At 47.2% G+C, this 71,288-nt stretch overlaps 3 protein-coding genes and 1 pseudogene across 8 annotated transcripts in view; 2 read left to right on the forward strand and 2 right to left on the reverse strand.

Annotated features, from left to right (window-relative positions):
- Positions 1–6,023, forward strand: part of NDFIP1 (Nedd4 family interacting protein 1) — a 42,795-nt gene extending 36,772 nt beyond the window's left edge. For both annotated transcript variants that reach the window (XM_085886693.1, XM_085886694.1), the window contains 2 exons: positions 1,870–1,972; positions 4,996–6,023. In XM_085886693.1, the coding sequence (XP_085742819.1) occupies positions 1,870–1,970 (101 nt within the window). In that variant the 3' untranslated portion in view covers positions 1,971–1,972; positions 4,996–6,023. The remainder of the gene's footprint in view (positions 1–1,869; positions 1,973–4,995) is intronic.
- LOC147025582 (PRKR-interacting protein 1 homolog) lies at positions 3,276–4,054 on the reverse strand (annotated as a pseudogene).
- Positions 6,024–22,986: 16,963 nt separating the features above from the next.
- On the forward strand, positions 22,987–55,299 carry LOC147025583 (ubiquitin carboxyl-terminal hydrolase isozyme L3-like). 2 transcript variants are annotated; one of them, XM_085886702.1, is made up of 8 exons: positions 22,987–23,144; positions 30,116–30,238; positions 30,486–30,618; positions 30,739–30,824; positions 31,003–31,050; positions 43,643–43,718; positions 43,831–43,889; positions 54,763–55,299. In XM_085886702.1, the coding sequence occupies exons 1-8, from the start codon at positions 23,097–23,099 to the stop codon at positions 54,844–54,846; spliced, it is 657 nt and encodes a 218-aa protein (XP_085742828.1). In that variant the 5' UTR covers positions 22,987–23,096; the 3' UTR covers positions 54,847–55,299. The 2 variants fall into 2 exon arrangements, with proteins under 2 accessions (XP_085742828.1, XP_085742829.1); XM_085886703.1 differs by lacking the exon at positions 22,987–23,144 and adding an exon at positions 27,965–28,096.
- Positions 55,300–60,137: 4,838 nt separating this feature from the next.
- The window catches only part of WBP4 (WW domain binding protein 4), a 51,220-nt gene continuing 40,069 nt past the window's right edge, over positions 60,138–71,288 (reverse strand). For all 4 annotated transcript variants that reach the window (XM_085886697.1, XM_085886698.1, XM_085886699.1 and 1 more), the window contains 5 exons: positions 67,816–67,856; positions 67,580–67,646; positions 65,572–65,885; positions 62,743–62,867; positions 60,138–62,557 (listed from right to left, as the gene is read on the reverse strand). In XM_085886697.1, the coding sequence (XP_085742823.1) occupies positions 62,338–62,557; positions 62,743–62,867; positions 65,572–65,885; positions 67,580–67,646; positions 67,816–67,856 (767 nt within the window). In that variant the 3' untranslated portion in view covers positions 60,138–62,337. The remainder of the gene's footprint in view (positions 62,558–62,742; positions 62,868–65,571; positions 65,886–67,579; positions 67,647–67,815; positions 67,857–71,288) is intronic.

Consider the following 71,288-nt stretch of genomic DNA (forward strand, 5'->3'; position numbering starts at 1 on the left):
TACCAAATAGACGGTGAATAGAGAATGTAGGATGAGGATTTTGGGTTCTGTACCAAATGGACTGTGAATAGAGAATGTAGGATGAGGATTTTGGGTTCTGTACCAAATGGACTGTGAATAGAGACTGCAGGATGAGGATTTTGGGTTCTGTACCAAATAGACGGTGAATAGAGACTGTAGGATGAGGATTTTGGGTTCTGTACCAAATAGACGGCGAATAGAGACTGTAGGATGAGGATTTTGGGTTCTTTGCCAAAGAGACGGTGAGTAGAGACTGTAGGATGAGGATTTTGGGTTCTTTGCCAAAGAGACGGTGAGTAGAGACTGCAGGATGAGGATTTTCGATTCTTTGCCAAATAGACGGTGAATAGAGACTGTAGGATGAGGATTTTGGGTTCTGTACCAAATAGATGGTGAATAGAGAATGTAGGATGAGGATTTTGGGTTCTGTACCAAATGGACTGTGAATAGAGAATGTAGGATGAGGATTTTGGGTTCTGTACCAAATGGACTGTGAATAGAGACTGCAGGATGAGGATTTTGGGTTCTGTACCAAATAGACGGTGAATAGAGACTGTAGGATGAGGATTTTGGGTTCTGTACCAAATAGACGGTGAATAGAGACTGTAGGATGAGGATTTTGGGTTCTGTACCAAATAGACGGTGAATAGAGAATGTAGGATGAGGATTTTGGATTCTTTGCCAAATAGACGGTGAATAGAGACTGTAGGATGAGGATTTTGGGTTCTTTGCCAAATAGACGGTGAATAGAGACTGCAGTATGAGGTTTTTGGGTTCTGTACCAAATAGACGGTGAAAAGAGACTGAAGGATGAGGATTTTGGGTTCTTTGCCAAATAGACGGTGAATAGAGACTGCAGGATGAGGATTTTGGGTTCTTTGCCAAAGAGACGGTGAGTAGAGACTGCAGGATGAGGATTTTGGGTTCTTTGCCAAATAGACGGTGAATAGAGACTGCAGGATGAGGATTTTGGGTTCTTTGCCAAATAGACGGTGAATAGAGACTGAAGGATGAGGATTTTGGGTTCTTTGCCAAATAGACGGTGAATAGAGACTGTAGGATGAGGATTTTGGGTTCTTTGCCAAATAGACGGTGAGTAGAGACTGTAGGATGAGGATTTTGGGTTCTTTGCCAAATAGACGGTGAAAAGAGACTGTAGGATGAGGATTTTGGGTTCTTTGCCAAAGAGACGGTGAATAGAGACTGCAGGATGAGGATTTTGGGTTCTGTACCAAATGGACTGTGAATAGAGACTGCAGGATGAGGATTTTCGATTCTTTGCCAAATAGACGGTGAATAGAGACTACAGGATGAGGATTTTCGATTCTTTGCCAAATAGACGGTGAATAGAGACTGCAGGATGAGGATTTTGGGTTCTGTACCAAATGGACTGTGAATAGAGACTGCAGGATGAGGATTTTGGGTTCTGTACCAAATAGACCAAAGTACCAAATAAAAGTGTCGATTTTGTACAATAAGCGTGCGACTTAAGCCGACAGAGATTCTTGTGGTCCGCAGACATGATGGTGGGATATTTCAAAATGACCCAATTTGAGGGTTTTATCTTCACGAATCACCATGTTGTCTGGAACGGCTGATTGGAGCTTTAATTTTTATTCTTTTCATGATTTGATTGAAATTTTATTTGTGGAAGATAACATGGTTCGTCCTCCCGATTTGTGATCCAAGTTACATTTTTCACATCAGTGTCATCAATGTGTCACGTGATTCGATCTCCATTGTGTTTAGTTTGAGTTTGATGCTTTGACTGACTTGTCTAGTTAAAGGTTTTCACGTTTGGAAGTGAGATTATGATCATAACGTTTGAGTTTCTTTTTCTCTAAACAGGCTTGTTGCTGTTCCTTCGTGGATTCCTCAATTATCTGAAAGTGCGAAAGGTCTCGGACCTGTCCTCCATCTCTCGCACTCGTCTGCTGTTCATTTACTGATGGTAAGAACGTGCCGTGCAGTCCTATTCCTGGCAGAGACCTGTTTGTGATGTTTGTAATGCCTCCCTCACCCATACCCCCTCCTTATACACAGGTTTCCCATATTCCCTCACCCACCCACCCCACCCCCCTTTTTCTGCTTGCCTGGAGACGTGGAGCTGATTGTAAGGGGGTTTGTAATAAGGAGGCTTCGATAGAGCCCGTCGGTGGAGCAGACTCCAAACAGCTTCGTTTTCTTTCCTTGTTGGGAAGTAATTGCCTTGCAAAAGCCACATTTCCAACCTCGCCTCCAAAGCCAGTCGCCTACTGGGAATCCTCCGTCGTGCAAAGTCATTCTCGGCCCACCTGAGATCCTGACCACTTACAAAGCTTTCGTCCGCAGCCTGATGGAGTACTGCTCTCCCCTCTGGGCTGGTGCTCCTGCCTCCCACCTTTCTCGGCTTCACACTGTGGAAACCAAGGCATTTCGGATCATTGGTAATTCCCATGGTGAAGCTGAGTCTTTGGGCCTCTCACTCTCTCACCGTAGGCTGGTCGGTGGTCCTTCTGCCTTCTACAGTCTCCTCTCCGGTCTCGTCCCCCCCCCCCGCTCTCTCTGCGATTTGTCCCCACCACATTTCCGCAGGGCGCTGAAGGTCCGCTAACAACCCCATTCTGGTAAAACTACCAAAATCACGAATCACTGCTCACCTTCACTCTTTCATTCCTCTTTTTTTCCCGCCTTTGGAATAAACTCCCTCACTCTATTCAATCCCATTCTTCCTTCCAGGCCTTCAAAACAGCTGTTCACCACCACCTCTTATCATCCCCCATCCAAATCCTCGATCTTTTCTACCCTCGATAATCCACCCAAACCCACCTCCTTCAAATTCCCTTCTTTCCTTCCTGAAAGTCCCTGTAATGTCCATCTTGTATTCCCCATGATCCCCACCCCATCCCTCTCCCTTCCACAGATCTCCAAATGTCTGTTCCCCACTGTTTTGTCCTTCCCACTTCCGCCCCTTTTGTCTCATGCCCCCCTTGCTGTGCGTTGTGTGTTAGCTCTCATATGAGCCTCAAGAAGGTAAACAAAAAATGTATATTTAACAGCAAACTAATCGTTTTATTTTAAATTTTTCTTAAAACCGAACTGCACAATGTATCATCAGGTGCATTTGTCAAATTACAATCGGCAGGTGCACGGAATCACTCCCGCCAAAAACTAAAAGTAAATATCCGTAATCCCTTTGTACGAGCAAGTGGCCTCATAAAGATGATCAGGCCAGAGTTCTCTTGGAGATGCAGCAAGCACTTCAAAATGGCTTTATGTGCGTCGAGTTAGTGCCACCAGACTTTTCTTGTGTTTAATCCACCAGGACTGTGACTATCAGTCTCGGTGAATCGTCTCCATCCCATCATAAAAGTCGCTTCCCCTGCGTCGTCTGCCACCGCCACCGTCGTCTGCCACCGTCTGCCACCGCCTCTTCCTCAGATTCTTCAGATTCTTCCCCTACCTTTTCCTCACATTGCTCTCCAGCCTTCTTGCTCTTCCTTGCCAAGCGATTGGCTTCCTTTTTTTGCTTTCAACTTTGCACGTTTATGTGCCGTGCGCCAGAAACCTCTCTCCCAATTCTTTTGCAAACTCTCTTGGAATTCCTGGTGTTTGAGTGCCTTTTCGGCCTGACGATCCAGATAGTCCTGTGGCGCATCGTCGCGCCAGCGGATGTGACGATCAACGTGAAACTGTCCGCTCGCAGCTCCCGCACTCGAACCCATTAAATATCTCACAAACTCCGGGGTTTTGGAGTCCATTCGTCCGTTCGCTCTGGGATGACGACCGGTCGCTCCGGCTGCCTCATGAGCTTTTACAGCCGCAAACGTTGTGCCACACTGGCCATACGGGGAACCACGACGGTCCTTTGCTTCTCTCCTTGTCTTTCTTTGTGGTCCCTCTTCTTGTCCACATCCACCGTCGTCCATCCTGACTAACATAGGCCGAACTACCTTGCTGTCCAACACGGAACCTTGCTTTTGATTTTTATTCTTTTGACATGTTCTTTGTGAAGTACTTTGAGATTTTTCTTCTCGATAGGAAATTAATCGATTTGTAGTTAGAGAGATTTTGGTGTCAGGATTTTCCCACAATCGAAAAAGGTTCTTGTTTTGTTCATGGCACGGGGTTTATCGGCAGGTAGGGAAGAACGAAAGGTTTACAATCCGCTTTGGGATATTGAATGGAAGAAACGGTTTTGTGTGCACAGCTGAAGTCGTTCAGAATTCCAGGGCCACCAACCAAGCAGATTGGGAAACACATTGGCCTGGACCTCGAGTTTCCAATGAACCGACCTTCACCGCTCGGCTATCGTCGTTCCGGGTCCACCTCGGTTCGCATTTTCCGCCGACTCAGTCCCGGGTCGAGGTCCACCAAGTGAGGCCAAAACCATGCCAAACTCGGAAGAAAGAATACCTTCAAACTCTCCAGAAAAGTCAACGCGGGGATGCAGTTTAGGCACGAGTTTTGCAAAAGGAAACCCCGTAAGTTCAGTGTGACGTCATAAAGGTGGTGACTCGTGGCCAAGGCACTGGCGGCTCGTGTTTGTGAGGTTTGGTGATTCACATTTTGTTGTCATTTTTGAAATGTGAAATACCTTTTCGTGTTACCTGAGACTCGTGGATTTCTGTAGTTTGATGAGGGTTTAAAGGAAAATCGATTGCAGTGGTGCAGGTGTACAACGGATCAAAGTCGTGACAGACACAGACACAGACACAGACACAGACACAGACACAGACACAGACACAGACACAGACACAGACACAGACACAGACACAGACACAGACACACACACACACACAGTCGTATTGTGGACGTGATAAATGAAGGCTCGAATCTCCTCTTTGATTCTCTTTCCCAAGATGATGTAATCGTATTGTTTTTAACCACAATTACAACATTTCATTGTTTGTTTGTTTTTAATGTATAAAATACAAGCTCTCATTGTTGGTTTAAAAAAAAATTTCTCTTTCTCTTCCACATCCCATTCCCCAGGTGCCAAAAAACATGGGACATACCCAACATCCTCCTCCCCCTCTCCCCCGCAACCTGTGCATTAACCTTTGAACTCCATCATTCAATCAAGGCCTTTTTTCTCTCCTGGAACATCCAACCCACCAAGCCCTCATTTTGCTTCGTTTTTAATACTTGTTTGGGTTTTTGTTTCTCACGTGATACATACACGACTTGGCTTGTGATTCGACACAAAATGGTTCTTCTTCTTCTTCTCCTTTTCCTTCTCCTTTTTGTTCTCCTCCTCCTCCGCTTCCTTCTTCTCCTCTTCTCAGAGCAACATTGGTTGAGGGTGTGGCTGTGCCGCTAATGCAGTACCGCCTGTAGGTTAGGGCATGAATTTGCAATTTGGCCAGGATGCTGGCAATAACTCACCTACTTTTCACGGAGGATACCGTGAAACACCAGCATGACAGTTTACAGCTTGGTCGGGATTCGAACCCAGGCGAGACAGCTTCGAGGCGAGTGTGCGTAAAATGGTTTGTGTGGTTTTTATACCAAGTGTATGGTTACCCACAAATTCCTGAGTGCGAACTGTGTCAGGAGCAATGGTACCTTTGTGTGTTGGTGGTTAACGGGCAGTTTTTCAGGCAAGAAGTTCCAAGCTGTTAAATCGTCACTGCTGAGTGGGTGTGGCTTGCCACTGATTGTCTCGTGTCGACTTCTGTCGGAGGGAATGGGACCCGGAAGTTCTTTATCCATATCATTGGTAAACGATTTATATTCTTTTCTTTTCCATCAACACAGCACCTTGGGATAACCATGGTTAACCATGCTAGTAGAAACACCTTTTGCCAAGTTAGGTTGGTGTGCAGCGATGAAGGCGATGGTAGTTCCTCAATTTTTAATTTCCTTGTTTTTAATTCCATTTGCTTTGTACCATTTCTGCAGTTACACTGCATGTTTCGCTCTCATATTTCGGCTCCTTGTCCCCTTTGCCTCGTTTCGTGACTTCTTGTGCAATGGCTTGATTGAAACCTTCATAATAAACTCTCTCTTCCCTCCTCGAAGGCCATTTTGCGTTGCTGTTAAAATGTGAAGAAAGCAAGAAAACAGTTTAACTTCCGGTGCTTGCCGTGTTTGGTTGTGGTTCATGGATTCGGTGTTCCTCAAGGAGGAGGAGCAGATTGTGCAGAGCATTGGTGCTGCTTAAGCAGTCTCCTTGGCTATTAGGCACAATCCTGGACGGGTTGCTACTCCGACACAGTATACCACCAAGCTGGCACTCATTTTGCCAACCTCGGAAGGATGACAGGCCGAGTTAACCCCACCTGGTATTAATTCAATAGCTGAGTGGGATTTGAACTCAGGACCCTAGGATCCAAAGCTCACCACCCAAACCATTAAGCCAACACCAGGCAGTGTCACACTCCGAGCCATTCACTACACATGTGCACACACTTTGTCAGTACCTTTTCTTACCATCAGCAATAACACCATTGCGGCTTCCACCCTACTATCTGAAACGAGGAAATCCGCTGTGTGTGTCGGTATGTGTGTATGTCGGAACATCTGAAAATCATGTTGAAAAAAACATAGCGCTGGCCTGATCTCCACCAAATTTTACATACGTGATGGTAGTACCCAAGGTCAGAGCATGGACACAACCTCACCCACTCCCGTAAGCTGGGCATGGGAAGACTACTTACGATTTTGTCTGTACACATGCCACAGTGCAAGTGGTTTACTGACCCCTGCTGTAGACAGGGAGAATTATTATTCATTGCACAAAATATATTTGCCCCACTGTGCAACATGCCACAAAGTGCACGCTTCGCGTATCGGCGGTTTGGTGTTAGCCGTGCACACCTGTGGCATGATACTGGACTCAGGCACAGGAGGCTTGCATGTGGGCTCCACCCCACACCATATGCATTCAGGCACACAGTCGCACACCCTCCCGGAAAGTCCCCGTTTATCCCTCCCTTACCTGGAGTAGTTCCCCACTACATGGATTAGCAACCCATTTACACCATTCCTGGTTGTGTCCACGTACTGAGTTGCAACCGCTGGCTGCACCTGATGGCCATGCCTCTTCTCAAACTCCTCCAGCAGAGTCGAGCACGGTGGTTGTCTTGCACACTTCGCCCCTCACTCCAAAACATATCCCGGTGTGCATCTTCATCTCCTCCCACTGTCCCTCTACTCTCTGATGTAACCTCATCGAATGTCTCTGCTATTTTATTCTCTTCTCCCATTGTTTCTGATGCTATTTCTTCTACTTTCATTTATTTTGGCCTCTTTGTTTTTGTTTTTTTTTCAATTTGCTCTGCTTCTGCTTTATTTTCCTCTTTGCTGCTATTGTTTTTGTAGATATTTCTATTTCCCTCTGTCCTTTTGTTTCTCCTTGTCCCTTTTTAATTTCTCTGTGCTCCCACTACTCTTAATTTTTCCTTCTGTTGCTCTCTGGCCCCCTTTTATTTCTTCTAAATCTATCATAAGCACTTCCCCCATTCTGGCTTGACTGGCTGCCACCTGCTGCTCTGTGGTCCTCAGCTTGGCCAACTCAGCCTTTAATGGCTCCTTTAGCCTGGTCAGGTTTTCAGGTTTTATATTGTTGGGGGTCGGGTGAGAAGACCACTAGGTGGGGGAAGCAAGGTCGGTTCCCACAAGACTCCCCAGAATTGTAGGCCGTCACACACAGATAATTCCGTGACGCGGCGGGTCGCTTTACCGACTGTGGACGCAAGTAACTCAACCGCATGACCTCAGGTCCTCCCGTCTATGGGTTAATTGGGTTACCTAATTAATCACGTGGTTTAATTACTGGGGAACACACCCTCGGTGTGTGGTTTACTGACCCCTGCTGTAGACTTCAGAATATATATATATATATATATATATATATATATATATATATATATATATATATATATATATATATATATATATATATATTGTTGTGAATTCGCGCCCGCCGGCGTGCGGACGGCCACTTGACTCGAATCGCAGCACGTCGCCCACCGGACGGACAATTCAGTCATGACCCTCTCGGACCAAGGCCGGCAGCTAGTCACGGGTGGGGGTCCAACCCCACCACAATCGTGCCAATTGCCCACCCGCGCAGGATAAGGTCGCTCGCCAAATTTGATCTACCGAAGTACCTGCGCGAATGGTCGACCGGGCGATCGCACCTCGCCGCAAGTCGACTCCGGACACGGGCCGCTTGGGTGGCCCGTTCCATGCTATCGGGATAACCGAGCGGTGTTATCGCCGACCTGGACGGTTCAGACTAATTACCGGGCGTATTAAGCCCACTACGAACCCTTTATGTGAAGCAGGATGGAGGGTCAATAAAGAAAAGACGAAGCGAAACGGGAAAACAGTTCACACAATGCACATTTATTACGCGACACACGGAAAGCACACATATACAGCCAAACAGTCAAAATGCACATATAGCAGTTAAAACAAAAGAAACAATGACGCAGAGTTACTACCGACTACGCGCACACACGGCAACACTTATACAGTTCTACTTTACAGACGGTGCCAACACACATTTACTCAAAAGCAAAGGAAAGAAGCCACCCTCATAGACAAGGGGGCAGACAGGCCTGGAGGCCAATATGTGCGCGTGACCTGGAGGAGCGGCCAGGTCCGCGAGACCAGGGGAGGGGGGGAGGGGGGTCCTACCCGCGTCCTTGTGACGCGTTGGTGGACGAGCCGCAGATGTGGCCGCGTGGCTGTGCCCCGACTCTGTGCTCCTTGGCGGGTTTCGTTGGCACGACGTTTTGAGTGGGGTGGGAACGGGGCCCCCTTTTTGCACTCTCTCAGCGTGGGGGAAAGGGGGAATTGTTGATGCCCTGGGGGAGGAGAATGGCTGGCTGGCTTGGGTCCCGCGACGAGCGATCTCACACCGCGACCTCGTCGCCGACCGCCGTCCTTCTCACCTCGGACCCGAGCTCCTTTGCCTCTTCCCGCAACTCTCCTCAGCCGACTGCAGAACCCAACTCGCTGCCACACCGATGACTCCACTCGCTCTGCCCTGCCGCCACACACTGCTACTGCCACACTCTGCCACGATTCACCTTACGCTCGCCGTTTTATAGGCCAGCAGGAGCAAACAATATGCAAATATCGGGATCAGGATGACCTCGGGCGCGGAGCCACGCTCGCCAATTGGACAGAGGAAAAGTGGGCGTGAACCTCCCCTGATCCTAGAATTTGCATATATCGATTTCACACAGACGCGCCTGGAGGCGGGGCCAAGCCGCTCCGCGCTAATTGGACGGATCAGAAGTGGGCGTGTAGCGTTCTTGATCCGAATTCTCCTTCGGAAAGGCCACTATTTGCGCTCGCGGCTCGGTGCGTATCGCTGAACGAGCCCGAGACAGCCCGGCACTCAGTGTTCACAGGTGGTGCGGGAATGGCCGTAGAAGGAGAGAGGTTGAAGGTGGTGGAGGGTTTTCGGTGGTGGTTTGATGGTTATGGTGCCGTTTGGGAATGACGGTGATGCGATGTTTGTGAAATTGAGTTGTGAAGGTAAAGGTCGTGGCTGTTGGTGTTGTTGTTGTTGTCTGAGGGTTGGAGCGTGGTTGTAGTTGGTGACGATGGCTGGCATGGTGGTTAAGGTGGTCGTGTGATGTCGGTTGAGACGTGGTTGGTTCAAAATAAAGTAAGAACAGAAAAACAGCTATCTCAAAGCGTCGCAGCCCGAATGAATCACATAAATTCCCTCTGGACAATGGATTTGGGGCTAACTACACATGTACTTAGAGATATCTCACCTACGGGCCCTTCATGGTGTAATGCGAATTTCCACAGCCGTAACAATATATATATATATATATATATATATATATATATATATATATATATATATATATATATATATATATATATATATATATATATATATATATATATATATATATATATATATATATATATATATATATATAGACGTCAGAATATAACCGTCGTTTACGAGTCATTCAGCGCATGGCGCTCCACCGTCGTGCTGTGCTCTCGGAGAGAGTTGCGCTGCAAGATTCATCGGGCGACCCTTGAAACCGATGCCATGCGGAGGACCGCGCCGGAAGCCACCCTCCAAAACTCGGAGGGGACCGCCGGCTCAAGAGTCGCATACGCTGTCCCAGCCGAAGCCCCACGCGCAACAGTATCGCTGTGCCCAAGGAGGGATTCTGACTAGAGGCGTTCAGCCATAATCCCTCAGATGGTAGCTTTGCGCCGCTGGCTGCTCAGCCAGACGCACGCGCCAAGTGTCTGAACCTGCGGTTCCTCTCGTACTGAGCGGGGTTGCTGTCCCGGCGACAAAAGCATCAGTAGGGTAAAACTAACCTGTCTCACAACGGTCTACGCCTTGTCCGGACCGGATCACTTTACCGGATCGGATGCAGCTGAGCGACACTGCCAAGCACGTACCGGCGAAAAGGAACGGATCGTTGGGAATGCAATCCTGGCTAAACTATGATTCGGACCATGCTGGATCAATGGAAGAAAAGACAAAAACGAGCAGGGAACATTCCTCATAAAAATAACTTATTTACAAACAGGCAAGGAAAGATAGGTGGCACAGTGAATAGTTTTATTGTTGAGTGTAATGCAGGGATAGAAAGAAGCGTGTGGTGCGACAATAAACAGGCAACTTACAGAAGGGGACACAGAGCAGACTTAACGCAAAAATAATAACAGTAATAACGATCTTATGCAGTCTTAAACAGACAGGCACCAGGACACACACACACACACACACACACACACACACACACACACACACACACACACACACACACACACACACACACACACACACACACACACACACACACACCGATGAAGAGGGAGTTTAGAACTAGGAATTGGGCACTGTAAAGGAGGAGCTTGAGTCGAGAAAGAGCGGAGTCCAGAGTGCGAGGACAAAATAGTAGGGGGGTGAGCGGAGACGAGGAGGCGGAGTCCGGTCAGCAGGAGGCGGGTCGTGGCGGTGTCGATGAGGAGAGGCGAGAGAGAGGCGAGAGAGAGGCGAGAGAGAGGCGGAGAAACTCAAAAAGCAAGAGAGAGAGAGAGAGAGAGACGGAGGGACTTCTCCGACCTTTATAGGATTTGCAGCTCGGGGGAGAGGGGCCACCTCGAATCGTAACGTCATCACCTGAATCGGGCGCTCCGATTGGCCCCGACCCCTCACATGGCCTGCCAGCTTGGGCTGGAAACCGCCTTACTTCGTTTCTGGCAAGGCCATCCCAGACAGTGAACGTATTGCGCTCCGACCCCACGACATGACAATCGCCCACACCGAAATTGGCACGTGAATCGTCCTGCAAAAACCCTCGGGCCGTGCTCGGGCGACCGGTCGAGGGTCCCGCATGCCCGCTCGGGCGTTCGACCAGCGTCAATAAACGCGCTCGCTTCGTGCGCGCCAACGTGGCCCGCATTGTACATTCCCTGGCTCGATCGCAGCTTCGCTGGCCGTAGAGAAGAGAAGACGTTCACCATCCTTGGAGAATCTGCTGCTGCCAGCGAGGACCGAAGGTGCATCGCCATGGATAAATCCATGCACGTTTCACAAGGAGCGTACGTGTCGTCTGCTTGTGAACACATTCCATACAGTGCGCACGGTTCCACCATTACGCACATATCCAGCGCTCGCGTTCACATGACTCCGCGAGCATGTGCACGGGGCGAACAACAATATGTGTCGGATATTGAGGTTGAAAAGGAACATGCCGCTTCTACCCGCACACTCGTATCCCGCCCTACATGGTGTAGAGTAGGCTTTATCGGCCTCCATGCGCGTTTCGTGCAGCGTGGGCGTCGTGCTGGCCGTGTTTCCTGTGCTGTGAAAAACACCATTCGTGCAGCCTCTTAAGAGGTATTTATTCGCATGCCTTTTTAATGCAACCGACAATCTTCCCCAGACCATCGGGAGCTCGAGTCGACAACCCCGCACTGCCAAGCACACCACATGACTCGCCGCACATGCCGGATTTAGGGCTCGCCCAGGAAAGAGGATCTCTGTGCAGCAGATCCCCCACCGTGGCGCCGCACACACTGATCTCCATGAGGCCCCACCTTACAGTGAAGGCACACGTGGCTAATTTACCTCAGGAATAATCAGAAAAGAAGAAGAGTTGGGATGAAATGAAGGAAAAAATTATTTAAGCAACCCGAGCTATTAGATCATCGCAACGCACTCCCTTGTTGTCCCGCTAAACAAAAGGAAAGGGGCTATCTACACGTATAATAATGGAAAAACTGTCTTGGGACACTATCTGTTGTATGCATGCGGTTCTGATAACCGCAACAATATTGTATTGGCTGGCCCTCCGATCCTGTAATATGTCCAGGGTCCCAGGTGATGAAGTACTCCTGCCACTTGGCACTGAGCTACTGGGGGGGGGGGGGGGATGGAGGGGAGGAATCCTGGCTACAGGGTGGGCGTGATAACTACTGGACCCTCCGTCTCCATTTCTCCCAGGGAAATGGGGCTGTCACCCCTACTCCATTGGGGAACAGAAATCATTCTCCATAGCACTTTTGTTGTTAAAAAAAAACAATTTTTTTATTTTATTTTAATGATTTCCAAAAAAATAAAAAAAACTTGTTTTTTAGATTTTAATTTGAGGGTGACTTGTCGCTTCCTCTCGGGTTGGAATCCCACTCCTGACACAAGTGTAACGGTCGTGTGGTCTCTCAGGCCGGAACCTCTGCCTCGGGGGGAATGGGTCAAATCTGACCCCTCTTTGCACATGTACCAGTAATCGTGAGTCGGGCAGCCGTAACAAACCTGCTCTTCCGAACAGGCTGAGCAATGCCGAAGGGCAGTTTGGTTTTGAATAAATGCGGTCCCAATTTACCCATGTTCGGATTTATGATGCCAATCAATTTTGCGCTTGGAGTACTGCATCCTGCAAATGGCAACAGCACACAGATTCTCGTGAACACAAGCCTTTATGTACAACTAACAGGCTGCTTGGCTGGAGGTGAGCTTTTCCCGGCGGTGGTTTCGGGACGTGTTGGAAATTGGAAAGCTATCGAGTTATTGGCCTCATGGTGGTTACCCTTCGCCTGTGGGCCAGCAGCAGTTCAGCCTAACCACACATACCAATATACATTTTAACGTGGCCTTTGGTGGCCTCAAAACAGACGTCAACGTCGTCGTGTGGTAGCTTAACACCTCAAGTTAGCACTCCAATGGAGCGGTTGAAGAATCTAAGAAACGGGAACACCCTGACACCCCCCCCCCGCCCACGGAGAGTCCCTTTACAAATCCAAATATACCCATTTGTACCACATCCGTTTGTGCTGTCTACGTACCTCTTTGTGCTTGCAGTAACTGCATGCATGCTCGCACATGCAGCGACCTTTTCCCCCCCCTCCAGCCGGTTCACTCCGAACTGGATTCGTACATGCTACACTCTAGGGAAGCCGTTTTAAATTCAAAATCAAACAGTCGGTCCTTAACAACCCTCCATACGCTTTCCTCCAACCTCCTCGAGGTCCATGCTAATCATGCATGCGCACCGGCGATATACTCATCATTATACTCACACACATGCATGGATTCTCCCCTGCATGCACGATCAACTTTACCCACACTGCGCAGCACGTCCCGCATGGCTTCGCCATGAGATGGCTGCGTAACCTCCACCACGGCGCCATGCACCAGGGGGCCACACATCACAGTACCATGGGCTCGGGTGCAAGTTCGGTCTGCGCTCCCAGTAATCCTGCGCACCTGCGCATCCTACGCACACACACACCCATTGAGAGTCTTTTGACAAATCCAAATCTATCCATTTCTACCATGTCTGTGTGTGCTGTCTTCGTACTTCTTCATGTTTGCAACAACTGCTGATTGCACCTCCCGATCGGGACACGAACTGCATGCATAATACCATGATCGACTGCAGAGTGCTCACAAAATGGCTGAAGCACTCAAGCAAGCATGCCAATGAAATGGTTGACAAGGAATGGCTGGCTCAGCAAGTGACAGCAAGCCGATTCGTAATGGCACATACTTGCAAAAATCAAAACATTGCCGATTTCTTAACATATTGAGATTTCACTCCAGATTTCAACAGTTATTTAGTCCACGTGATCCGATCTTCAAAACCAAAATTAAAATTTTGATTATGTACTTTAATTTGTCCATGAGAGTAGATCGTGGAGAATCTCATCACATAATGCACGAAATCACTCCAAGCTCCGAATATAAAAATGATAGCACCTCAAAAAAGTGATTAATGAAGATCAGGCATTCGATGATATGAGTGAGGAAAGTAAAAAAAAAAAAAAAATTGAGCACTTTATCGTTAAGAAACTGTTGCGACATGTTCCAAGTCAAGGCATTCTTAAGCAGTCTGAAAAAATTACCAGCTTTTGCAGGCTGACCAAGGATGATGCCTTGATAAAGGACAATTAAATAAGGCCACAGCACAAGTGTGTGGGAAGGTAGCAGTGAGGGGGGGCAAGGTAAGGCAATATGGGGGGTGGAGTCGATCCGGAGGGAGAGGGGGTGGTGGAGGAGCGAGAAGGTAGGGAGACCGAGAAAGGAGGGGGAGTGAGGAGGGTGGGGAAAGGGAAAAACAGTGAGGGGAAGGGAAGGCAGCATGAGGGGAGGGGAAGGGAAGGCAGCATGAGGAGAGGGCAACATAAGGCAATGTGAGGGGAGGACAAGATATGGGAGTGTGAGGGGAGAGTCTGTCCTGACATAACCACTGTCCTGACACGTCCGGAGAGAGAGAGAGGAGGGTGCGGCATTGTATTAGGAGGGGGTGGAGTGAGGATGAGAGGCAGAGAGAGAGAGAGAGACACAGACAGAGACATACGGACATGGGGAGTTGGCAGGGAGAATATGTTATGCTTTCTGAACAACACACATAAACACGCACACACACAATCATCACGTGACGGGTGGAAAAAAATTTGGTTCTGTAATTTGGAAAACACGTGACTACGGCGAACGGCTCGGAAATTGGGTGTGATCTATATTATACAGCAGGAGTGTCTGTACGTCCGTCTGACCCCTGAACTACTCCCTCAGTTTTGGGGCTCGCCCCGCCAAGCCTTCTGTGGAACGTTTTGGGGTCCCACGGTGGGTGGAAGGTTTCGTAAATACCTCATTACAATTATGATTTGGAGTTTCGATCCGAACAAAGCTGCTTCCAATCCCTATGTGACGTCAGAATGGCGTTTCTCTTCGTTTACCTCACGAGTGTTTGTGACATTGTATTTGTTATATTAATGGTATCGTATTAATTTGTGGTTCGAATGATGCTGTGTGTAATGAAAATATAGAGATTGAGTTAAAAGGAGAACGAGGAAATCATGCGATCGGTTCGGATCACATTTGCAAATTCGTCATTTTTTTGCCCAAGTGCGTCACGAACTGGCTGTCCAACCGCTCCCATGCATAATATGGTCGGGTACCTCACTCATCAAATGTAATTTTTCTTTGAAACCCACAAAAGGAAACTATATAACTTTTATAAAGAATACCTGGTTCATATAAAATAACCAATTTGTTTAGAAACAGTCACGCCGACGAACGAAAGCGTGATCACTCGAACTCTGCTGAGGTTAAAAGTTAAAACCTCCACCACCCATCATCATCATCATCATCATCATCATAAGACAAGGGATGAAGCTTTGCCACCATGGTGCCCATAACCAGGTATGTACACACACGTGTACCACGTACCTTAGAGCAACTGCCACCTGTATATCCCCATCAGGACACGAACTGCAGGGTGCTCGGCAAGTTCCTTAAGCACTCAAGCGAACACTCCAATTAAATGGCAGATAAGGAACGGCTGGCATGGCAAGCGATGGCAAGCTGATTGATCACGGCACATCGCCGCTTTAAACAAAAAAACTAAACATCGCCGCTTTCTTAACATTTTCACATTTCACTCCAGATATAAAGTTATTTAGTCCACATGATCCGATCCAATCAAACCTAAATTATATTTCAATGATATACTTGAATCTGTCCAAGCTCCTAATTTGAAAACTATAGCATTAACAGAAAAGATGTACACAGCGATTCGTAACTATGTAGATCAGGTATTCGATGATACGAGTGAGGAAAGTGAAAGAAAAAACTTTTTTGTGCTTTATTGTCAATAAACCGTTGTAGCCTTTTCCATCTCGAGGCATTGTTGAGCAGGCCGAACAAAATGGCGAATTAAGACCACAGCGAGGTAACCCAGGATACCGCGGAAGAATGCACCTTAACACCCTGTCAAGGGAGCAAGGTGTCCAAGGATGCGCTTGATAAGGCTGTTAATTATCTTCAAAAGGGGGTTTTAATTAACCCCAAACACCCAATTTTCACTCTTGCATTTCCTTGAAGTTTTCTTCGAAAACTCAAACTTCTGAGGAATAAAAACAAAGTTTCAGGCTGCCAGGTTTCATGGTTTTGGAGTTATGGAGGACACACACACACACACACACACACACACACACACACACACACACACACACACACACACACACACACACACACACACACCAGATGGTGGTTTCCTTGGCTTGGTCTGAGGTGGTCCCTTCAGGTGGGTGCCTGAAATGTCCTTTCCCTAAGAGAGGATGATCACCTGTCTCTGTTATCATCTGAGCTCAAGCGTTTGAACATCGGTATTGCAGCACTCTCTGAGGTTCAGAGAGCAGATAGTGGCGAGATCATGGTGGGTGGTTACACCTACTATTGGTCTGGTCACTGATGGTTACCATGCCCAAGGAGTTGCTGTAGCTGTGTCCAATAAGCTGACTCCAATGATAATTGTCCAGGAGAATGGTACCAACCCAGCAGAGACTGGATGTTGGGAAGCTCAAGTTTGAGAGGGTAGCTGAGGAGTTTGCGAACAGGCTGGGTGGGGATTTGGGGAGGGGGGGGTGAGGGGGTCTTTGTTCTTTGGGGAATCCTGAAGAGTTGTAGAGTGCCTTCAAGACCACCATCCTTGATGTTGCCGGTGGATGTCTTGCAACTCACTGTAGGGTGAAGAAGAATTTTGTCTCTCAAGGGACACTGGATACCATTGACCAGAATCGCAGGGCCAGGCTGAATGGCAGAGCTGAGCTGTTCAGGGAGTTGAGGCGTAAAACTGTACGAGTGCTAAGGGTGGACAAGGAGGCCTATGTGAGAGGAATCTGTGAGGCGGTAGAGCATCACCTATGGTCAGGTGATTCTCATCCTGCTTACGGGGGAATTCACGCATTGCGTTCGTCCAAGCCCTTCCCTCGGTGTACTGCAGTTAGAACAGAGGATGGTCGGCACTTGAGAGAGGAGACCAAAGTGAAGGCCCACTGTGCCGGTTACTTTGAGCGGTTGTAACCAGGCTGATCCACCAGCTGTTGAGTTGGACGTCAGGGGTGTTACAATCCCCATTGCTGACCCTCCAATCAACTGTGGTACACCTTCGTTTGTGGAAACACAGGCTGCAGTGAACCGGTTGAAATGGGGTAAAGCTCCAGGGATCTGTGACATCCATGCTGAAGGTCTCAAGGCTGGTGGAAATCTTGCACTCGTGTCGTTGCATGCAGTTTTGTGCTCTGCCTGGAAAACAGGCATCATCCCAACTGATTGGAAGAGGGGCCTTGTTGTCCCTCTCTGGAAAGGGAAGGGTGATCGCCAGGACTGCAACAACTACCGAGGGGTGACGCTGCTCTCAGTGCCGGGCAAGGTCTTTGCTCGGATAATTATTGATAGGGTTCGCCACCATCTGCTTGAGCACCAGCATCCAGAGCAGTCAGGCTTTACACCAAAGAGGTCAACGATTGACTGTATCCTTGTTCTTTGGGTCCTCACTGAACACACACACACACGAGAGTTTTGGCAGGGGCTGCTTGCAGCCGATGCAGCTAAGGGAAGCCGATGCAGTACCAGCTGAAAGTGGATGCAGCGACGCGCTGCTCTGGCGCATGCTCCCATACCTGACCTGACTTATATCCATGTCGAACTGTTGGGTGAGTTCATCATGGATGAAACCAGTCGAGTGTTGCTCCCGTCCATCATGAACTGTCGGCCGAGGGTCGTGTCCGCCATGAACTTCTGGCCGTGGGCCGCATCTGTCAAGAACTGCCGGCCGTGGGTCATGTCCGCAACGAACTTCTAGCCATGGGCCGCATCTGTCAAGAACTGCCGGCCGTGGGCCGCATCCGCCACGAACTGTGGGCCGCGTCCACCACGAGCTGTGGGCCGCGTCCACCATGAGCTGTGGGCCGCGTCCGCCACGAGCTGCGGGCCGCGTCCGCCACGAGCTGTGGGCCGCGTCCGCCACGAGCTGCGGGCCGCGTCCACCACGAGCTGCGGACAGCGTCGGCCACGAGCTGCGGGCCGCGTCCGCCACGAGCTGTGGGCCGTGTCCGCCACGAGCTGCGGGCCGCGTCCGCCACGAGCTGCGGGCCGCGTCCGCCACGAGCTGTGGGCCGCGTCCGCCACGAGCTGCGGGCCGCGTCCACCACGAGCTGCGGACAGCGTCGGCCACGAGCTGTGGGCTGCGTCCGCCACGAGCTGTGGGCCGCGTCTGCCACGAGCTGCGGGCCGCGTCCGCCACGAGCTGCGGGCCGCGTCCGCCACGAGCTGCGGGCCGCGTCCGCCACGAGCTGCGGGCCGCGTCCGCCACGAGCTGCGGGCCGCGTCCGCCACGAGCTGCGGGCCGCGTCCGCCACGAGCTGTGGGCCGCGTCCGCCACGAGCTGTGGGCCGCGTCCGCCACGAGCTGCGGGCCGCGTCCGCCACGAGCTGTGGACCGCGTCCGCCACAAACTGTGGGCCGTGGGCCACGTCCGCCACGATCTGTGGGCCGTGGTTACCTCCATCAAAATCTATGTCATGAGGTTATTCCCGTCGCAAAATATAGGGTGTGGTGACCTCACCAGTAAACACTTTCTAACATTGTTAGATACACAGCACAAGTCACAGTGTGGTTGTGTTCATGGTGTGGTCGTATTCCTGGTGTGTTGTTTTTTTAACGGTGTGGTTGTGGTTGTGATGGATCATTTTAATGACATGGTTGTGGTTGTGTTGGATATTTTAGACGATGTGGTTGTGGTTGTGTTGGATTATTTTAATGACATGGTTGTGGTTGTGTTGGATATTTTTAACGATGTGGTTGTGGTTGTGTTGGATTATTTTAATGACATGGTTGTGGTTGTGTTGGATATTTTTAACGATGTGGTTGTGGTTGTGTTTGATTTTTTTAACAGCATGGTTGTGGTTGTGTGGAATTTTTTAATGATGTGGTTGTGGTTGTGTTAGACTTTTTTCGTGGTTGTGGCTGTATTAGGGTTTTTAACAGTGTGTTTGTGGTTGTGTGGAATTTTTTACGTTGTGTTTGTGTTGGATGTTTTTTTTAAACGTGGTTGTGGTCGTGTTGGGTTTTTTTAACGTGGGTGCGTTTGTGTTGGATTTGTTTTTAACAGCATGGTTGTGGTTGTTAGATTTTTTTAATGATGTTGTGGTTGTATTAGGGTTTTTAACAGTGTGGTTGTGGTTGTGTGGAATTTTTTTCACGATGTGGTTGTGTTGGATTTTTTTCGTGGTTGTGTTGGAAGTTTTTTTATCAATGTGATTGTTGTGTTGGAATTTTTTAATGACATGGTTGTGGTCATATTGGATTTTATGTTTAATGTGGTTGTGGTTGTGTTGAATCTTTTTTTAACGGTGTGGTTGTGGTTATGTTGGATTTGTTTATTGTATTGTGGTTGTGGTTGTGTTTGATTAATTTTATCGTGGTTGTAGCTGTGTTGGATTTTTTTTGACGTGATTGTGGTTGTGTTGGATTTTAAAAATCGTGGTTGTGGTCGTGTTGGATTTGTTTTTTATTATGGTTGTGGTCATGTTGGATTTTTTAAATCGTGGTTGTGGTTGTGTTTGATTTTTTTTATCGTGGTTGTGGACGTGTTGGATTTTTTTATCGTGGTTGTGGTCGTGTTGGATTTGTTTTTTTTTAATCGTGGTTGTGGTTGTGTTTGATTTATTTTTTATCATGGCTGGGGGCGTGTTGGATTTTTTTATCGTGGTTGTGGTGGTGTTGGATTTGTTATTTAAACGTGATTGTGGTTGTGTTGGATTTATTTTATTGTGGTTGTGGTTGTGTTGGATTTATTTTATCGTGGTTGTGGTTGTGTTGGATTTTTTTTTATCGTGATTGTGATTGTGTTGGATTTGTTTTTTTATCGTGGTTGTGGTCATGTTGAATTTTTTTTTATCGTGGTTGTGGTTGTGTGGGATTTATTTTATCGTGGTTGTGGTTGTGTTGGATTTTTTTTTGTGTGGTTGTGGTTGTGGTCGTGTTGGATTTTTTTATCATGGTTGTGGTTGTGTTGGATTTTTTTTAAAATCGTGGTGGTGCTTGTTTGATTTTTTTTATCGTGGTTGTGGTTGTGTTGGATTTGTTTTTTATCGTGGTTGTGGTCGTGTTGAAATTTTTATCGTGGTTGTGGTTGTGTGGGATTTATTTTATCGTGGTTGTGGTTGTGTTGGATTTTTTTTATCGTGATTGTGGTTGTGTTGGATTTTTTTTTATCGTGGTTGTGGTCGTGTTGGATTTTTTTTATCGTGGTTGTGGTTGTGTTGGATTTCTTTTTATCATGGTTGTGGTTGTGTTGGATTTTTTTCGTGGTTGTGCTTATGTTGGATTAAAAAAAACGTGGTTGTGCTTGTGTTGGGTTTTTTAAAAAACGTGGTTGTGGTTGTGTTGGGTTTTTTTGCGTGGTTGTGGTTGTGGTCGTGTTGGATTTTTTTATCATGGTTGTGGTTGTGTTGGATTTTTTAAAAATCGTGGTGGTGCTTGTGTTTGATTTTCTTATTGTGGTTGTGGTTGTGTTGGATTTGTTTTTTTATCGTGGTTGGGGTTGTGTTGGATTTTTAAAAAATCGTGGTGGTGCTTGTGTTTGATTTTCTTATTGTGGTTGTGGTTGTGTTGGATTTGTTTTTTATCGTGGTTGTGGTTGTGTTGGATTTTTTAAATCGTGGTCATGGTTGTGTTGGATTTCTTTTGATTGAGGTTGTGGTTGTGTTGGATTTTTTAAATCATGGTTGTGCTTGTGTTTGATTAAAAAAAAACGTGATTGTGGTTGTGTTTGATTTTTTTTATCATGGTTGTGGTCATGTTGGGTTTTTTTTATCATGGTTGTGGTGGTGTTGGATTTTTTTAAATCGTGGTTGTGCTTGTGTTGGAATTTTTTATCGTGGTTGTGTTTGATTTTTTTATTGTGGTTGTGGTTGTGTTTGATTTTTTATCGTGGTTGTGGTTGTGTTTGATTTTTTTTATCGTGGTTCTGGTTGTGCTTGTGTTTGATTTTTTTATTGTGGTTGTGCTTGTGTTGGATTTTTTATCGTGGTTGTGGTTGTGTTTGATTTTTTTATCGTGGTTGTGGTTGTGCTTGTGTTTGATTTTTTTTATTGTGGTTGTGCTTGTGTTGGATTTTTTTATCGTGGTTGTGGTTGTGTTTGATTTTTTATCATGGTTGTGGTTGTGTTTGAATTTTTATCGTGGTTGTGGTTGTATTGGATTTTTTATCGTGGTTGTGGTTGTGCTTGTGTTTGATTTTTTATTGTGGTTGTGCTTGTGTTGGATTTTTTATCGTGGTTGTGGTTGTGTTTGATTTTTTTTTATCATGGTTGTGGTTGTGTTTGATTTTTTTATCGTGGTTGTGGATGTATTGGATTTTTTTTATTGTGGTTGTGGTTGTGCTTGTGTTTGATTTTTTTAATATCGTGGTTGTGCTTCTGTTGGAAATTTTTTATCGTGGGTGTGGTTGTGTTGGATTTTTTAAATCATGGTTGTGCTTGTGTTTGATTAAAAAAAAACGTGATTGTGGTTGTGTTTGATTTTTTTTATCATGGTTGTGGTCATGTTGGGTTTTTTTTATCATGGTTGTGGTGGTGTTGGATTTTTTTAAATCGTGGTTGTGCTTGTGTTGGAATTTTTTATCGTGGTTGTGTTTGATTTTTTATTGTGGTTGTGGTTGTGTTTGATTTTTTATCGTGGTTGTGGTTGTGTTTGATTTTTTTTATCGTGGTTCTGGTTGTGCTTGTGTTTGATTTTTTTATTGTGGTTGTGCTTGTGTTGGATTTTTTATCGTGGTTGTGGTTGTGTTTGATTTTTTATCGTGGTTGTGGTTGTGCTTGTGTTTGATTTTTTTTATTGTGGTTGTGCTTGTGTTGGATTTTTTTATCGTGGTTGTGGTTGTGTTTGATTTTTTATCATGGTTGTGGTTGTGTTTGAATTTTTATCGTGGTTGTGGTTGTATTGGATTTTTTATCGTGGTTGTGGTTGTGCTTGTGTTTGATTTTTTATTGTGGTTGTGCTTGTGTTGGATTTTTTAAATCGTGGTTGTGCTTGTGTTTGCTTAAAAAAAACGTGGTTGTGCTTGTGTTGGATTTTTTTTTAAAACGTGGTTGTGGTTGTGTTTGATTTTTTATCGTGGTTGTGGTTGTGTTGGATTTTTTATCGTGGTTGTGGTTGTGCTTGTGTTTGATTTTTTTATTGTGGTTGTGCTTGTGTTGGCTTTTTTATCGTGGTTGTGGTTGTGTTTGATTTTTTTATCGTGGTTGTGGTTGTGCTTGTGTTTGATTTTTTTATTGTGGTTGTGCTTGTGTTGGTTTTTTTCTCGTGGTTGTGGTTGTGTGTGATTTTTTTTATCATGGTTGTGTTTGATTTTTTTTATCGTGGTTGTGTTCGTGTTGGATTTCTTTTTAATCGTGGTTGTGGTTGTGTTGGATTTTTTTTTATCGTGGTTGTGGTCATGTTGGATTTTTTGTTTTAATGACGTGGTTGTGTTCACGATGTAGTTTTGTTGAGGCGTTGTGTTCACGACGTGGTTTTACCCCGACATTCCCCCTCTCGGACGGGGTTGTGTTGCGTCATCATTAGTTGTGGATCCGCACACAAAGAATCGTGAATTCCGACCTCCATCGGCGTTCTGCCCTGATCACGTGATCACGTGGGTTCAGCTGGCGAGACGAGCAGCGCGCGCCCAGACATCAATAATTATTTATTAAAATTCGTTCCCGCCCCCTTTTATCTGACCCGCCTCTCTCTCTCTCTCTGAGGAATATATAAAGGGTGACTCGAACCACACCTTGCGGTCCTTGCTATCTGAGGTAACCATGGCTGACCTGCTTCTCAAATGGCTCTCCGTTGAAGCCAATCCCGAGGTGAGGAACGTTGCGATCCAGAAGCCGGGAGGTTAGTGGTGTTGGTCCTCAGAAACTGAGGAGAGGGGTGGGGTCGCTCATAAACTGAGGAGAAGGTTGGGGTCGCTCATAAACTGAGGGAAGGGTTGGGGTCGCTCATAAACTGAGGGAAGGGTTGGGGTCACTCATAAACTGAGGGAAGGGTTGGGGTCACTCATAAACTGAGGGAAGGGTTGGGGTCACTCATAAACTGAGGGAAGGGTTGGGGTCACTCATAAACTGAGGGAAGGGTTGGGGTCACTCATAAACTGAGGGAAGGGTTGGGGTCACTCATAAACTGAGGGAAGGGTTGGGGTCACTCATAAACTGAGGGAAGGGTTGGGGTCACTCATAAACTGAGGGAAGGGTTGGGGTCGCTCATAAACTGAGGAGAAGGTTGGGGTCGCTCATAAAGTGAGGAGAGGAGAGGGTTGGGGTCGCTCATAAACTGAGGGGAGGGGAGGGGAGGGTTGGGGTCGCTCATAAACTGAGGAGAGGGGTGGGGTCGCTCATAAACTGAGGAGAGGAGAGGAGAGGGTTGGGGTCGCTCATAAACTGAGGGGAGGGGAGGGTTGGGGTCGCTCATAAACTGAGGGGAGTGGAGGGTTGGGGTCGCTCATAAACTGAAGGGAGGGGAGGGTTGGGGTCGCTCATAAACTGAGGGGAGGGGAGGGTTGGGGTCGCTCATAAACTGAGGAGAGGGGTGGGGTCGCTCATAAACTGAGGAGAGGAGAGGAGAGGAGAGGGTTGGGGTCGCTCATAAACTGAGGGGAGGGGAGGGTTGGAGTCGCTCATAAACTGAGGGGAGGGGAGGGTTGGGGTCGCTCATAAACTGAGGGGAGGGGAGGGTTGGGGTCGCTCATAAACTGAAGGGAGGGGAGGGTTGGGGTCGCTCATAAACTGAGGGGAGGGTTGGGGTCGCTCATAAACTGAGGGGAGGGAGGGTTGGGGTCGCTCATAAACTGAGGGGAGTGGAGGGTTGGGGTCGCTCATAAACTGAAGGGAGGGGAGGGTTGGGGTCGCTCATAAACTGAGGGGAGGGGAGGGTTGGGGTCGCTCATAAACTGAGGAGAGGGGTGGGGTCGCTCATAAACTGAGGAGAGGAGAGGAGAGGGTTGGGGTCGCTCATAAACTGAGGGGAGGGGAGGGTTGGAGTCGCTCATAAACTGAGGGGAGGGGAGGGTTGGGGTCGCTCATAAACTGAGGGGAGGGGAGGGTTGGGGTCGCTCATAAACTGAAGGGAGGGGAGGGTTGGGGTCGCTCATAAACTGAGGGGAGGGTTGGGGTCGCTCATGAACTGAGGGGAGGGGAGGGTTGGGGTCGCTCATAAACTGAGGGGAAGGTTGGTGTCGCTCATAAACTGAGGAGAGGGGTGGGGTCGTTCATAAACTGAGAGGGTGTGGTGATGTCGCTTATAAACTGAGGGAAGGGGTGGGGTCGCTCAAAAACTGAGGGGAGGGGTGGGGTCCCTCATAAACGGAGGGGCGGGTTGGGGTCGCTCATAAACTGAGGGGAGGGGTGGGGTCGCTCATAAACGGAGGGGCGGGTTGGGGTCGCTCATAAACTGAGGGGAGTGGAGGGTTGGGGTCGCTCATAAACTGAGGGTAGGGGAGGGGAGGGTTGGGGTCGCTCATAAACTGAGGGTAGGGGAGGAGAGGGTTGGGGTCGCTCATAAACTGAGGAGAGGGTTAGGGTCGCTCATAAACTGAGGGGAGGGGTGGGGTCGCTCATAAACTGAGGGGAGGGGAGGGGTGGGGTCGCTCGTAAACTGAGGGGAGGGGTGGGGTCGCTCATAAACTGAGGGGAGGGGTGGGGTCGCTCATAGATGGAGGGGAGGGTTGGGGTCACTCAAACAAGGGAGGGAGGGTTGGGGTCGCTCATAAACTGAGGGGAGGGGCGGGTTGGGGTCGCTCATAAACCGAGGGGAGGGGACGGGAGGGTTGGGGTCGCTCATAAACTGAGGGGAGGGTTGGGGTCGCTCATAAACTGAGGGTAGGGGAGGAGAGGGTTGGGGTCGCTCATAAACTGAGGGTAGGGGAGGAGAGGGTTGGGGTCGCTCATGAACTGAGGGTAGGGGTGGGGTCGCTCATAAACTGAGGGTAGGGGTGGGGTCGCTCATAGATGGAGGGGAGGGTTGGGGTCGCTCGTTAACAGGGGAAGGGAGGGGTGGGGTCGCTCATAAACTGAGGGGAGGGGTGGGGTCGCTCATAAACTGAGGGGAGGGGAGGGGTGGGGTCGCTCAGAAACTGAGGGGAGGGTTGGGGTCGCTCATAAACTGAGAGGAGAGGAGGGGAGGGTTGGGGTCGCTCATAAACTGAGGGGAGGGGAGGGTTGGGGTCGCTCATAAACTGAGAGGAGAGGAGGGGAGGGTTGGGGTCGCTCATAAACTGAGGGGAGGGGAGGGTTGGGGTCGCTCATAAACTGAGGAGAGGAGAGGGGAAGGGAGGGTTGGGGTCGCTCATAAACTGAGGAGAGGGGTGGGGTCACTCATAAACTGAGGGAAGGGTTGGGGTCGCTCATAAACTGAGGAGAGGAGAGGGTTGGGGTCGCTCATAAACTGAGGAGAGGAGAGGGTTGGGGTCGCTCATAAACTGAGGAGAGGAGAGGGTTGGGGTCGCTCATAAACTGAGGGGAGGGGAGGGTTGGAGTCGCTCATAAACTGAGGGGAGGGGAGGGGAGGAGGAGGAGGGTTGGGGTCGCTCATAAACTGAGGGGAGGGGAGGGTTGGGGTCGCTCATAAACTGAGGGGAGGGGAGGGTTGGGGTCGCTCATAAACTGAGGGGAGGGGAGGGTTGGGGTCGCTCATAAACTGAAGGGAAGGGAGGGGAGGGTTGGGGTCGCTCATAAACTGAGGGGAGGGGAGGGTTGGGGTCGCTCATAAACTGAGGAGAGGGGTGGGGTCGTTCATAAACTGAGAGGGTGTGGTGATGTCGCTATAAACTGAGGGAAGGGGTGGGGTCGCTCATAGATGGAGGGGAGGGTTGGGGTCGCTCATAAACAGGGGAGGGAGGGTTGGGGTCGCTCATAAACAGGGGAGGGGAGGGTTGGGGTCGCTCATAAACTGAGGGGAGGGGTGGGGTCGCTCATAAACTGAGGGGAGGGGTGGGGTCGCTCATAAACGGAGGGGCGGGTTGGGGTCGCTCATAAACTGAGGGGAGTGGAGGGTTGGGGTCGCTCATAAACTGAGGGTAGGGGAGGAGAGGGTTGGGGTCGCTCATAAACTGAGGGTAGGGGAGGAGAGGGGTGGGGTCGCTCATAAACTGAGGGTAGGGGAGGAGAGGGTTGGGGTCGCTCATAAACTGAGGAGAGGGTTAGGGTCGCTCATAAACTGAGGGGAAGGTTGGGGACACACATAAAGTGAGGGGGGGGGTGGGGTCGCTCATAAATTGGGGGGGGGGGTGGGGTCGCTCAAAAACTGAGGGGAGGGGTGGGGTCGCTCATAAACTGAGGGGAGGGGTGGGGTCGCTCATAAACTGAGGGGAGGGGTGGGGTCGCTCATAAACTGAGGGGAGGGGTGGGGTCGCTCATAGATGGATGGGAGGGTTGGGGTCACTCAGAAACAAGGGAGGGGAGGGTTGGGGTCGCTCATAAACTGAGGAGAGGGGTGGGGTCGTTCATAAACTGAGAGGGTGTGGTGATGTCGCTTATAAACCGAGGGAAGGGGTGGGGTCGCTCATAGATGGATGGGAGGGTTGGGGTCACTCAGAAACAAGGGAGGGGAGGGTTGGGGTCGCTCATAAACTGAGGAGAGGGGTGGGGTCGTTCATAAACTGAGTGGGTGTGGTGATGTCGCTTATAAACCGAGGGAAGGGGTGGGGTCGCTCATAAACTGAGGGGAGGGGTGGGGTCGCTCATAAACTGAGGGGAGGGGTGGGGTCGCTCATAAACGGAGGGGCGGGTTGGGGTTGCTCATAAACTGAGGGGAGTGGAGGGTTGGGGTCGCTCATAAACTGAGGGTAGGGGAGGGGAGGGTTGGGGTCGCTCATAAACTGAGGGTAGGGGAGGAGAGGGTTGGGGTCGCTCATAAACTGAGGGTAGGGGAGGAGAGGGTTGGGGTCGCTCATAAACTGAGGAGAGGGTTAGGGTCGCTCATAAACTGAGGGGAAGGTTGGGGTCGCTCATAAAGTGAGGGGAGGGGTGGGGTCGCTCATAAACTGAGGGGAGGGGTGGGGTCGCTCATAAACTGAGGGGAGGGGTGGGGTCGCTCATAGATGGATGGGAGGGTTGGGGTCACTCAGAAACTGAGGGGAAGGTTGGTGTCGCTCATAAACTGAGAGGGGTGGGGTCGTTCATAAACTGAGAGGGTGTGGTGATGTCGCTTATAAACTGAGGGAAGGGGTGGGGTCGCTCATAGATGGAGGGGAGGGTTGGGGTCGCTCATAAACTGAGGGGAGGGGTGGGGTCGCTCATAAACGGAGGGGCGGGTTGGGGTCGCTCATAAACTGAGGGGAGTGGAGGGTTGGGGTCGCTCATAAACTGAGGGTAGGGGTGGGGTCGCTCATAGATGGAGGGGAGGGTTGGGGTCGCTCGTTAACAGGGGAAGGGAGGGGTGGGGTCGCTCATAAACTGAGGGGAGGGGTGGGGTCGCTCATAAACTGAGGGGAGGGGTGGGGTCGCTCATAAACTGAGGGGAGGGGTGGGATCGCTCATAAACTGAGGGCAATTGAACCACAAAATGTTTGTGTGAAGTTGTGTGTGGTGGATCTCTTGATCTGGATGTGCATCGTTTCTGTTTGTTCTTGAAAAGAATATTAATAAAAACCACATTTAGATTTACCATCACTGGATGGGCAAACGTTGCACACCGACACCTCAAACCTCGCCACTCGTGCACAAACCAAGTTTGTTTACTTTGGACCCCTACTTGTGTCCTGCCTGTAACGTTTTCACCACTCCACTCCTTGTCCCCACTCTCCCATCAGGTGATGACCAAGGTGGGTACCTCAACATCAGTGCACCAAACTACACCGGTTTTTGCCTGCACTGATTGTGGCCCAAATGTTTTGTGATGCATTAACAATTTATCCTCCCTCCTCTCTCTCTCTCTTCCCTCCTCTCTCTCTCTTCCCTCCTCTCTCTCTCTCTTCCCTCCTCTCTCTCTTCCCTCCTCTCTCTCTTCCCTCCTCTCTCTCTTCCCTCCTCTCTCTCTCTTCCCTTCTCTCTCTCTTCCCTCCTCTCTCTCTTCCCTCCTCTCTCTCTTCCCTCCTCTCTCTCTTCCCTCCTCTCTCTCTCTTCCCTCCTCTCTCTCTTCCCTCCTCTCTCTCTTCCCTCCTCTCTCTCTTCCCTCTTCCCTCCTCCCTCCTCTCTCTCTTCCCTCTTCCCTCCTCCCTCCTCTCTCTCTTCCCTCTTCCCTCCTCCCTCCCCTCTCCCTCCTCCCTCCCCTCTCCCTCCTCTCTCTCTCTTCCCTCCTCTCTCTCTCTTCCCTCCTCTCTCTCTCTTCCCTCCTCTCTCTCTCTTCCCTCCTCTCTCTCTCTTCCCTCCTCTCTCTCTTCCCTCCTCTCTCTCTCTTCCCTTCTCTCTCTCTCTCTTCCCTCCTCTCTCTCTTCCCTCCTCTCTCCCTTCCCTCCTCTCTCTCTCTTCCCTCCTCTCTCTCTCTCTTCCCTCCTCTCTCTCTTCCCTCCTCTATCTCTTCCCTCCTCTCTCTCCTCCCTCCTCTCTCTCTTCCCTCCTCTCTCTCCTCCCTCCTCTCTCTCTTCCCTCTTCCCTCCTCCCTCCTCTCTCTCTTCCCTCTTCCCTCCTCCCTCCTCTCTCTCTTCCCTCTTCCCTCCTCCCTCCTCTCTCTCTCTCTTCCCTCTTCCCTCCTCCCTCCTCTCTCTCTTCCCTCCTCCCTCCTCTCTCTCTCTCTTCCCTCTTCCCTCCTCCCTCCTCTCTCTCTTCCCTCTTCCCTCCTCCCTCCTCTCTCTCTTCCCTCTTCCCTCCTCCCTCCTCTCTCTCTTCCCTCTTCCCTCCTCCCTCCTCTCTCTCTTCCCTCTTCCCTCCTCCCTCCTCTCTCTCTTCCCTCTTCCCTCTTCCCTCCTCCCTCCTCTCCCTCTTCCCTCTTCCCTCCTCCCTCCTCTCTCTCTTTCCTCCTCCCTCCTCTCTCTCTTTCCTCCTCCCTCCTCTCTCTCTTTCCTCCTCCCTCCTCTCTCTTCCCTCCTCCCTCCTCTCTCTCTTCCCTCCTCCCTCCTCTCTCTCTTCCCTCCTCCCTCCTCTCTCTCATCCCTCCTCCCTCCTCTCTCTCTTCCCTCCTCCCTCCTCTCTCTCTCTTCCCTCCTCCCTCCTCTCTCTCTCTCTTCCCTCCTCCCTCCTCTCTCTCTCTCTTCCCTCCTCCCTCCTCTCTCTCTCTCTTCCCTCCTCCCTCCTCTCTCTCTCTCTCTCTTCCCTCCTCCCTCCTCTCTCTCTCTCTTCCCTCCTCCCTCCTCTCTCTCTTCCCTCCTCCCTCCTCTCTCTCTCCTCCCTACCTTTCCCTCCCTCCTCCCCCTCCCTCTCCTCCCTCCTCTCCTCCCTCCTCTCCTCCCTCCTCTCCCTCCCTCCTCTCCTCCCTCCTCTCCTCCCTCCCCTCTCCCTCCTCTCCTCCCTCCCCTCTCCCTCCTCTCCTCCCTCCCCTCTCCCTCCTCTCCTCCCTCCCCTCTCCCTCCTCTCCTCCCTCCCCTCTCCCTCCTCTCCTCCTTCCCCTCTCCCTCCTCTCCTCCCTCCCCCTCCTCTCCTCTCCTCCCTCTCTTACCTCTCCTCTCCTTCCTCCCCTCCTCTCTCCCTCCCCTTTCCCCTCCCTCCCCTTCCCCACCCCTCTCCCCTCTCCCTTCCAGCCCTCCCCTCCCACTCCTCCCTCCCTTCCACCCCTCCCTTCCACCCCTCCCCTCCCTTCCACCCCTCCCCACCCTTCCACCCCTCACCTCCCTTCCTTGTCCTCTTCTCCGTCGCCACCCTCTGGTTCTCCTGGCCATTAATACTTCCTTTCTTTCCCCCTCCTGTAGCTTGCTCGACAGCTGGGTCTTGTGTCTGGTTGGGAGTTCAAAGACGTCTTGGGACTGGATGGCCATGTATTGGCTGATGAGCCCATTTCAGCCTGTGGCCTACTGTTCGTGTATCCATCAAAGGTGGTTATTTCATGGGGTTTTTTTTTTTGCTTTTGTTGAAAGAATAAAATTAATTGATTGACATAAAACTCGACATGGTGATTGGAACAACTTTGTTTACCTTTAACCCTCATCAAGGCAATGTAGTTGTCATAACCTATCAGGGTCAAATCGTCCCTTTTGATTTGCAAGGTGTCACCCTTGGGTGGTTGCACGATGTCTGAAGGGACTTACTTGGAGTTGTTTAAGGAAATCGTTGTTTGCACAGTATGAGGGCCACAGGTTGGCCCAAGGTTCTGCCGAAGACCCCCAAGGGCTGCTGTTTGTGAAATATCCGAGCAGAGGAGCTGGAGCCACCCTGGCACTTATCCACACTCTGGCCAATGCCGATGTCACTTTGGGTAGGTTTGGTGAAGCGGTGCCAGTCATCCCAATGACCCTTTCGATTGTGCTGTCCACTCCATTGACCTATCCCTCAAAGCTATTGTCTAGCTCTTCACACTCTTCACTCTTGTCGCTAGATCCGGGCTCTTCCCTCGACCGATTCCTCTGTGCAGCAAAGGCTTTGACCCCAAGCGAGCGTGGGTCCTTGCTTGAAACCGACAAGGTATGTTATTATAGATCACCCAATATGGTATACATGTGGAATTGGTGGATCTGTGAGGAATAAAATGTCGAGTTCATGGGACTAAACGATTTTGTGATTCTATTTTTCACGTTTATTTGATGGATGTGTTCGTTTTTAAATACTCTGAACTTTCTCCCCACAATCCATGCTCTCCCAGGATATTCAAGCTGCACATGAGACTTGTGCAAAACAAGGGCAATCCCAGGTAAAACCGCCGACCCACCCTCACCACCCGCTGGCTCGAGCTCTTGTTCCCCCCACAATGCCCTACACTTATCTTTTGTTTGTTTTTTTGGATACAATATCGAGGCTTGTATAAGAGCTAACAGAACATATAACAAAGGCAGAAGGAGACAAAAGGGTGTGAGGGAAGCACTACCGGATTTAAGGGTGGCCAGGTGGGGCCATGGCCCTGGGGCCCCCCACATTTAGGGGCCCCCTACAATTTCGATGACATTTTGAAAATCCCTTCAAAATGTGCTTCTAAAGTTTTATTGTCGGTGAATGAAGATTGTAACCTCTTTGTAAGGATCTTCTTCTTCTCCTTCTCCTTCTCCTTCTCCTTCTCCTTCTCCTCCTTCTCCTTCTCCTTCTCCTTCTCCTCCTTCTCCTTCTCCTTCTCCTTCTCCTTCTCCTTCTCCTTCTCCTCGTCGTTAGGGGGTCGCCACAGCGGATCATCCGTATGATCCGCATAGTGATTTGGCACATGTTTTACACCGGATGCCCTTCCTGACGCAACCCAGGTCGCCTCTTACAACACAGGGATATGGTACACCTATTTTAACCAGGGTATACACGGGCCCAGTATACTGGTACTCATTTTGCCGACCTCGGAAGGATGACAGGCTGAGTCAACCCCCTGGTGTATTAATTCAGTGGCCCAACGGGGCTTGAACTCAGGACCTTTTGGATCCCAAGCCGCTGCCCTAACCACTGCGCCAACACACCAGGCTTGTAACCTCTTTGTAAGGATATCTTTTCAAAATTGTCCGTCATTGTGAGGGTCCTTTTCAAGCTTTGGCTTTTAAAAGCCGTTTCGTCCACGGTCCACAGAACGGATCCAATGTGGTCAAAAATTCCTGGGGCAAGCCTTGGGCATTGGGGGCCCACATTCGGATCTTTTTTTTGGATCGATCATCGATACTCCGGATGGTTGAGCGTGACCAACTAACTACGGCATTGCCCGCCAGAGCCCAGCAAGCACAGACGGAATACAGAGGTCCAGCCAGAGGATAGGTGAAAAGGTGAAAGTCGATGTGGTAAAACTAGGCCAGGCCAGCACAACACACGGCCGGCAGGGGTAGTATTGCGCACACTGAAACTGCGGCTGGCAGGGAATGCTGTCGGTACCCCGCTTACTGGCGCGCACAGCACAGTAACACTGTGTGACTTTCTATGTTCCAGGTGTATGAAACATACTTGTTGTTCGTGATTCTGGTACGTCCCACGTGCATTCTGACAATATCTCGGTTACCCGATACCTACCAGCTGCAGAAACCACAATGAGCGGCTTCGGTGACGACAGGCACAAATCCAGGGCTCCACAGAAATATGACAGTGGTGCTCAAAAGCGGAAACATTCCAAGGAAAAAGATGAAAGACACAAGGCCGTCGTCGACAAGACCCAGAAAATCTCAGTTTTTCACTCCTGCACAAACAGGAGATTCATCCATGACAGAGGCTGGAACACCAACAGAGACAGAACAAGCGGATTTGGCAACGCAACCCCCTCGTCAAGATTTGCCCAACATCTCGGAAGGTTCCACCGATGAAGAACATTCATCAGATGAAGAAGCACGAGATATACTGACTGATCGTGGACCTGGCTTTGCCAATTGCATTGGATGTTGGCCTCCTGAGCGACCGTCGTCAGAGATGATTGACCACTGGGCATCACGAGATTTGGAGCCCCTGCAGAATTGGACTGGTCCCTTTGATTCATCCATACAGTTCGTTGAAGGTAGGAAACGCTGCTGCTCCAAGAATCTTTTTTTACCGTAGACTACAAAACGGAGAGTCCATGAAAAGGTCCCGGCTTTGCTTCTCCACATCAACCGGAAAACTGTACTGCATCGCTTGCAAGCTCTTTGGAGGCGCTACTGCCCTGGGAGGGGAAGGGTTCAATGACTGGAAGCATGCCAGTCGTTCTATCGAAGTGCATGAGCGTTCGCATGTGCATTGTGCGAATGTCATCCGCTTGTCAGACAGAGTAACATCCGCATGTCGTGTGGACACTGAACTCGTCAAACAGGTGAGTGAGATTGCGTCCTATTGGAGGGGGTTGCTGAAACGAAGTGCGAGCGTGATATTGTTTCTTGCTGAGCGTGGTCTAAGCGTTCCGTGGATCGGATGAAATTGTTGGGTCACGGATGAATGGTAACTACCTTGGTTTAATGGAATTACTTAAGGAATACGATCCATTTTTTTTGTGCAGCACATTCAGAAATATGCCAACCAAGGTAGTGGCCACACCAACTACTTATCATGTACGACATGTGAAGAGTTTGTCTCCATCATCGGAAAATCTGTTCTGGATAACATCGTCGCTCGTGTGAAAGAGGCAAAATGCTTCTCTGTGTCAGTCGATTCTACTCCTGACATAAGCCACATCGACCAGCTCAGTTATTCTACGATACATCGAGAACAAGGCTCCAGTGGAGCGTTTCATGACCTTTCTGAGCAACACTGGATTTTTTGAAAGCCACTGGATTGGACATCGCTAACTGCCGAGGACAATCTTACGATAACGCATCTAATATGAGTGGCCGATACAATGGGATGCAGGGAATGATCAAACAGGAGAACCCTCTCACAATATTTGTGCCATGCGTGACGCACTCACTGAACTTAGTCGGCCGTGGGATGCAGTAGACCTGCAGCAGCATTCTTTGAATTTGTGGAACAAGTGTATGTATTTTTTACAGCTTCCACGTCACACTACACAAGATTATTTGACGCCCTGAAAGCCAAAGGTCTGCAAGTACAAAAGCGCCTCAGCGACACTCGCTGGTCGGCTCATTCTGATGCAACCCGAGCTCTTGCAGACGGTTACAGCAAAACCATGGATGTCCTCTGAAATCGCAAATGATGAACAACTGAATAGTGAAACAAGAAACACCGCCGAGACACTTCACCAAACGATGTGCATGCTCGAGATAGGGTTCTATGCTGGTTTCTGGTCTACTGTCCTTGGTAGATTTGATCGTACGAGTAAAACCCTTCAGTCGCAAGCTACCGATCTCAACACAGCCGTGCAGCTCCTCAAGTCACTGGCGAGCTTCGTGCAGTCATTACGCGATCAGTTTGATACATTCGTTGTTGACTGAAGCGCTCAGGAACGGAGGAATTCACTCGCGGATCGCGAGAACGAAAGCTTAATGTCCGCGTCGCTCCCTTGGACTACGGACACACTCCAGAAGTAGAACTAGACGCCGAGGAGTCCTTTCGCATCAGTGATCGACGTCCTGCTGTCGCAGTTGGAAAAGCGTACAAACGCTTACAGCGAGATGAGCGACAGATTTGGATTCCTGCGTGCTCTTGTTCAACTCGAAGTGGAGCAGATTCGAGTCATGCTCGAAGCTCGTCGAGCTGTATTGGGAAGATCTATCACCTGACCTCACAGAAGAAATGATTCAGTTCCAATCCATGATTGAGTCAGAGTCAGAGCCAGACTAGGGCCGTACTGAACTCGAGATGTACAGTTTTCTCATTGAGCGAAAACTCACCGATACTTTCCCGAACATGGAAGTGCTGCTTCGGATTTACCACTCACTGATGGTGTCCAACTGCTCCGGGGAGCGCTCGTTTTCGAAACTCAACCTTATCAAGAACCATCTTCGCTCCACGGTGGGGCAGCAGAGACTGGTCAATCTGACCATCATTTCAACCGAATCCGATGTGCTCAATTCCATGCAGGTTGACAGTATCATATCGGAGTTCGCTGCCGCGAAGTCACGCAGGAAGCTTGTCCATTGATTAAGGCACCGTGTGTATGTTCATTGATGTGGATGACACTGCCGTATATTTGCGGTCGCTGGAAGTCGGCTATTAATCACCATTTCGGATTTCTCTTGCCCAGAGGGTTTTTAGAAGTTAGATTCTTAGTTGAAGTTCGTAGTATGATTAATGACAGTGCGTCGTTTGTTATTTTTGGCTGCTCTTAGAGCACCCTTATTCTGGACATTTCCATCTGTCTGTCCGTGAAACTTTGGTCAAGCCAAGGGGCTAAACCACTCAACCGATTCCAATGAAATTTGGTAGGTAGGACCAATATTTCTGGGAATCGTGTGCTTTAGAATATGGGACCCCGGGCCCTAGCAACGGCATAGCAACGGCCCATTAAAGTGGTCAAAAAATCTAAAAAAAAAAAATCGAAAAATCGAAGCTTAGAGTTCTGTGCGCAATCTATCTAGCTCCCTTCATGCCAATTTGCAGTCCTCACAAAAAATATTTGTAGGAAGAGATAGGTTTTGGGCAAGTATATGTCGAACATTTCAGAAACGGTTAATTGCGAATATCTCAAAGAGAAATAGTCTGATTTTGATGAAACTTGGGTGAAATGTGTACAATGTGGCTAGCTAGCATTTACACAAAAATGAATGGTTGCTATGCACACCTCCGTTGCTTAGCAACAGCTAAAATACTTTATCGTACATCGTACACTTATTGCGGATTGTACAAAAAAAAATCAATACCTCTGAAACGGGACCTCCGAGGGACCTGTTTTTTGTGCCCAAGGAGAATGTCTTACAGCATCATATAAAAAAATTAAATCTTTAGCGAATAGATAAATGGAATTACCAGGGCTGCCATTTTTTGGAGTCTCTTTGGAAACATGCCTGAAATTTCACAAGGTGGGTTTCTGGGCGCAAACTAAGAGGGCTGTGATAATCATATTTATTGTGCTAAATTGATTGATAGCATGTACATGAATATCGGCTCGTCGCGCCAGCCAGCTTTCCATGTAGAGCGAGCAGCCATGTCGCCTACCGGCTTGTCTTATATTAGTCCATCTCTATCTCTTACTCTTGCAGCAACAGCATTTTTGTGATTTGATTTTTAGAATGAGCTCATAGATAAGTCACCAGCCATATCAATAACAATCCGTCCATCTTGTCATATTGTCAGATTTAATTGTAATTTGTGAACATGTATGCCAAATCATTCCTGATCAGGATCTGCCAAATCTATAGATTTAAGTTCAGTTGTTGATGAAAAAGCAGTTATAATTTAAGTTGTTGATTAATCTCCAAATTTGGGGGCCCTCCACAATCATTGTGCCCACGGCCCCCCACATGGTAAATCCGGCCCTGGAGGGAAACATAAAACATTAGGGAACAGAGACATGAGGAGATCTGTGGAAGGGTGGAGGGATGGAGCAGGGTACGTGGGTAATATTTGATATTTAAGATGATGAAAGATAGAGATAAAATATGTAAAGATGAATTATTCAACAGATGAGACTGTGATCATATCAGGGGCCATAACCTGAGAGTAAAGATGGTAGTCAGACAGGGGACTTTTATTCAGAGAGTAGTTGATGCATGGAATGGCCTTCCTGGAAAGTTAGTGGCAGCAGAAACGGTAGATAAGTTTAAATTAGAATTAGATAGGGACCTGAAAATTCTGGAGATGGGTATAGGGATGTTGACAGGATTTTTAGGTAGTTTGAGCATTGATGGGTGATTGTGTGCACGTGTACGGAGTGCTGTTGGTGGGGGTCTCGTCAAGGGGTGTTGCGTGATTGATGTGTGTTTATAACCAAGCTCATTCCCCCTCCCTTAAGGGGAAGAAGAAAAAGAAAAGAAAAAATATATATATACAAAACTTATAAATTAAAAAATAATAATTAAAATAAATAATTATTTTAAAACATTTTTTTTTGCATTTTCTTCCTTGGATCTTGTGTGGATAAATTAGTATGGTGTTTACACAGGCATGATGGGCTGAATGGCCTCCACCTGTTAGATTTCCTTGAAACAAGATTTATGCTTCAGGGACTTTCCGGAAAGAAAGCAAGGAATTTGGAGGAGGTGGATTCGTGGGGAAAGAAAAGATCAAGGTTTTGGAACAGGGAAGAGAAGAGATGGTGGTGATCATTGCAGGAGATACCAATGATCCAAAAATCCTGAGCTCGACTTCACGCTGTGGAAACCAAGTTTGAGGTGGGAGCACCACCCCAGAGAGGAGAGCAGTACTCCATCAGGCTGTGGATGAAAGCTTTTTACGTGGTCAGGAGCTCAGGTGTGCCAAGGAAGGACTTCACATGACTGAGGATGCCCAGACAGTGACTGCCTTTGGAAGGCAGCTTGGAAATGTGGTTTTTCTCGGAAAGATCATGGCAGATAGAGACCCAAAAGCTTGAATGAAAGGACTTCTTCAAGAGGATTGTTGAAAAAGTGGATGTATGGGTGGGTGGGATTCCAGACAGTCCTTTCAGAGAGATCTCGTGAGAGTGAGATTTGTCAGGGTTGAAACACATGTTCCACGTGTTGGACCAGCATGTGATTTTTATCAAGTTCTGCAGAGTGAAGAAGCTGCTGCTTGCCGATCAGAGGGATGATAAATGATATGGCAGAGGGTGGAGTCATTGGTTAAGTTATACAGAGGAATTTTCAGTCGGAGAGATCATTGATGAAAACCAGAAAAAGAACAGGACCCAGAATGCTGCCTTGAGGAACTTCAGCCTGGACAGAGACAGACTGAGACCCATTAAGAGCCACACGTTGACTGAAACGTGGAAGTCCAAGAGCCATGAGTGGAGATGTCCTTGGAGACCATAATAAGAGGGTTTGGTGAGCAGGGCACGGTGCCAGACCATATCGAAAGCTTGCAATCTGTCAAGGGAGATGCCTCTGATCTCATGTCTCGCATTGAGGACCTCCATCTATTGTTGGGAAAACAGGAACAGAATGGCCAGGGTAGAGTGATGTGGTCTGAATCCAAATTGATGATCAGAAATCAAGCAATTGTAAGGATTTAATGTTGGAAGTGATGATGGATTCCATAACCTTACTGATGATTGGGAGAAGGCCGATTGGTTTTTAGTTGCAGGGATCTGTTTTTTGCACCTTTTTAATGCAGGGCGGTAATGTTTGCTGATTTCCAAGCAGATGGCAGATGACCTTGAGCAAATGAGTGGGTGAATCGAACAGAGAGAGGGTGAGCAAGAGCAAAGGAGCAGGTGTTTAGTACATATGGGCTGATGCCGTCTGGACTGGTTGCAGAATTTGAGTCGAGGTTTGACAGCAAGCTCTCCACCTTGTCAGGAGAAAAGGACACAGAGTCCAGGGACAGTAGGGTGTGATTGGGTAATGTAGGTATAGAAAGTGATTGGTTTGAAGATTTAGAAGTAAACATGGAGTTTAGGCATTCAGCCTTTTCACCTGCAGTGTAAGCTGTACAACCAGTTGAGGTAAAGGAGGGGATGGAGGGGGAACATATGCCAGAAACAAACATACAAACGGGGGAAGAGAATGTCAGTTGCTTTTGAGAGGGAGGGGAGATGAGAGCAGGCATGGCCAAGGGACATGAGGGAGAGTGAGAGGGTGAAGGATGAGACTTTGTGGTGGTTTGGTGAAGAAGGGATCGGACATGGGGAGGTACAATATTTGAGTGATTGGGAAGAGGGGGAGGTGTGGTGATGGGAAAGAAAGAGCATGTTTGAGATATATTTGTTTGTATGTATATGTTCGGTTGGAACGGAGCCTACAGATGTTTGGACACCAGAGGAGGAGCTGATAGCAAAGCAGAAGACAGTGAAGAGGTGCTAAAAGAGGAGGTAGGATGAGGGGCAGGATGGAAGCAGTTAGGAGGTAGATTTAAGGAGGTGAGGTGAATTGGCATTGATAGGGGTGGGGGTGGGGGGTTGGGAAACGATTGATGGAATACGAACATGCATTGAAAAGTGGGATTTTAAAAATAAAGTCAGAGATACGATGAAAGATGTTACAGGAAGAATGCAATCAAGGAGAATTGAGAGAATGGAAAGAAGAAACATAACAATTGGACTTTTTATTCACGGGATGAAGGAAAGGTAACTTTGCTTCCTTTCCTTTCTTTTCCTTTCCTTGTGCCAAATGCCAATGGGTGGTTTGTTTGTTTAATATATATATATATATATATATATATATATATATATATATATATATATATATATATATATATATATATATATATATATACTGTATATTTTTTTAATGCTCACCTGGAACATAGTTCCGGGGAGCTTATGGGATGGTGCGTCGTCAGTCTCCAAATACTTTCAACTTCTCTAAAACTACACATGATTTCGATAAAACTTGACCACCACCTTCATCACCTCTGATGTACTGTACCAAGGCTTGTTTGTGGCATAAAAAAAATTCAAAAAATCCATCTGTATTTACTTTCTTCTCTGCTATATATTTTGTGGGTCGTCCATGCCTACCAGTGGTTCCCTGGTTATCTTGTTCAGTCGGTACCACGTGAACGCCATGGGGTATTGCCTCTGTGTTTATTTGAAATACCCTCGCTGAAGGAGAGGGTATTGTGTTTGGGTCCATTTGTTTGTTTGTCCGCACAGAAATTTCGCGTTTTTCTCTGCAATCGCTTATCGAGTTGAGACAATTTTCACCATCGGTTCAACGACTCGTGTAGAATGGTTTAATCATAATTGTGACGTTATGGGTCACGTGGTGTGGTAGCCATGTTGGAAAAATGGAAAAACTTTGGACCTCTATCTGAAACCACACGAAGGGAAAAATTGAAACTTGTCACAGGGCAAGTACTCGTCATGGGGGATAGGTCAGGTCAGGTATGGGAGCATGTGCCAGAGCAGCGCGTCGCTGCGTCCACTTTCTGCTCCAGGGGCCTCCGTCTGGCCATCCCCCAGGCAGATGCCTGGCCCATCCCCATCTCCTTGAGATGCTGATCAACCTGCGGCAACCACGAGACACGTGGTCAGCCCATTGGTCTCCTCCACTCACGAGACTCCCTCGCTGAGAGAAGCTGGTGAGCAGGATCAGCGTCAGGAAAACGAGCCACATGTCCATACTGTGGCAGCTGACTCTCACGGACTATGCAGGTAGCAAATCTCATCTGAGTCTCTCTCAGCAACCGCTCGTTGGACACAAAGTCCGACCAGCGATAGCCAAGGATTCTCCGAAGAGACCTGGTACCAAAGGAATTAAGTGTCCGTGTCAGATCCTTAGTCATAGTCCAAGTCTCGCATCTATCGAGCAAGACTGGAAGCACCAAGGACCTGAAGGCTCGAACTTTCGTCGTACCGACAGCCCACACCCCATTATCCAGTTAATCCATGACTCCCCAGGCCCAACCCAGACGTCTATTGACCTCTGACTCACAGCCGGCAGAGACATGAATATCACTGCCAAGGTAAGTGAATCTCTCCACGACCTCAACATCCTCACCACAAACAGGCACAGACAGGACAGTGGCATCCATGATGTCATTGAAAGCCTGGATCCGAGTTTTGACCCAGGAAACTTGTAATCCTTGCGGCTCAGACTCCTCATTCAGCACCTCGAGGGCCCCCAAAAGGATATCTAAAGTCTCCACAAAGATGACTGCATCATCTGCCAAATCAAGGTCAGAGATGTTGACATTGCCAAACGATGCACTGCAGCTTGATTTCTCTGACATCCTCCCGAGAATCCAGTCCATATAAGTGCTGAAAAGTGTGGGGGCCAGTGCACACCCCTGATGAACTCGAGTAACAACTGGAAATGTCAGAGATGGTACCACCACATCTCAGCACTCTCAGTACCAGAGTAGAGTTCAGACATCACATCGATCAGTTTTGGTGGCACCCCACGAAGACCAAGAATCCTCCAGAGGGCATCCTGATTCACCGAATTGAACGCTTTACAGAGATCAACATCGGCTGCAAGCAGCCCCTGCCGAAACTCTCGTCTGCGTTCGGTGAGGACCCGAAGAGCAAGGATACGGTCAATCGTTGACCTTTGGTGTAAAGCCTGACTGCTCAAGCAGATGGTGGCAAACCCTATCAAGAATTATCCGAGCAAAGAACTTGCCCGGCACTGAGAGCAGCATCACCCCTCGGTAGTTGTTGCAGTCTTGGCGATCACCCTTCCCTTTCCATAGAGGGACAACAAGGCCCCTCTTCCAGTCAGTTGGGATGATGCCTGTGTTCTAAGCAGAGCACAGAACTGCATGCAATGACACGAGTGCAGCATTTCCGCCAGCCTTGAAGTTCAGCATGGATGCCACAGATCCCTGGAGCTTTACCCCATTTCAACTGGTTTACTGCAGCCTGTGTTTCCACAAGCAAAGGTGGACCGCAGTTGATTGGTCATCCTCCAGCGACCATCAACGAGGACATGGCCAATCTCCTTTACCACACTGTCAGCATTGGAATACCAAATCCAACGATGAGCTTGTGGGTGCTGAAACCATGAACCAGCCACCCTAAGTCCATGACTTCTTGCAAAGTCAAGGAACTTGGTGCTATTCAGGTTCATAGTTCCTGACCCATGGGAACCAACACACGTCTCATAACCATCCCTTTCAGTTTCAGTCGATGCATTGAAATCCCCCAAGACTAGAAGTGTATCTCGTCTGGGGCACTGATCAACCACAGACTCGAGCGTGGCACAGAATGCGTCCTTCACAGTGAGATTACTCGCCTCAGTTGGAGCATAAACAGAGACCAGGGAAATGACACCTCAGGAGTGACGAATCCTTTGTCTCATAATACACTCGTTGACCGGTGTTACCTCAATTATCATTGGAGTCAGCTTCTTGGGCACAGCTACAGAAACTCCTTGGGCATGGTAACCATCAGAGCTACCAGACCAATAGTAGGTGTAACCACCCGCCATGATCTCACCGCAATCCGGTCTCCGAACCTCAGAGTGCTGCAAAACCGATGTCCAAACACTTGAGCTCAGATGATAACGGACAGGTGATCATCCTCTCTTAGGGATAGGATATTCCAGGCACCCACCCGAAGGGACCGCATCGGGTTAACCCAAGGAGACCGCTGTCTGGTGGACGGCACCTCAGCACCACTCCGACACACTCTCCTGCAATCTGACCTGGGGACGTTACCCCATGGTTTCCCTCCTATCAAAGATTGGGGGTCCCGAAGGCTTTGCCCCAATCCCGTCATCCGGTGAGCTGCCCTGCGAAGGGAAGCTGCACAGGAGGTACTCCCATGGAGTGGGTTTTCAGATTTTTTTTTGTGTTGTTTGCGGAATGAAGGGTTTTACGGTAGCTGGAGTGCAAATCCTGCCACCAATCTCCTAATAAGAACCCAACTGCAGGAGGTTGTGCGCAGACAGTTGGGCACTAGATATGGATGGCTGTTGGCTCACAAGGAGCTCCTCCACCCTTTGATCTCTGCGATCGTGTGTGTGCGATCTTTTATTTGATGACGTCATCGGTACCTTCATTATGAAGTCATAATTGCATTTGTAGAATGCTACATCTGATCAATGTGAAAATTTTTGTGTGGATAAAATGGTCCTCAGAAATTTTTTTTGACTTCATTGGTCACATGATTGAACAGCCATATTGTTAAAAAAAAATCTTCAAAAATCTTCTCTGAAGTGGCTGAACAGATTGTGGCAAAACTTTATACATCTGACCACCGATCCATGAGGAACAAAAGGTTCACACATATGTCATGGGTCACATGGTTTGGCAGCCATATTGGATTTACCCAAAAACCTATAAAAAATCTTCTTCCAAACGTCTGGACAGATTGAGGGGAAACTTCACACAAATGTTCCCCAAGCCATGGGTGTATAAGTTTTTAAGGAAAAATTGATAGGTCGCATGGTTTGGTAGCAATATTGGATTTAATAAAAAATATTAAATTTTTTTTCTCTGGAACCCTTTAATTGATCGACATGAAACTTCACGTTTATGATCTCATCTTGATTGGGAATACACGTTTTAAATTTCAACTTGATCGGACACATGGTCTGACAGTCAGAATAATTTTTTTGATTTGTTATTTTTTTTTTAATTTCGAATAAGGTTCACTTGGCTCTACCTGGATGGGTTTGAGGGTAGAGTCGCAGCAGCTGAAATGTGAATCCTATCCAGGTTCCTCCTGATGACTTCATCTTTGATTTTTTTGCTTGTTTTGGTTCCTTCTGATTACTCCAATGTAGGACTCTTACCTATTTCATCTTCCATTTGATTTGATTTGAATTTCATTTAATCCCATTCTAAATTAAATTGAACTAGCTGTTTGCTGCAAAAAAAAAAACTTTCAAACGGCCTGCCAGAAACAACCACACAGGCCGTTCCTTAGCTCTCGCAGGCCTGTACCTGCCCGTACGTGCCTGTACATGCAAAAAAAAAAAAAAATTGTAATGTCAATCGTGACGTCATGGCACTGTGTCCTGTCATTGGTTTGGAAAATAAATGGCCATAACTTGGGAACCACTTGTCCGATTCATATCAAACCTTGAAAAGGCACATCCACAGGGCCCCAGCAATATATATATATATATATCTGGCAAGTTTCAATTAGATCAGACCAGTGGTTGTCGAAACAGCGGTCACACAGACAGACACACAGAGATTGCTGGAATTGTAGATAGATAATGAACGGTAATAAAAAAAGTCATGGGTCAGGGTCAGTGTTTCATCAAAGCGGGACGTTTGGTATGCGGTCATCACTGCCAGCAGTCAAAAGTGGAATTTCTAGTTACGTCTCTTAATTCCGTAACACACCAGTACACAAACATCAGACAAAAGCAGTCCTGGTGAGGGTCTGCAATCTCTGATTGCTCTTTTTCTTGTTATCCATTGACTTCTTTCAGCCACTTGAAGTTGGAAAGGATTCTGACCTCCATTACATCGCTTTTGTGTCGGCGAGAGGGAAATTGTGGGAGCTTGGTAAGTGGGTTGGGTTTCGTTTGGTTACTGTTTGTTTATATGTATATATTATATAATTTTTGTTGTTTGCTGTGGAAGTGCTGAAGTTAAATTGATATTTCTCACACCACAGATGGGTGCAAAAGTGCACCATTGGCACATGGACCGACTAGCGAAGCCACACTTGTTAAGGTGAGGAGGGGGTGGAGTGGGCAGTTCAATTTTTCTGTAATAGGATTGTCCATCTGTTCAGGAGGTTGAGGGGACTCCTGGGTTTACAAACCCCATGATATGCAGTTTCATCCTCGCAAACATCGTGTTTATCCTCTCGGGTTCCCAAAGGACCATGAGTCGTGTGACATGTTGAGCATGCAGGACCAACTTTAATATCGCACCCCTGGGTGGCCCGAATCACAAGTTGTTGGTTTTCACATCAAATTTAACCACGAGTTTGTTTTGTACCTTGAATGTGCATTTTGAGAGAGAGGAGAGAGGAGAGCCTGTTGACAGACTATACGTTAGCTCTGGTTTATGTGTTGTTGGGATCTTGCGAGTTAACACTGTACATATATATATATATATATATATATATATATATTGTTGTGGTTGAGGAAATTCGCAAACCACCATTCAGGTCCCGTAGGTGAGATATCTCTGCAAGTACATGTGTAGTTAGCCCCAAACCTATTGTTTAGAGGGAATAAATGTGATTCATTCGGGCTGCGACCCTTTAAGATAGCCGTTTTTCTGTTCTATCTTAATTTTGAACCAACCACGTCTCAACCGCCATCACACAACAACCACCAACTGCAATGCCGCTTCACAACAACAACGCCAACAGCCACGACCTTTACCTTCACAACTCGCTCTTGCAAACATTGCATCAGCACCATTCCAAGCGTCACCGTGGCCAGGGACCGCCACTTTAGACCCTCCACCACCTTCGCCTCTCCTTCTGCGGCCATTCCCGCACCACTTGTGAACGCCGAGCGTCAGGCTGTCCTGGCCTCGAACAGGGCGCGCGCTGAGCCGCGGGTACAAGAGCGGCCTTTCCGAGGGGAAGTCGGATCAGGAATGATACACTCTCACTTCCGATCCGTCCAATCATTAAGCGCGGGGCGATTTGGCCCCGCCTCCAGGCGCGTCAGAGTAGAATCGACATATGCAAATTCGAGGATCAGGGGAGGTTCACGCCCACTTTTCCTCCGTCCAATGGGGGAGCGTGGCTCTGCCCCCGAGCTCATCCTGATCCGGAAATTTACATATGGGTTCTCCTGCCGTACTATAAAGCACCGAGCGCGGGGCGAATTTAGTCAGTTTTGGGCTCGGGCGAGTTGGAGAGGTGTGGCGGCGGCGGAGTGTGGCAGCAGCAGTCAAGACGGGTCTGGAGGAGAGTCAGTCTGTCGGGGTTCGGAGTCTGTCGGGGAGCTGCAGAGAGGGGAAGCCGGGAGGGCGGTCGAGGTCGCAGTGGAGTCGCTCGTCGCGGGACCCAAGCAAGCCAGCTATCCTCTTTCCCCAGAGCATCAACAATTCCCCCCTGTTTCCCCCCCACCCCCGCGCTGAGATAGTGCGGAAAGGGGGCCCCGTTCCCACCCCATTCCAAGCAGTGCCAACGAAACCCGCGGAGTCAGGGCACCGCCGCCATATTTGCGGCTCATCACAAGATGGGTAGGCTCCGCCCGGTCTCGCGCCCACAGGCCCGTCTGCCCCCTTGTCGAGGGTGGCCCTTTTCTTTTGCTTTTGAGTATATGTGTTGTCGGCGCCGTCTGTAAAGTAAAACTGTGTAAGTGTTGCCGTGTGCTCGCGTAGTCTGTAGTAGATCTGCATTGTTGTGTTTGTTTTGCAATTGCTTTTGGTGCATAATTGTTGTAATTGTATATGTGTGCTGCGGAATAAATGTGCCTTATGTTGAACTGTTTTTCCCGTTTCGCTTCGTCTTTTCTTTAATTGAATCTCCATCTTACTTCACGTAAAGGGTTGGTAGTGGGCTAAATACGCCCGATAATTAATCGGAACCGTCGAGGTTGACGATAACACCGCTCGGTTATCCCGATAGTACGGAACGGGTCGCTTAAGTGGCCCGTGTCCGGGGTCGACCTGCGGCGAGGTGCGATCGCCCGGTCTACCCTCCGTGTGGGTACTTAGGTAGGTCGAATTTGGCGAACAACCCTATCCCACGCGGGGGGGGGGGGGCGATTGGCACAATCATGGTGAGGCCGAAAGGCCCACCCGTGACTAGTTCCCGGCGTTAGTCCAAGAGCTTCACGACGGAATTGTCCGTCCGGTGGGCGACGTGCCGCGATTCGAGTTACGTGGCCGCTCGCACGCCGGCGGGTGCGAATTCGCGACACTGGTGTCAGGTCGTGGGACACAAACTCATCCCCCTCCTCGCGGCACTGGTGTCGGAGAGCGGGAAAACGGGCTCTCCTGTCTCCAGCTAAATTCACGGGAATCGGTCCAGGGGTGAGATGAGCGGTGTGAGAGGGGTGAGAGAGGTCCAGGGGTGAGAGTCCAGGGGTGAGATTCCCTCCAAATTACGAGCGATTCAAATTAACCCTGTACGAGAAATAAGATGGCGTCTCAAGGTGAGCGGGAGCCGGGGGTATTAGGTATGTGTAGTAATGTAGGATCCATGGCCCAGGTCGGTTCTTTTTATAATTATAACCCCACCACTAACTGTGGTCAGTGGGAGCGGCTTGAGCACGAACTTTGCCGGCAAACGGAGTCGCACAATGGCAGCGCGATCGCACCTCAGCGCAGCACGGAGCGTGAGCTCCCAGTCACCGGTTCAAGGCACGTGGTCACGGCATGTGCCATGGCAGGCGTGGCAGGATGACTATGCGAGCATTGGCAGGCTTCAGGCACAATTGGGGGATGTCTTGGAAAAGGTGAAGCGTTATGAAGAATATATCGAGGAGGTGCAAAGTGGAGTGGACGAGTCGCAACGGCACGCAGACGAGCTTCAGAAAAAATATGTGTACGGGGGGGACACAGCGATTGGACGATTTACTGGAACGAATTCGGTGGCAAAAACATGACTTGGCCAATAGAGTCGACGAACTATGTGGGGAAAAAGAATTTGGTAGTGTTTTATACCCATCAGTTGGAATATGCGAAGAGCAAACTGAACATAAGAATAGAGGAACAGCAGATTGGTATCTCCCAGGAAAGGAAACAATGGGAGGAAGAATGGAAAACCGAGCTCGAAAAGAAACAAAAGGAGCACGACTTGGAAGTAAAACAATTAATGGAAAAAATTATTGGAGGAAGCAAGGCGGTTCAAAGAACTGGAGGGGAGAGTGAGAGAAATACAGTTGGAAGAGAAAAAATGTGAACACGATGGGGAGTTGGAACAATTGAAGGAAGAGATAAGAACAGGCAATCAGGAAAGAGAAAGCCAAGAATGGAAGATAAAAAGAGGAGAGAGACAGCTGGAGGAAAGGACAGAGGAATTTCTGGAAAAGTCAGAACAGTTCAAAGAACTGCAGGGAGAATTGAGGGAGGAAGGAGAAAGGAAAACAAAGCTCGAAAAGGAAAAACGCAAACAAGATGGGGAATTGGAACTACTGAAGCGAGAGGTAAGGGCAAGCCAGTTTAAAAGAGAAATCCTGGAAGGGGAGATAAGAATGGGAAAGGAATGGCAGAAAAAAACTAAATGAATACAGTAAAAAATGGGACGAATTGAGGAGGGAAGCGGTGGAAAGAAGAGATGAAATGAGTGAAGAAGCATGCAAATTGAGAAAGGAATTGGAAAAGAAAGCTTCTGAGTTACAGAAACACCAAAACAAAGAGACGGAATTACAAAACGAGTTGAGGATGGTGAGAGAAGAAAGAACGACAGCAGAGAATGAAACTTTAAGAAACCACACTGTACAGATCGAACAGCTGGAAGCGAAGGCCAGACTAAAGAATGAGGAACAAGAAAGAGTAATGAAGGAAGAACGAATGAGACAGGAGAAAGAAATCAGTCAGTTGAAAGAAATGATGAGATTGCAGAAGGAGGAACAAGAGAGACAGTGGAATAAAAAAACTGAAAGAGTATGAATTTGAAACTGAATGACAAAAGGAAAAAAATAAGTTGGAGTACGAGGAGAAAGTGAAGGAGCAAGGAATGAAGCAGGAAGGAGAAATCAGGAGATTGAAGGACACATGAAGATTGGAGAGGGAAGAACGAGAGGAACAATGGAATAGAAAACAAAAAGAACATGAATCTGAGGTTGACCAATTGAAAGAAAAGCTGAGGCTGGAGTACGAGGAGATAGACAAAGAACAGCGAATGAAACACAAAAAGGAGATTAACCAAATGAAACTGGAGAAGGAAGGACAGGAGAGGAAACGAGGAAGAGTAATGAGACAGCAGCAAATGAAACACAAAAAGGAGATTAACCAAATGAAGCAAACTATGAAACTGGATAAGGAAAGACAGGAGAGGAAACGAGGAAGAGTAGTGAGAGAACAGCGAATGAAACGCAGGAAGGAAATGAGCCAATTTATAGAAACAATGAGATTGGAAAACAAAGAGCAGGAGGAACAGTGGGAGAGAAAACAACAACTATATGAGTGCGAAATTGAACAACTAAAACGGAGAGCGAGATTGGAGTCAACGGAGATTGAGCAGCTCCGGAGGGAGAACGAACAGCTAATGGGGCTCAGAGAGAAAGAACGACTCAGATGGGAAGGAAAAAGGAACCAGGAAGAGACAAATAAGGAACAAGGAGAGAAAATGTATAGAGACACGGGATACAGAAAAAATAGAGGAGAGACTGCATGATAATGACAAGGTTAGAGACGTACACACACACACACACGGAGGTAGTGGAGGACCATGAGGGGGAGCTGGCGGACTGGGTGGAGCCCCAGTGCGAGCAGCTGGATGGCCTCCTCCAGGAACGAGGGGAGGGAGTATGCCCCCTTGAGGTGAGTCACGACCAGGTGGGTTCGGTCGTGCTTTGCGAGGTCAAGGGGAGGAGTGCTGCGAACGGGTGCACACCGAGCTTGGGGGGTATAGAGGCCCCAGAGACCCTTGTGGGGACACGAATCCCCAGTGTGGTTGTCCCGGTGTGTGTGGTGCAAGGTGTGAGTGCATCCCCGTGTGTGGAAGTGACCCCGTGTGTGAGTGGGGTGGTGGCAAGTGTGCCGAAGGGCGTGCTTCCCAGCATGCCGTGTGTGGATGAGACACCGCGGGCGAGTGCCCCCGCGTGTGTGAGAGCGGTATGTGAGGGAGATGACGGTGGGCATGCGTGAGCATGCAGCCGCGTCTCCCAGTGTGAATGTGTGGAGTGGTGTGTGAGTGTCGTGACACGCAGGTGTGCGTGGGTCGAATGGAGACGGCGACAGAGGGACAAAAGCCGAGTAGCGGCTGTAGATGTTTTGCGCACCGCGCCGGGTTCACCCAGCACCGAGCGCGAGGTCCGTGCTGTGCAACGCACGAGGCCCCCACGTGCTCGCTTGCGGGAGTGAAGTCCCGGTCCGGAAACTCACGCGGTGGATTTTCCGATCCCGCGGATGGACAAAGTTTAGGCAGGATTACGGATTTGGACCGGACGGGTTCTCCACGCGGGCGTGTGTGTTAAGCTCCAATGGGCAAAGCACATGTGTTCGCGTGGGGAACCCCTTGAGACGTGGGGGCTTGTGGTTTTTTTATGCGCACGGTGACGTCATGGCTGCACGTGGGGTTGGAATCCGACAGGAGGGGTATCCCTGCCGGATGGTACCGTCCAAGGAGGGACGAGGTACACGTGCAGCTGCATGACGTCACGGGTAGGTGCAAAGTGCGCGAGCTGTGAGTTGCTGTGCTGGTGCTGCGCATGTGGGGGGGGGGGGGAAAGAAAAGAAAAAAAAAAAAAGCAAGCCTCGCTTTCAGGTGAACAGGATTCCTGGGCAAGGGGTGGAAGACCCCCTTCCCCGGGCACAGGATGAAACTAGTTAGGGGGAAGGGTTAGCTTAGCTAGACCGGCTCCATGGGGCAGGGGTAAGTCCTCATGGGGCCCGTGGAATGGATTAGGTAGAGGGATTTAGTCAGATTTAGGATGGGAAATGATTTTTTTTTTGATTTTGAGGACATGGACAGACTTGTGAGTGTGTAGCGGGGACGTAGATTAGCTACGTAGTGTTAAATGGAACGTGCTACTAGTATAAGGGACGACGTGGGAGCACGAGTTAGTTCGGGGAGGTAGTTAGAAGGATGGCAGAGTTCAGTGGTGTGTGTGTTGAAGAGTTGGTGAGTGAAGTGGAAGCATGTGCTTGGTGAGTGAGTGAGGCCAGCAGGTCTGTGTGAGTGGAGCGAATGGGGAATGCATGGTGCGATGAGTGATTGGGGGGAGGAGTGACTCCCGCCCAAGGGACCCCCGGGGTCAGTGTAAAGTGAGTTAGCTGGGTTAGTCAAATTAACAAAAATGGAAGTCGTTTTGCTGTTGGTGGGGAAGTAGGCTCGAAACCCGTTTGGAGGGGTGCAGGAGCCCTGTTGACGGGCTGGGAGCGTGGCTGCGAAAGGTGAGTATCGCTGAGTGGCTACCCCGGGCACCAGGCTAGTCGGCCGTAGTAGGCCAAGGGCCCATGGGGGGCCGGGATAGCGTAGTGGGCACGGGTGCGTCTGCTTGGTGCGGGGGCCTGGGGCGCCGTTAGCCGCGTGGGCACGGGTGACCCTCGGAAAGGGGCCCGGGAAGCCAGCCTGCCACATGTGTGTTTCAGGGGAGGTGCCATGCGGGGCACTCCCCGGTGTTTAGGGAGCTGGTAGGCTCGGAGGCAGTGTAGTGCCCGGGGGTGCCATAGCTGGAGATTCGGCAGAGGGTAGTGCCTGCCAAGGGGAGCCACGTGTCCCAGCCATGAGACCGTGTGAGGGCACGGAAAGAAAATTGGGGGGCGAGGCCCAAAATTGTGATTACACCAACACAGGCGACGGGAATCTGGGTTGTTAGAACCAATAGCTTAAGCGCGAGGCGCTTGTTGAAAGCCCCGGGGTAGTTTAAAGGTAAATGGATAGGGTAGATTAGGAAGTGTATCCCTCCGCACCATCCATCCCTTCACTCTCGTTGCGGGCCGCTGGACCCACTTTGTGTTATAGATCACTGAACTCTGGGGAGGCCATTCTGAGGCTTCATCAAAGGCCGGCTCACTTTATCGGCAGCTGTTGTTTTGCTGCAAGGCCTGTGCTGGCTGGATCGTCTGCAGCTGCTGTGCTGAAAGGCCTGTACCGGCCGGATCGTCTGCAGCTGTTTTCTGCAAGGCCTGTGCCGGCCAGTTCGTCTGCCGGCTGTGTTTGCCTGCAGCGGCCCTGTTCTGCCGGCTTTGTTTGCCTGCTGCCTTTGCCATGCCATGCCCACTGCCCCTGTTCACCAGTCCCGTTCAATTTTGCTTTGCCCCCCCCCCCCTGTTCATTTCCATGTGCGCCAGGATCAAGGCAACAGTTTGCAAGCTGCAAGAACTGCCCTGTTGGCAGCTACAACACGGGCCTGCAGTGGCGGCCCGTGCACCGTGTTTGCGTCCACCCATTCATCCATCCATCCATCCATCCATCCGTTGTGTTCATTGCGTGTGCCACTTGAGCTGGCATGGAGACTGCGTTTGTGCAGCCCATGCACCGTTGTGGTTCACTGGGTTCATTTTAAAAAGGGAAGGCCTTGGACTGCGTGTGAGCAGCCGGCCACGTTTCCTGTCACCTGCATTGTTTGAGCCAGAGACTGCATGCGAGCAGCCTGGCTCCCTGCTAACTGCTTTCTTTTTGCAGAGTCCATTGATCCTGGGCCATGGTTTAGTGTAAAATTTGTAAGTTAAGGTTAAGATGTACTGTACATATGAGTGCGCCCCCGGCATGTCTGTCTTAGCGCCGGCAATTTTATTTAAGTCGTCCGTGTGAGTGGGTTTGTTTAGGTAGTTACTCAGCCCTCAGGTTATTTATTTTGGGGACACGAATACCATAAATGTCGCACTCAGGGATCCGTAGGTAAAACGTACTAGGGGAGAACTACACATGATGGCACACGAAAATTTGACGACTCGGGACGAGTCTGTAAAAAGGGGAGGGGGTAGTGTTGTGGTTGAGGAAATTCGCAAACCACCATTCAGATCCCGTAGGTGAGATATCTCTGTAAGTACATGTGTAGTTAGCCCCAAACCCGTTGTTTAGAGGGAATAAATGTGATTCATTCGGGCTGCGACCCTTTAAGATAGCCGTTTTTCTGTTCTATCTTTATTTTGAACCAACCACGTCTCAACCGCCATCATACAACAACCACCAACCGCAATGCCGCTTCAACAACAACAATGCCAACAGCCACGACCTTTACCTTCACAACTCGCTCTCGCAAACATCACATCACCACCATTCCAAGCGTCACCGTGGCCATGGACCTCCACTTTAGACCCTCCACCACCTTCGCCTCTCCTTCTGCGGCCATTCCCGCACCACTTGTGAACGCCGAGCATCAGGCTGTCCTGGCCTCGTACAGGGCGCGTGCTGAGCCGCGGGTACAAAGAGCGGCCTTTCCGAGGGGAAGTTGGATCAGGAATGATACACGCCCACTTCCGATCCGTCCAATCATTAAGCGCGGGGCGATTTGGCCCCGCCTCCAGGCGCGTCGGAGTAGAATCGATATATGCAAATTCGAGGATCAGGGGAGGTTCACGCCCACTTTTCCTCCGTCCAATGGGCGAGCGTGGCTCCGCCCCCGAGCTCATCCTGATCCGGAAATTTGCATATGGGTTCTCCTGCCGTACTATAAAGCGCCGAGCGCGGGGCGAATTTAGTCAGTTTTGGGCTCGGGCGAGTTGGAGAGGTGTGGCGGCGGCGGAGTGTGGCAGCAGCAGTCAAGACGGGTCTGGAAGAGAGTCAGTCTGTCGGGGTTCAGAGTCTGTCGGGGAGCTGCAGAGAGGGGAAGCCGGGAGCGCGGTCGAGGTCGCAGTGGAGTCGCTCGTCGCGGGACCCAAGCAAGCCAGCTATCCTCTTTCCCCAGAGCATCAACAATTCCCCCCTGTTTTTCCCCCCCGCGCTGAGATAGTGCGGAAAGGGGGCCCCGTTTCCACCCCATTCCAAGCAGTGCCAACGAAACCCACGGAGGAGCGCGGAGTCGGGGCTCCGCCGCCATAATTGCGGCTCATCACAAGATGGGTAGGCTCCGCCCGGTCTCTCGCCCACAGGCCCGTCTGCCCCCTTGTCGAAGGTGGCCCTTTTCTTTTGAGTATATGTGTTGTCGGCGCCGTCTGTAAAGTAAAACTGTAAGTGTTTCCGTGTGCTCACGTAATCGGTAGTAGATCTGCATTGTTGTGTTTCTTTTGCAATTGCTTTTGGTGCATAATTGTTGTAATTGTATATGTGTGCTATCCGTGTGCCGCAGAATAAATGTGCCTTATGTTGAACTGTTTTTCCCGTTTCGCTTTGTCTTTTCTTTAATTGAATCTCCATCTTACTTCACGTAAAGGGTTGGTCGTGGGCTAAATACGCCCGATAATTAATCGGAACCGTCGAGGTTGACGATAGCACCGCTCGGTTATCCCGATAGTACGGAACGGGTCGCTTAAGTGGCCCGTGTCTGGGGTCTACCTGGGGCGAGGTGCGATCGCCCGGTCTACCCTCCGTGTGGGTACTTAGGTAGGTCGAATTTGGCGAACAACCCTTTCCCACGCGGGGGGCCGATTGGCACGATCGTGGTGAGGCCGAAAGGCCCACCCGTGACTAGTTCCCGGCGTTAGTCTGAGAGGGTCACGACGGAATTGTCCGTCCGGTGGGCGACGTGCCGCGATTCGAGTTACGTGGCCGCTCGCACGCCGGCGGGCGCGAATTCGCAACAATATATATATATATATATATATATATATATATATATATATATATATATATATATATATATATATATATATATATATATATATATATATATATGTATATATGTATATATATATATATATATATATATATATATATATATATATATGTATATATATATATATATATATACATACATACATACATACATACATACATACATACATACATGTATATATATACATAACTAGCCTGGTGTTGGCGCAGTGGTTAGGGCAGCGGCTTGGGATCCAAGAGGTCCTGAGTTCAAGCCCCGTTGGGCCACTGAATTAATACACCAGGGGGTTGACTCAGCCTGTCATCCTTCCGAGGTCGGTGAAATGAGTACCAGTATACTGGGCCGGTGTATACCCCAGTTAAAATAGGTGTACCATATCCCTGTGTCGTAAGAGGCGACCAGGGTTGCGTCAGGAAGGGCATCCGGCGTAAAACATGTGCCAAATCACTATGCGGATCATACAGATGATCCGCTGTGGCGACCCCTAACGGGAGCAGCCGAAAGAAGAAGAAGAAGATATATATACATAACTAGAACGGCACTCGGTGGAGCACACTCCTCTTCCATGCTGAAGAAGTTTAAATTTTGTTTCCCACTGATAGGTCGGATCTGAATCCGGACCTGAACCAAAATCTCTTCGGCTTGTTCTCACCACCTATCCAACTCATCCACCTCGTTTTGTCATAACTCATCTACAACTTTTTGACATATTCCTCTTGACATCGTTTTTGGTCCCATCTCTCAATGGTGAAGAATCACTTAAAAAATTGTGTGCTGATTTGAATCTTCACCAAAATGGAATGGATTCCTCCTTTTTCACACCCAACCTGTCCACAGTTTTGTCCGAATGCGTTCATAACTTTGAGATATCCTGCTCTCAGACAGTCATGAAAATGTAACCTCTGTCCACCTTTGGTGGTGGTAATAATTCCTGTCGTTTTGTTTTACTTTGTACAAACCATGCCAAAGGCAGTTTACATGTTTGGATGTGGGGATGTATTTAACGTAACATCACATTCCTGAAGTAGCACGGAAAGCTCTTGTGATGGTGCTGGTGAGAGTCCAGCCTGGTTCTCAGATCTTCTCGAATATACATGCATACATACACACATACCCTGACGAGACTTTGTGAAATGCTCCGTGTTGTTTAAAGTTGGATTGAATCATGTCTGCATCATGAATCATCATGAATCTCCCAATCATGTCTGCACAGACTGATGTATGTACATCCCACACGTGCTCCCCAGGATGCGTCGCACGTGTGTCGTGACATCATCTCTCAACAACCCGATGACATCCGTTTCTCTGCCGTGGCTTTGTGCAAGAACTGAGGCCGTCTCGCTCAGTTTGTCGCGCTCCCTTCCCCATGGCTGTTATAAATGTGGCTTCAGCGATTTTCAATGAAGGTTGGCTGTTCACTTTGTGCTTCTTGATATGCATTTCAACGTTTGGTCAACTGTATGGAAAAGTTAAACTTCACTTCATGTAACAGGTTTGAAAATGTGATCTTTTCTTGTTTTGCACTTCCATCCACTTTACATACGTGCCGCTTCCTGATGCTCGGCATTTAAGGAATATAGCAGTGACTACCATAGGTTGGTATCTATTGCAATGGCTACTTCCTCCCTTGAAGTTCCTTGCAAGGGAACACCTATATCTATCAGCGTGCTCTTTGTTGGTCGTGACAAGGTAGCTATTCAATGAAAACTTGATTATAAATGTTAAATCTCCCTTGCATTGAGTAGGCTCTTGTTTAGTGATGTATAAACCACATTCTCAGCTGATATGTGTGGACTTGATCACACTTCCTTGGTTCACAGGATGACTCTGAGGTCCTACACAGAGGTTGACTGGATTCAGTTCCTGAGGTAGCTCCATAACCGAACAAACTGTCACTGTCAATGCCTAGGCCATCTTTCAGAGTGAATAGTAAGCTGGCCATCTCATCTGCTAGAATTCACTGGAGGATAAATTTTTGACAAGGTAGGCCTTTATGTATGGGTTCCTTGGCAAAATTCCAAATATTCCCATCATAATCTACTCCAGGTCTTGGCAGCAGAGCTACACTGCAGCTAATCAGTGGAATTTGTAATGATCTCTGCTTATGAAGGATGTTCAGTGTTTCTAACTGCAGGGTCATTTAATGAGGGTGAGGCTATTTGTAGGTGTCACAAATTGTTGAACCATTTTGTCTGTCTTTTTTCTTTTTACTGTTCACAAGGAAACGAAGTTAAACACAGGTGCAGGTTATTCAGGCCTGTACCACATCAGCACCACACTTATTCATCAACACTGGATCAAAAGAAGAAAATGCAAAATGTTTTTTTTTTTTTTGTATCCCCCCCACCCCCACCCCTCTGGGGAGGGAGCATGAGCTTGGATTAAAAAAAAACACCATAACCACCCAACACCCCTTGAGACCCCCACTAACAGTACTCCATGCACATGCACAGTCACCCATTAAATGCTCAAACTACCTAAAAGTCTGATCAACATCCCTGTACCCCTCTATCTCCATAACTTCCAGGTACCTATCTTCAGCCGCTCCTCATAGCTGAGTCGAGCTCGGCCCAGAATCAATCTCGTTGCCCAACGCTGAACCCTCTCAATGGCATCTATGTCCTTCAGGAACTGCACACAATATTCCAGATGTGGCCATCAATAAATTCCTGTACAATGTTAACACCACCTCTTTTGATTTATAAATGATCCCCCTCCGAATATAACCTAAAACCCTATTTGCTTTACCTATAGCTACCTGGCACTGTGTTCCCTGCTTACCTCCCATATCTATTACCACCCCCAGAGCCTTCTCCTGTGTGACACGCTCCAAAATTACTCCTTGCATCCTGTAATCTCAATTTCATTGTTCTTTCCCATCCACAACACCTTACACTTGCTCAGGTTAAATTACATCTGCCAATCTTTTGCGCAATCTATACAAGTATCAATACTTCATGGAACTCCAAAAGATTTGTTCGACATGAACTACTTTTGGTAAACCCATGCTGACTACCTTTAATTAGCTTGCATTTGTTTAAATGATTCCTCTGGTCCTTAATAAATGTATCCAACATCTTCCCCACAAGTGAAGTCAAACTAACAGATCTATCGTTTCCCAATTCTTCTCTGGGTCCTTTATTAAATAATGGTGTCACATTTGCGACTCTCCAATCCTCCGGTACCGGTTCTTACTCAGGTGAACTTTTGAAAATATCTGTTAACATCTTGCTTTCCTGCTCTGCCACCTCCATCAATACTCTCGGGTGCATATTATCTGGACCTGGAGCCTTATCTACTCTTAGATTACCAAGCTGTTCCTTTACTTCCTCCACTCCAACCTGGATCTTCTGTAAAAGCACTTCCTCACCTCAATAGATACTCTCAGCTATTGGCAATTCTCCTGACATCTTGTGTAAAAGTTGAAGAAAAATACCTGTTTAATAAGCCTGCCATCTCACTTTCATCATGAACCACTCTCCCGGTGCTATTCCTCAATGGGCCCACACTGGTCCTAACCTGTTCTTTTCCCCTGATGTACTTAAAGAAAGCTTTGCTATTATGTTTAATATTCTCTTTTGGCTTACCGAGTTATTTTCTTTACTTGCCTCTGTTTACTCGAGTGATATACATCTAACTCCAGTCCTGTTATTTTAAACTTAATAAATGCCTTCTGCTTCTCCTTTATAACATTCCTTATCTCGCTGCTCAACCACCCTGGCTGCCTTCTGCTTCTAGTTTTATACCTCATTGGAATGTACTTGCTGTGCACATGACATTTGCTCCTTTAAGGTTTCCCATTTCTCTGATGCTGATTGTCCTCTTGTTCGCTTCTCCCAATCTGCATCACTCAACTTTCTCATCATACCCTCAAAGTTTGCCTTCCTGAAATGTAATGGCCTTACTCTATGATCCTGAACTCTAACCCTTAACAGAATTGTTACACACAATGTTATGGTCACTCGCTCCTCAATGCTCCCTGATATCCACCTCCTCCACCATATTGGGATCGTTACTTTAAAGGTCTAACACTGCGCTCCCCCTCCTGGGCTTATCTTCAAACTGGGTTAAAAAGCAATCCTGGACTAAAACGAGGAAATCCTCATCTGCTCTGCCCTTTCCCTGTTCCTCCACCCAATCTATCCCTGGCAAGTTAAAATCCCCCATAATCAATACTCTTCCCTTACCACATGTCATTTTGAATTCTTCATGTACTCCTCCTTCCTCTTCTTTCTTCACAGCTGGAGCCCAATAAAAGCATCCTTCCAGTATCTTACTGTTTTCACAATCTCTAATCTCCACCCATACAGAATCCTCAACATTTATTCCTTGCTTAATGTCACCCCTTTCTCTTGATGCAAATGCTGTCCTTTACCCAGATTACTACACCTCCTTTTCTCTCCTTCCCATCACACTGATACACCTTGAAGCCTTCTAACCATGTCCTCCAGTTGTTCTCCTCCAGAAACAGTCTCACTCACTGCATCTATATCATACTCCTCGTTATCCACTTTGGCCTCAAGCTTTTCCATCTTATTATTTAAACTTCTGGCATTGGTATGGAATGTCTAATTTTTTTTCTGCCTGCCCTTACTCATCACGATTCCATCATCCGTTCCTTCCTTAATAGCTTCCCCATGCTCCGCTGACTTAAAAAAATCCTTAATTCAGTCTTCAAACCTTGCTGCCCCCTTTATATTTAACATTCGGCCATCATTCCGGAAACACTCCCTTTGTCCCTGAAATGATTCCCACTGCTTGTTGAATGTAAAATCTTCCTCCCAACACCATTCTTCCAGCCATTGGTTGACGTCTTTTGTTCTGCTCATTATTTCTATATTTTTTTTCATCTTGGGAGAATCCCAGAAAACATTTCCTCACAACCCTTTGCTTTCAACCATTTACCCAATATCCTGTATCTATTTTTCAAATCCTCCGAGTAAACGTTCCCATAATCGTTTCCTCCGAGGTGTACAACAGTCAACTTCTTCCTCCCCTGACCCGATATGATATCCTTTACCCTTCCTTCAATGTCCCCAACTCCTGATCCTTCAAAACTGCACAGAATTCTATTTTGACCATCCTTCTTGCAGAATGAAGAATCTATGTATTTAATCATCTCAGTTTTTGGGGATGTCTTCCATACCTTATTTCTACCAATCTCTATTGTTGCACTGTCACCACCACCTGCTCCCACTGCACCATCACCACTTCCAATATCCTCAGCAACCCCACTCCACAAACATAACCAACTATTATTTACAAATTTCTCACATTCTGCTACTTGTTGGAAATTATCGATGCGTTCCTTCAACCTAGCAATAACCATCATCAAGGGGGCCATTTCGTCACTTCCTACAACAGTAAGAACCCTCTGCTTCCCCTATTGCTGATATGGCCCACATTGAGCATTTTTCACATTTTATGAACTCCTCTTCCTTTCACCTTCAGTCTCTTTCTACCCTTTTTCATCCCCATCCTCCCAAGGCCCCAACTGACCTTAAATGCTCAACTTAACATTGTCTCCCCATGCTTCTTTCAATAAATCAACACAAATACCCACTAAAACTCTTATGGACACAACTACAGCTTTATAAATAGTCCCACACCCCCTGATACAAATAACGATAACAAAATATGCAAAACACAGACTTGTTTTGTTTTCTTCTGGTGGAGCTGACACAGCCTCTTGTGAACTACAGGAAGTGTTTACCCTCTTCCTTGGCCTTGTACACCTTTTCTTTCCTTTGATATTTATTTTTCATTGGGTTTACATAAAACTTCAAAATTACAAACTCCAAATTTAAACTCTCATTTGATATTCCCATCTCAATTTTGGGCTTGTCATACAATCGTGTCCATTCAAATCCCATATCCTGTGCTTATTTGTCCACTACGGTCAATGCCTGTTCAAGTGCAATGATGTCGATCCTTGTCTTGCACGTACAAGCTCTACCCTGATTGACGAATCAGTGTATTTTCTCCTCACCCTCTGATCCACAATTTGGAGAATCATTTAATTGACATAAACCAGCACAGGAATACAATTTGGGATGAAGAGACCAAGCCCACATAGCTTGGGCCTCAATGAGTGGGCCAAACAAACAAAGTTCCCAATTTCAAAATCCCATGAACTCTTATATGAGTGAAACAAAAACCGAGTAATGGAGGGATCTTTCAAGTTTATTTCCATCATTCTGAGCACAAATATGGAAAGGTGTGGCACAGTCAGATTACAACCGACGTTGCCTTTATTTCAATGACCTCCAAAGTCACCAGATCTCTCTTTTTTTTTCTTCTATGGGGCTACCCAAAAGAAAACGTGTTGCAGAAGCCAAGAACAAGTCGTGATGTGAAAAAGTTTTTGTGAATATTGAACGTGAGGGTGCAGGCTGTAATCAGCAATTGTGGCATGCATATCTGCAGCTACTCAGAATAATGGAAGACATTTTAAAAATACGAATTGATGGAAATAAACATGAAAGATCCCTCTATTAGTTCCCTACTGGTTTGACGGAGAGTGAGGTTTGCTCTGTGTCTGTCCCACGTGTGGTTTTCCAGACTGACTTTCCCCATATTCAACTGAAATTTGGTAAATGGCTTTATTATGTTACAGCACAAGTTTGAGTTTCAGGATATTTCATCAATTTTTTATTTATGCCCTTTTTTGTACTTAAATATTACATTACATATAGGTCAGTGTTCAGCTGCACTAACCCCCCCACTGCTTTACACCCATTGGCTGTACAGCTGGCCTGACCACCCTGATAAAATAATGTGCTACTATTACATGAAGCAGCATAGATTAGCAGGCCTTAGGCCTGGGTGTTGGTCCATGGCCCAGTGCAATTGGAATGATCCCAGGCATATAACTGATGTATTTTACATACACAAGCCACACCCATGTTCTTGCTTCATGTATGTACAGGTAGTGGACAAAAAAATGGAAATGCTTGGGTAAATGAAGGACACCGAGTATATTGAAAGCAATGGCTCCTATGGCTGGGGCCCATATATTAATTGAGCAATAACATCCCAGTATGGTTGGGGTCATGTATAAAAATGCTGCACAGGCCTGGTTGCTGATAATTTTGGTTAGAATGGCTGCAAGAGGAGACCTCAGTGGTTTTGAAAGAGGAGTGATTGTTGGGGTGCATTTGGCAAAAGCTTCAGTGACAGACAGCTCAACTTGCTGATGCTTCACGAGAAACAGCTGAAGGTGATGTCTTTCTCACAGGGTTCCATGCTGACATCAGGAAAGGGCAACAGTAGGTGGATTGTCATATCCATGCATATCTTCCCGGATTGTCATATCCATGCATTAATTTGAAGTGCAAGGCAAAGCAGGTGAGCAAATGCAGATCAATTGACTAAATTTCTACCTTGAGCGGCAAGCAGCCAGTATCATCAAAAACGGTCCGCTTAGACCTTCAGAGCAGGATACTGTTGTCTGGTTGCAGTGCAAACCTACTCATCACACCTGGTATTGCACGTTTGTGAATCCAGTGGTGCAAAGAGCACAGGCAATGGACGGCAAAGCAGTGGAGAAATGTGATATGGTCAAATGAATCATCCTTTACCATGTTCTCAACAAACAGACAAGTGCACGTGGTACCAAGCTAAATAACTCAACAACCTTGAGTGCTTGGTTCCAATAGTGAAGGGTTCTAATGGTTCTGTAATGTTGTGGGGCGCATGTTCCTGGCATGGGTTGGGTGCAGTCGTTCCCCTATAAGGCAAAGTCAATGCTCATCCCTACTTAATGGTATCAGGTGATGATCTTCACCCCATGTGACAGCATTTCTTTCCTGTTGGAAAAGTATCTTCCAGGATGAAAATGCCCCCATCCACAGAGCACATGTGGTCACCCAATGGTTTTATAAGCATGAAACTGATGTTCTATGTCATGGCCTTCTCACTCACCAGATCTGAACTAAATTGAGCATTTATGGGATATTCTGGACCGATAGCTGAGACAGCGTTTTCCACCTCCATTAATTAACTTTCTCGTGGAAGAATGGTGCTGCTTATCTCCTGCAGAATTCCAGACGCTGGTATACTCATGCCAAGGCACATACAGACCGTACTTGGTACACGACGTGGCTCAACACCCTAATAAGTGACTTTACATTGGTGTTTCCATTTTTTTTGTCCACGATCTGTAAATCAGGTTATTTTTAATATGAAATGGGCAAAGCGTAGAAATGAACAAAACATGGTGGGTTAGAAAGTTTCTTCTTCTTCATGTCGGTTATGGTATCGGCTCAAGCGTGCATTAAACACCAACAATTTTTTTTTAATCTCCCAAACATTCATTGTGACTGGTAGAGGACAAGTATTGCAAAGCAATTCTCGCTCTCGTTTGTTTCACTCATATCAGAGTTCATCAAATTTTTATATGGGGACATTTTTCTGGCCCACCCTGTACAAACATGTTGATAAATTCAGAAGTCATTATCCAATGGTGGTTTTAGAATGAAATAAAAATGACATTTAAGTGAATATTGAGACAATAATGTAAATTGAACCTTTTCACTCCAACCTATTGATATCAAGAGGAACCACACGTCCACACACTCCAGTTCACTGACACTAGGTTTGATGAGCAATTAGTCCAGGAACAAGGTCTTTTGGAAATTTATTGGAAGAATCTTCATCGCAACGGCGTGAACGGTGTCCTGGTGAGTTGCGACGATCATCGATGGTGTAATCGTGCAAAAGGCATGCCGGAATCGAGCCGAGCACTCGAGAAAGTACAACTGCTCCTCCGTGGAATCGTCGTCCTCCACATGATTTTCCAAACTTTCGATACCACCAACCAATTACACATCTACAGTTCTCTTCCGAATGTTTCGAGTTTTTGCTCCGTCTTGCGTTCGGGTTTTGAAAGTGGCACCAGAGACTAGTCCTGCTAATGAGGACACCGTTTTTTCCTGAAGGATGAGCTGCGATCTCTTTGTTTTTAAGGATCGGGCTTTGCCGGTCGCGATGGACTGTCTACGGTCACAAGGTCCGCAAGGCAACTGGAGATCGAACGGGAATCTGAAGGAAAAGGGAACAAAGGAGGAAGAAAGAAAGTTGGCCGATGGTAGCAGGAGGGTGAGGTTCGCACAGATGTGAGGTTGAGGGTGAGAGGACAGCGAGTAAGTGTACAAAGGGCATGGGGGTGAGTAAATGGTGGTGTTAATGAGTAAGAGTGAAATGTAAAAATATAAAGAAACCCTTGCTTGTAATCTTCATTCTTGATCTCCTGCCACTCCCCATAGGCATCGAGTCGTTTTGCATCCACCTTCGGTATCTTCCCTTCACGAGGCTCCTGTGTCTGGCTCTCTTTGTCTTGAGGATCTTTTTGCTATGGACGGGGAGAAAGGGGAGGGGCAGAGGCATTCAGCGCACTGTGATGTCAATTAAGGGATAGCGAGAGTAAATGTCGGTCATGAAGGATTTGAATCCAAAACCCAAATTAGAGTCTAATATTATGATGAGAGATGAAAGCTTGTATACATACCTATATTCCTTAGGCTTACGGCACGCAGGAATCGCCAAGTATTTTATATATGGTTCAATAAATCTCGAACATATAAGGTATGCATGTAGATTGGGGCTGGCAGGATGGTCTATATGTATACACACTCGCTTCGAAGCTGTCGAGCCTGGGTTTGAATCCCGATCCAGCTATAAACTCATCCTAATGTTTTAGAGACACGGCGATTCGTCAATGTGTACGCCATCCCTTGGATGGATATTAAACAAAACGTCCCGTCTGTTAGCATTAGTTGGTGGACGTTAAAGATCCCACGATGTCCTTCACGAAAAGTAGGCGAGTTATTGCCAGCACCTTGAACAAATTACAAATTCCTGCTCTAACCTTAGTCGAATGTCAGGCTTGGCAAACCGGTTCGTGAAAGACTTGGGTCAAGCTTCCCCCAGCCAAACCCACAAGAACGTTGGAATAATTGTGGCCGTTAATGAAGAATAAAAAGAACATATGCATGTACACGTGTCCAGTGAAGGTATATGTTATAATTTACACAGCTTTTTCACAAAGTATGAAAACTTTCATTGGATGTTACATTACTACCACCACTACTACAACTGATACTACTACAATGATGTAATTTCCACCTTATGTCGTTGGCCTCGGCCCAAGGGTAAATCTTTCACAAACAGGCTGGCCAGGTCATACGTTTGAAAAAGTGATTTGGGCAGGAGTTTGGAATTTGTTCAGCGTGCCTAAGATAGCTCGCTTACTCTTGATGAAACACACCATGAGGATCTTTAGTGTTCACCAACTCTCTCTACCGAGTGCAGCCTGTGGCTGCTGGTTGCATCATTGGTTGGGATGCGACTATGCCGCTGATGCAGTGTCCCCCTTACCAATACACTGGTGCTCATTTTGCTGACCTCGGAAGGATGACAGGCTGAGTCAACCTCCTGGTGTATTTTAATTCAGCGGCCAACGGGGCTTGAACTCAGGACCCTAGGATCCCAAGCTGCCACCCTCACCACTAAGCCAACACCAGGCTTATGTTCACCAACAAATGGTGCGATAAGGGTCCTAAGGCTTAATGTCCATCTGAAGGGTGGCATATGATGATGCAACATCTTGGAATTGTGGTGAAATGTTTTAAAGGTGAATAGAATGAGTTAAAATCAAACAAAAATTAAGACTAATTTACCATGTTTATAATGGTCATGAAGACTTTGGGTGCAGCCATTGTGGATGTTACAAATCCGAAGGAATGTTCTCAGTGATGCTGGGAAACTCCGAAGAGTATATTTTATCACGAATAATATCGTAACTTAACAACAATATCCACAACACCATGAGAACCAACATACTCAACATCGGAACAATGGCCCACAACGGCAGGAGAACCAACAAAAGAACAATGGACCACAACGCCACGAGAACCAACATACTCAACGATCAACACAGGGACAATGGACCACAATGCCACAAGAACCAACATAGGAACAACAATCTACAATGACACGAGAACCATCATATTCAACATGGGAACAATGGTCCACAACGACACGAGAACCATCATATTCAACATGGGAACAATGGTCCACAACGGCACGAGAACCATCATATTCAATATGGGAACAATGGTCCACAACGGCACGAGAACCATCATATTCAACATGGGACAATGGTCCATAACGGCACGAGAACCATCATATTCAACATGGGAACAATGGTCCACAACGGCACGAGAACCATCATATTCAACATGGGAACAATGGTCCACAACGGCACGAGAACCATCATATTCAACATGGGAACAATGGTCCACAACGGCACGAGAACCATCATATTCAACATGGGAACAATGGTCCACAACGGCACGAGAACCATCATATTCAACATGGGAACAATGGTCCACAACGGCACGAGAACCATCATATTCAACATGGGAACAATGGTCCACAACGACACGATAACTAACATACTCTTAGAAAGAATGGTCCACGACGACATGAGAAAAATGTAGAAATATATGGAAGGAGTACACAACAACAACCATGACAAGAACTACATGCCATCAAAGATCTTTTTTTGTGTTTCATTTTATTTTACATTTTCATTTAGATTCAAGAATAGACATGCAATATGTTTGTGAAATCAACGTGCCATATTCTTATCAAACCATCAGCAAAACGATGGGGGTAGGCATGCCGAGAGGTATACATTTGTCTGCTACGCACAACATGATAAGCTGTTGCCGAGCTTCACGTCGTGTCGGTGTACACAAGACCTAAGGACAATCGACGTTCTTTTTCCACCTCAATCGTATACCAATACTCCCATTGCCTGGGTTCGAGACCAAAGGAAGTGACGTGTAAATGATTTGGGTGACTGAGTGCTGCATGTACTTGGCAGCTCAATGTTGTGCACCCTCCAATCATGTAAACCATTGCATCACAATTTCCTTCAATGTATGGAAAGTAAAATCTTCTCAAAGTTTTGAACACAATTGAAGAACAAATCTTAAATGAAGGAATAAACTAAAGTGCAGCATTCATCAACTCAACAAATCTCTTCTTACCAACAACTTGATCTTTGGTGGTCGAGCACCTGAGCATTCTTCATCCTCGACCTTGGTCTTCACTTCAATCGCTCCTTCGTCCACATTTTCCTTTTTTTCCATGTCTACCTCAAGCTTCACTTCAATCGGTCCTTCGTCCACAATTTCTTTTTTTTCCATGTCTACCTCAAACTTCACTTCATTTTGCTTGTGTCCTTCGGATGTTTCACCCCCTACGTTCTCTTCGTCCTTGTTAATTTTCATTTCCAGCCCCTCTGCACATCCGGTCTCTTCCATGTCTGCTTTGTCAGCCATGGGTTTTTCCCAACATGACTCTACAGATACAAAACCAGGAGAAAGAGGGCAACATGGAGGAAAAATAACTTGGGAAGGAAGATATCAATGATTTGATGACTGGGAGAATACAGAAAGAGAAATAAGGAAGACGGAAAGCCATACAAGAAAGGTTATAAACATTCCAATACTGGTTGGGACAGTGTGGACAAACTGAGTGAGAGTAATTGGGTTTGTTTATTTGATCTAGTGCTATGATGATAACACAAGATTTTGGAAAAGGGTCACTCAGAACCATATCAGGGTGTCACAAGTTCTTTAGCTCCACTGGATGAGGTGTGCAGAGGCATTGATGAGGTATGTACAGATGATAATTTCAGTGGGAGAAGTCAGAGTTAGATGGACGAAGACGCTGTTGAATGTATGTATGAGAGAGAGGGTTAAATTCTAGAGGATTGGAGGACAGGGTTAATTATATCGACATGGAAGGGGAACAGCGATGTTCAAGATCCAGGGCTCTGCTTCGCTGCCGGGAAGACCAAGAGGCAGGGGAGCAAGGGTCATGGGAGCAAGGAAGATGGGGGAAGTGGGTGTTCTCAACTTGCATTTGGTGATGGGACTTGAGGGGAAGCGAGGAGGAGGGTTACCTATACTGTAGGTTTACGTTTACCTAAAGTCTAGCTTTACCCCCTTACAGCTCATGGAGGGAAATAAGTGAGAGGGGGACTTGAGGGTGAGGGGTTAGTTTACCCCCTTTTCCTTCATGGAGGCTAAGCAGGCCTAAGCAAGAAGAGCACAAGAGGGAAAGGGACAAGCGGGGGGGTGGTGGTGGTGGTTAACCTCCTCCAGTTTCAATGTGTTTGCAGTCGCTTGGATGGATGTAAAACTGGACGTCCCATCAGCCAACATAGCGGACAAACAGTACCGGGTGAGGTCATATTTTTGTCGCTGTTCCCACGTTGTTCATAACAGAGTTTTGAGTCAGTCGGTCAATTTGAGTCAGCGGCATGTGAAGTTATCATCTTCCCTTTTTTAGCTCACCTGGAACATCGTTCCGGGGAGCTTATGGGAGGGCACGTCGTCTGTACATCAGTCCGTCCGTCCACAAATACTTTCAACTTCTCTGAAACTACACATCCGATTTCGATAAAACTTTACCATAACGTTCATCACCGTGTATGGGCCAAAGTTTGTTCATGGCCTGAAAAAAATTGGGCCCCAAGGTGGTCTATTGGGTTCCCCCCCAAAAATAGTCATTTGCTTTCTTCTCAGAAAATACACATGCAATTCTGATGAAACTTCATCACCCGTGATGTACCAAAGTTTGTTCACGGCATTAAAAAACATCCATAGGTATTTACTTTCTTCTCAGTTATATATTTTGTGGGTCATCCATGCCTACCATTGGTTGCCTGGTTATCTTATCCAGCCACTACCACATGAGCACCCAGGAGTATTGCCCCTATGCTTTACATGTTGATTTAATTTATATTAGTAATGATTTCCATTAAAGGCTGCAAAAGAGAGAGCAATTATGTATGTCTGATGAGGATTAAATTGACCTGATGATAAACGTAGTGAAGTACAAATCATTTTGCATGTTGGTAATAGATGACGAAGACAAGCCTTACTGGGTAAACAAAACACGTTAACATTGTGCTTTAAAAAGTAACTCACCGATCGTTAAAAATGAAAACGAGATCATGCTGAGAGTGGGTAAAACTATTTCACTCACCTCCAGAAACTGGGTTGTAGAAATAAGGCCAGCCTTCACTGGTCCACCCCATAACCCATGGCAACAACTGTAATGGAAAGTGGGAAAATCAATATTTACCCATCCACACTCCAGGCTCAAGCTCACCGCACACCTACAATGACCCCACACTGCGCAACCCCCCCCCCCTCCCTGCCACTGCTCACTGCTCTACCACACAGTCCCAAACATGCACATCTGGCTCATGTTTTCCTCACCAGGTCATCAATGAATCCAGCTGGAGGTTCCCAGCATGTTTCTGAAAGAGGAATACATATTGTTCAACCAGGAAAGTAATTTTTGTTTTCTAACACAAGAAAGCTGTGTAATTCTGTAAACACCAAAAGTCAGTTGCTTTACATCTTAGGATGCATTCCAAACCAAACCAACCAATATGTATACATTTTCTGATTCTGGTGTATACCAAGTAATAAAAACATTTTAAACTAGAGGGGGAGCACTCGGTAGAGTACAAAACCTCCGCCGCCAATACTGCTGGGTCACTTAAGTGAACCTGATATCCTATTCATTGTAGGTCAAAACGGATCAGACTCTACTGAACCACGATTGAATAAACTAAACTAGATTGACGTGCATGCAGAAATGCCAAAAAAAGAAAATCGAAATATTTTTGAAAAATAAGGTGCAAAATTTCTGGGTTTTTTTGCTCTAGCAAATTTTTTGGGGGTTGGAAATCACTTAAAACATGTAGAAATGCAAAAAAAAAAAAATTCAAATATTTTTCAAATAATATCGAAATTTTTTTGAAAAGTTTCAAATTTTTTTTTTTTTTTTCCTCTAACAATTTTTTTTTTTTTGGTTGGAAATCACTTAAAACATGTAGAAATGCAAAAACAAAAATTCTAATATTTTTTCAAAATGGCCACCATAGCAGCTATATTGGACTTTGGACTAAGTCCAAAATCGAATGGACCAAGTCCATGATCCTTGGACCATACATCCCCCCACCAAGTTTCGTCGAAATCCGTCCAGGAGTTTTTCCGTAATACTGTTCACAAACAAACAAGACGGGTGAAAACAGTAACCTCCGTCCATCTTCGATGGCGGAGGTTAACAAGAAAAAGAGCGATCAAGAGATTGCAGACCCTCACCAGGACTTTTTTTGTGTGGTGTGTTGTGTAGTTTTGTGTGGTGTTGTGCACTGGTGTGTTACGTCATTAATAAGACATAATTAGAACTGCCATTTTATAAATGCTGGCAGTGATGACTGGTTCAGCTATTTCAGAGAATATTTTTGAAGGTTTAAAAAAAAAAAAAAAAAAAATATGGCTGCCAAATCACATGACTGATGACATAAAAAAAATGTGGACTATTTTATCCCAAGATGACTGTCAAAAATTTTCATACTAATCGGATGTAGCGTTCTTCATATGCAATGACATCATAACGAAGGTACATATGATGTCATTAAAAAAATCACTCATTCCCCATGAGGAGTAATTGCCATGTGCCAAGTTTCAATTTTTTCCTTGGTGCGGTTTCAGAGATAGAGGTCAAAGGTTTTTCTGTTTTTCCAACATGGCTGCCACACCACCGTGACCTATGACGTCATAATCATCTTTAAAAAAAACATTCTTCATAAAGAGTCGCACCAATGGTGAAAATTTCATCTCAATCCAACAAGCAGTTGCAGAGAAAAAAAACCACGAAAGTTCTGTGCGGACAAACAAACGGACTGAAATACAATACCCTCTCCTTTGGCGAAGATAACGAGAAGGGCACTTGGTTGTGTGTATACGCTCGGCTGATTAGTTTACGTTTTGCATCTCACTGATAAGGTGGATCTGGATTCAGACCTGAACTAAAATCAATTGACTTGTTTTTGTCATCCATCAAACTCTTCCACCAAATTTCGTCTGAATGTATCCATAACTTTTTTGAAATATCATGCTTTCTATAGTTTTTAGCCCAATCACTCAATGGTGAAGAATCACTTTAAAATTTCCAGGATCTGGATTCAGATTCAGATCTTCAACAAAATCTAATCAGTTCGTCCTTGTCACATACCCAAATTGCCCACCAAATTTCATCTGAATCCATCGACAACATTTTGAGATATCCTGCACACAAACAAATAAATGAAAAAAAAAATCACTCAAAGAGTGACACTTGGCAAAACTGAATGGCGCTTGGTAGAGTGCATCCCTCTGCTAGACTGAAGTTTACGTTTTATATCCCACTGATAGGCCAGATCTGGATCCAGACCTTAACTAAAATCGAGACTATTCGGTCATCCTGGTCACACACTCGATTGGTCCAAAATCGGTCCACCAAGTTTCGTCCGAATCCATCCGTAACCTTTTGAGATATTGTGCTATACATCCTATTTGGCCCGATCTATCTGGTGAAGAATCACTGAAAAAATTCTCGGATCCGGATCCGGATTCGGATCTTCACCAAAATTGTGTGTTGCTAGACTTGGCCGGACACCTACATACACAAAAAAACATTTCAGAACAATTGCTTGAAAACTGTGGCCAAAATCGTGTGACAAACAGACAGACGAACATACTTGACAAAATTTTTTTTGCCAAGTAACAAGAAGACAGTGGTGAAAAGGTCACCTCCTTCCACTGCAGATGGCGGAGGTAAAAATGCAAAAGGATATAGGGATATTCCTCCAAAAAAGTATGTAAACAAGGAGGGATGGTTTCGTGTGATAGAGCATGATTTAGTTCATCATCTGATATAGCGTGATTTCGCTTATTGTGTTATCGTGATTTAGTTTATCACATGATATCGCGCGATTTAGTTCATCGTGTGATATTGCATGATTTAGTTTGTCATCATGTGATATCACATGGTTTCGTTTGTTATAGTGATTTCACATAACTTTGTTATAGTTTTATCACGCGATTTAGTTTATGTGACATCGCGTGATTTATAGTGTGATAATCACGTGATTTAGTTTATCATGTGATATCACATGATTTCGTTTATCATTGTGTGATATCGCGCGATTTAGTTTGTTATGTGATATCGCATGATTTAGTTTATTGTGTGATTATCGCGATTTAAAGTGTGATCACGTGACTTAGTTTATTGTGTGATATTGCGTGATTTAGTTTATTATTGTGCGACATCACATGATTTAGTTTGTTATTGTTCGATATCGTGCGATTTCACGTAATTTAGTTTGTTAGTTTTATTGTGTCATATTGTGCAATTTAGTTTTCCGTGTGATTTAGTTAATCATGTGATATCACATGATTTAGTTTGTTATTGTTCGATATCGTGCGATTTCACGTAATTTAGTTTGTTAGTTTTATTGTGTCATATTGTGCAATTTAGTTTTCCGTGTGATTTAGTTAATCATGTGATATCACATGATTTAGGTTATCATGTAATATCGCGTGATAATCACGTGATTTAGTTTATCATTCGGTGTTTGTGACAGTAAATAGTTATGAAGAAGACAAACGTGGAGTTTTAGTGAAATAAGGCAAATGAAACATTATAAAATGTTATTCAAAGCTTTTGAAGTAAGAAGCAAATTAATTCAATGATGAGGAATGTTGGTTCTGAGGTCATGGCAGGAATGAGGGAAGTAATGACAAAGGAAGAAATAAAGAATGAACTGAGGAAGGAAATAAGACGCAGAATGAGTTCGTATCTTTTTTTTTTTCTTTTTTTTTCCTCCGAGCGAAATTATTTGTTTGTTTGTTTTGAT

The sequence above is a fragment of the Eptatretus burgeri genome, chromosome 6 (assembly GCF_056783735.1).
Source record: "Eptatretus burgeri isolate ZD-2024b chromosome 6, Ebu_testis_v1, whole genome shotgun sequence".
Lineage (NCBI taxonomy): Eukaryota > Metazoa > Chordata > Myxini > Myxiniformes > Myxinidae > Eptatretus > Eptatretus burgeri.

What these genes read in the sequence shown, in the direction of transcription:
- LOC147025583 (XM_085886702.1), top strand. Translation starts at nt 23,097, where the DNA reads ATGGCTGACCTGCTTCTCAAATGGCTCTCCGTTGAAGCCAATCCCGAG. An exon ending in CAATGCCGATGTCACTTTGG is followed by an intron (nt 30,619 to 30,738) that starts GTAGGTTTGGTG and finishes TCTTGTCGCTAG; the next exon opens with ATCCGGGCTCTTCCCTCGAC. An exon ending in CAAAACAAGGGCAATCCCAG is followed by an intron (nt 31,051 to 43,642) that starts GTAAAACCGCCG and finishes GACTTCTTTCAG; the next exon opens with CCACTTGAAGTTGGAAAGGA.